Source organism: Cajanus cajan, chromosome 1, assembly GCF_000230855.2.
Source record: "Cajanus cajan strain Asha chromosome 1, NIPB_CcT2T_4, whole genome shotgun sequence".
In the NCBI taxonomy this organism is placed as follows: domain Eukaryota; kingdom Viridiplantae; phylum Streptophyta; class Magnoliopsida; order Fabales; family Fabaceae; genus Cajanus; species Cajanus cajan.
Window position 1 is genome coordinate 4,358,820 of NC_138517.1, and position 60,948 is coordinate 4,419,767.

At 28.6% G+C, this 60,948-nt stretch overlaps 3 protein-coding genes across 4 annotated transcripts; 1 reads left to right on the plus strand and 2 right to left on the minus strand.

Annotated features, from left to right (window-relative positions):
* Nucleotides 1–4,489: 4,489 nt before the first annotated feature.
* Nucleotides 4,490–8,750, plus strand: LOC145957002 (uncharacterized). Its single transcript, XM_083073233.1, has 6 exons — nt 4,490–6,252; nt 6,581–6,667; nt 6,822–6,878; nt 7,838–7,956; nt 8,248–8,334; nt 8,416–8,750. The coding sequence occupies exons 1-6, from the start codon at nt 6,245–6,247 to the stop codon at nt 8,421–8,423; spliced, it is 366 nt and encodes a 121-aa protein (XP_082929359.1). The 5' UTR covers nt 4,490–6,244; the 3' UTR covers nt 8,424–8,750.
* Nucleotides 8,751–34,107: 25,357 nt separating this feature from the next.
* Nucleotides 34,108–41,648, minus strand: LOC145957003 (protein DETOXIFICATION 16-like). The gene is made up of 9 exons (XM_083073236.1): nt 39,786–41,648; nt 39,274–39,494; nt 38,381–38,925; nt 38,144–38,230; nt 37,959–38,015; nt 37,380–37,618; nt 35,932–36,050; nt 35,744–35,830; nt 34,108–34,472 (listed from the first exon to the last, which is right to left on the minus strand). Exons 2-9 carry the CDS (start codon nt 39,472–39,474, stop codon nt 34,389–34,391), a joined length of 1,419 nt encoding a protein of 472 aa, XP_082929362.1. The 5' UTR covers nt 39,475–39,494; nt 39,786–41,648; the 3' UTR covers nt 34,108–34,388.
* A 3,965-nt stretch (nt 41,649–45,613) lies between these two features.
* LOC109800752 (protein DETOXIFICATION 16-like) lies at nt 45,614–50,611 on the minus strand. 2 transcript variants are annotated; one of them, XM_020361612.3, is made up of 8 exons: nt 50,127–50,610; nt 48,544–49,088; nt 48,113–48,199; nt 47,736–47,792; nt 47,381–47,619; nt 46,566–46,684; nt 46,394–46,480; nt 45,614–46,034 (listed from the first exon to the last, which is right to left on the minus strand). In XM_020361612.3, exons 1-8 carry the CDS (start codon nt 50,430–50,432, stop codon nt 45,975–45,977), a joined length of 1,500 nt encoding a protein of 499 aa, XP_020217201.1. In that variant the 5' UTR covers nt 50,433–50,610; the 3' UTR covers nt 45,614–45,974. The 2 variants fall into 2 exon arrangements, with proteins under 2 accessions (XP_020217201.1, XP_082929366.1); XM_083073240.1 differs by lacking the exon at nt 48,113–48,199 and having other exon boundaries at nt 50,127–50,611.
* Between the last annotated feature and the right edge of the window lie 10,337 nt (nt 50,612–60,948).

Consider the following 60,948-nt stretch of genomic DNA (forward strand, 5'->3'; position numbering starts at 1 on the left):
TAGCATGTGATTTCCTAACAAAATTTTCTCTATACCATAAATATAAAATCTGTTTAGATACGAATTTAAAAAGATTTTTCAAAGTTTCTTTTCCAAAAGTTAAAAAAAAATTGGAAGAAATGTTCTTAAAAACACTTCTAACTTATATTTAAAGATACTCATATACTCTTATTAAAGTTGTGGCACTTTAACATGTATGATTACTTTTCTGAATTTAAACTATTTTATAAGTATCTATCTATTTATAATATAAAAGCTAAATTATTTTGTATTACGTTGACAAGTTATATAGTTTAAAATATCTCTAAAATATTGTATGTCAATAAAATTGTTTATGTATCATTATGAATTACCTCTCTTATTTTGATGATATAACTATATAATAACTACAAATCCTAATGTCTCCCTTCAATGAGCTCTGTTTTCAAACACAAGTCAGCCCTAACCTCGATCCAACCAAGCATATTACTTTCTTTACTTTCTTAGAAAAAGAATCTAACTTAGAAGGATGTGCTAGAACTTCTCTCTATTTATTTATAATATAAAATTCAAGCTACTTTGTATTACATTAACATGTCAGCTTAAAATATTTCTAAAATGTTATGCCAAAAAAATTGTTTACGTGTCATTCTGAATTACCCTTCTTATTTTGATGATATAATTATATAATAACTACAAATCCTAATTTATAATATAAAAGTCATAATAACTACAAATCTTAATGTCTCCATTCAATGAGCTCTGTTTTTAGACACAAGTCAATCCCAACCTCAATACAACTAGGCACATTGCTTTCTTTACTTTCTCAAAAAAAAAGAATCTAACTTAGAAGGATGTGCCAAAACTTCTTTGTATGTAATATAATTATAAAAATATTGTCATTCTTCATTTTTTGCCTTATCTGAAAGGTCTGCTAAGCATACATATCTAAATTAATTTTTCTATGAAATTATGAAATAATGTTAGTAAGGTTTAATAAATAAATATACTCACACGTTAATAAAGACAGACATATATCATTGGTATTCTCACCTACTATGTTATTAATTTTAGTAAATAATAATTGAATATTATTTATTATTTTTTATAATTGATATTTTAATCAAATTATGTCTCTTAATTATGATTATATGCAATTATACTAGCCCAAAAAAGGAAACCTAACGACTTAAAATGGTTAGTCCACAACAATCAATATTCCATTTTGGTGAGGGCTTTGCAATATTTGATTGATTACAATTCTGTATATTCCATTTACTATAAAAGTTTCCAGAGAATTAATTAGAGGAATGTTTCCAACAAAAATAGTTTATTAATTCTTATATGTCCCTACTACTTTTCCAAATTAATCCCGCGAATATATATAATTTAGTTGAATATGTAGATAATTCATATACAATATTTTTTTATTTATTGTGGGTTTTAATAATTGATATTTTTTTACAAATAATTGAAATTCAATTTTTTTATCTATATCCTCAATTTTTAGAAACTTTAAAAGCCTTGATCAATGAACCTATAAAACTCTTCAAATAGTATCTAATTCAATCTAAATATTGTAGACATTCCTTCATTTCCATCTCCAAACATTTTCAATTTCCCTCTGAATTTTATAAAAAAGAATATTCTACAATTTGTTGTCATTTTTTATTAAATCACATGAATCTATTTAATATAATCAATAAAAAATAATATATAATAATTGTCATATATTTATTTTATATCTTAATATTCCAAAATAATAATTATTATATTACAAAATTTTAATTTACATATATTAAAATATTATATAAAAAAAATATGAAGTTTCAATAAATCGCATAACGCGAGTACATGTCTAGTTAACTATCAAAGGAGTAAATATTACATGATCCTTGATCTAGAGAGACCTTTTGTTTATTATATACTATATGAACTTAACCTATGCTAATACTTTTGAGTGTGAAAAAAGGTATTGTAAGAGGATGTGGTTGGCAGAAGCTTAATTGGTGCATTTATGAATCTTGGATCTTTTATCTTGTGGGTCTTCCTTTTACTTATTTTGCATTATCTTCATACTGCAATAGAGTCCAGGGCAAGGCTGATGCAAATGCACTGCCAAGTCACCAAATTATTGGAATTTAACTCAGCACATGGATCTTTTAAAACCGTAAAAGATCTACATCATTGAGGTGTTTTTTTTTTTAATTTTATTCGGTCAATCCATATAAAATTTTGATGGCACAATTTTTAAGAGTATTATTGTAATAAATGGATATTTTGATTTATTAAAGAGTTTTATAAAATATTTTAGAAGTTTTTAATAATTATGAGTATTTTAATTAAATAATAAATATTTATAAAAATTATTTTGGATAATATTTATTAGAGAAATATGTATTTTTTAATGATATTTTTTATAGAAAATATGTTTTAATTAATTATGTAATTAAATGTGTTTTTGAAAAATATGTATTTTATGATATTTTAATATATATATATATATATTATTAATTATTAATTATTATATTTTGTTATGATTAATTGAGATGGTTTTAATAATTGTTTTGATTATTTTATATGTATATGAATATACATCATAAAGACTTATAATTAAATGATGTATTTATTTTATTAAGTGATAGAAGGGTTTTGTAACAGTAGTTAAATAAGTTTTAACTTGGGGTTAAAGGAAGAGAGGTTAATGTTTTAAGTGGATAGCTTCCTGATCAGTTTTACATTTCTTTTTATTTTTTTTTATGCATTTTCTCTTTTCATGTATGTATGTGTCCTATGTTCAAAGCTTGAAAAATAGAAATAAGAAGGAAACTACCTTGAAATTGTGCATTTGTCTTCTTTTGCTTACCAAGATAAAAGGAAAGTTGTATGTTGAAGAAATATATTAGTCTACAAGATCAGCTTGAAATTTGGTCGCCTTTGCAAGCTTGTGAACTACCAAATTTGCTTGTCTACCAACAAAATTAACCTAATGGTGCGTTTAGATAAGGAATTTTTCAAATTCAAGAAATGCTAAATTCTTTGTATTTGAATTAATTTGATTTCAATTTTTATCATTCTTAAAATATTTTGTTTAGATAACTCAATTCAAATTTCTCAAATTTTAAATTGTTAGGTGGGATATGATAATTTGATTCCACCATGATAAAATTGATTTTAAAAATATATTTATATGTTGAAAATTTTAAATTAAATTTTATAAAAATAAGTATTAGCTAATTTTTAAATATTTAATAATTTTAAAAATTAATATTAGATAATATTTAATAATTTTAAATATATTTTTGAATATTCAATAATTAAAAACATGAAGAGATAAGAGATAAGATAAAATATATAAGTAAAATAAGAAGAAAAAAAATGAGGAATTTCAAATTCTTACTCTTTTGGGAGAATTTAAAATTCTACTATTTCAAGGAATTTCACAAATACTTAAATTTTAAATATCTCATAAATTATTCATCCAAACAAAGTACTTTACTTCAAAGAATTTGAAATTCTTGAAATAAATAAATTACTCCATTTAAATTCTTCATCCAAACATACTATTAGATTTTCGTAATATCGTTAAAAAGGTTTTATAGTTATTGATAATAGAACCAAACTCAGATAAGTCATAATGGTGACTAGTTATATTATGAAAAACACAATAATTTATGAAGTTAAAAATTATAATGATGAATTAACATCGTATAAAATAATTCAATATTATATTATATCAAAATCAAATAAAATAAGTTTATTTATTCATTTGAAATTTCTATAAAGTAAAAACAATGTTGTAAATAACATAACAATTTTATTTATAGACTTTGTACAGTCGAAATCCTTCTTTTTCTCCCAAGAGAGATTATTTTTGCAAGTACTTATAGATATAAATATTTTTACTGATAGGTTTTTTTTTTATAATTTGTTTGAGCTATATATTTTTATATTAAAGTACTTTTTAATTTTTATACTTTTACTTACTTTATCTTTTAATTTTTATAATTTAAGATAAATATTTTTAGTTGCTATACTTATTATTTTTAATCTTTTTTAGTTTCTAGAGTTTAAGATAAATATTTTTAGTTTTTATACCTTCATTTTTTTTTAGTTTCTATTATTAATTTCTTTTAAAATGTTATTTGTTTTGGTGATAAAAGTCTTCAATTTTGTAAAAGTAAAAAAAAAAAACGTCTCAACAATAGATATGGTCGATGAAAATATAAAAATAAAAATATTAAGTATTCAAAGACCTAATTTAATATAATTTAATAAAATAAACTCGATGTTAGACAACCTTAAAAAAATTAATAATATATATGCAATTTAAATTTATTTCTCATTTTAATGATTCGCCACTTGGTTTGCATCCCAATATTTACCATATAATTTATTTTTTCACTTTTTTTATTTTGTTCAAGAGGCTGGTATAATGAGCTCACAAGGGTCCTCACACACTGATCCTAGCTACAGACCAAGCTTAAGCTATTTGGTTGAGAGCTAATAATAAGTGAATGGCTCCAGAGAATGAGCGCTATAGCTATGAATATGGCACTGCAGCGATGGGATTGTATGGAATTCCAGAGTGTTGGCTCCTTGGCGCTGGAACTGGCGCTTGAGCGCTAAGAATATAAAGCTTCAAGGGGCTTTGGCAGCAAGATAGCGCTATAGCTGCAAGAGCTGGCGCTGAAGCGGTGGAGATTTGGCAGCTATATACTACCAGGGCAGAGATACACGTGCCAAGAAAAAAAAGTTTCTTGCAAATTGCATGTTATAACTGTCCTGTTTTCTTCTCAATAATTTGTTTGCCCCTGTATGTGATTGTGACTCGACCTATATATATCTCAATAATTTGTTTGCCTCCTGTATGTGATTGTGACTCTTGCCCAATTGTACGTCTTCCAAGTGTTCTATGTTGGACAAATTACGGCACCAATTTCCAATTAAACTCAAACTCCAACTTACTTGGACTAATTTATTGGGTCCATTTCTGTATTGGTAATTAGGCAACACTTGAAAACAGCAAGGAAAAAGTGCCGAGGTCCCAAAAGTTAAAAAACAAGAAACTGAGAGAGCAAGGCAACACTCAATCATCACTCACTCTTCACTCACCTCCACTCACTCATCACTCACTCTTCACTCACGCTCCACTCACTCTCCACTCATTCTCTTCACTCGCGCGCGGAGGGGTTGCGGAGGCTGAGGGGTCGCCGGCGGACGGGGTTCGCGGGCGGAGGGGTTGCGAGCGGAGGGGTTTCGCGGCCGGAGGGGTTCGCGCGCGGGCGGAGGGGGTTCGCGGGCGGAGGGCTTTGCGCGCGCGGGGCGGAGGGGTTCGCTCGCCGGCCGGCGGGTCTGGTTGAAAGGAGCCGCGCGCACGGGACGGAGTGGTCTGGTCGCGCGCGGAGGGGTCGGCCGTGAGGAGGGGTCGCGTGCGGAGGGGACAGGCGCCGGCGTCAACAACCCTCCCTCCACAGAGAAACTGTGGGATGTTATGCTGTGACTCCATAGAGAAACCGGTCCATGTTCTTTTGCATGAAGGTGATAGCCAAATATAAAGTGCAAGTATTATAGTATTAAACTAGTTTGAAATGCAAATTGCAATGACAGCGCCTTTGAGACCAAGACCAAGTTTCATATCAAAAGCCCAACAGAGAAGGATGTGTAGTAAGCTAGTGAGTCTAGTTGCTACCACCATAGGAAAGACTATGTTTTGGGTTTGTAGGAACTTGGTGATGTAGCGAAGAAGCCCATAGGCTGAAAGGCTTGGAATCATGTATCTTGCATAAAGTTGGGCTTGAGCTGCAATTGTTTTGTCTTGGTGAAAAACTAAAATGGCTCCTACCCATCTCCGTTATTTGGGTCTTTTTAGGACCCATTCTAGTTGTTCTTCACCGAGACAAAACAATTGCAGCTCAAGCCCAACTTTATGCAAGATACTTGATCCCAAGCTCCTTTCAGCCTATGGGCTTCTTCGCTGCATCACCAAGTTCCTACAAACCCAAAACATAGTCTTTCCTATGGTGGTAGCCTCTGGACTCACTACCTTACTACACATCCTTTTCTGTTGGGCTTTTAATCTGAAACTTGGCTTGGTTTGAAAGGCGCTGCCATTGCAATTTGCATTTTAAACTGGTTTAATACTATAATACTTGCACTTTATATTTGGCTCTCTCCTTCATGCAAAAACACTTGGACCGGTTTCTCTACGGAGTCACTGCATAACATCCCACAATTTCTTAGACTTGCTTTTCCTTCAACACTCATGGTGTGGTATGATATTCATTTCTAAACCAAATTTCACTTCCATAGTATATAACAACTTGCATTTTTAGAATCAACATATAGTCCTTTAATCCCATGTTTTTGTCATCAATTTGGTTATTGAAGCATAAAAACCAATGAATTCAATTATCTTGAGATCAATTTGATGAGACTGATAAATAAAGGACTAATGTAATGTAGGACATATTTTTGGAAGTTAAAATGCACTATTAGAGATTACTTGCAAAAATTTATCTCTTTTCCTTGTGACTGGTAATGTGAATGAGTGATGCTGAGAAGTTCTAATTGCTGCTCCTATTATATCACTATGTTGCAGCTTAGAATCATGGACGTTTGAAATAATGGTTCTTCTGTCTGGTGCTTTTCCTAATGCAAAATTGGAAACTTCAGTTCTTTCTATATGGTTAGTTTTTCAGTTAATATCTTAGGGGCTATGCTACTATATGTTATGGATATTACATATATGCTATTATATTTATCTTTCTCGTTTGAAAACCCCATTTTCTTCCCTTGTCGTTGTTAATGACCAATTGTAATTTTTTCCTCTTTCATCCCAGCCTCAACACATCTGGTATACTTTGGATGGTACCATTTGGAGTTAGTGATGCTGGAAGGTTAGTCTTTCATGCTGAACATACTAAAATAAAAATGTGCATGCTATTACCATATGTAATGTTGCAGTGACATGTCTTTTTATGTTTATCATTGTCCATATATAACAAGTTTCATTGCATGTTTCTAATTAAACAGTACAAGAATCTCAAATGAATTAGGGGCTGGTAAACCAAAAACTGCATATTTAGCAGTTAAAGTCAGCATGTTCTTGGCCTTCACAGTGGGGATTTTAGAATTTGCAGTCCTTATGTCAGCATGGTAAGTTTGGGGGCATGCTTTTACCAATGTACATGAAGTGGTCCTATATGTGACTTCCATGGTGCCAATTCTTGCAAGCTTTGCCTTCATAGATTCAATTCAAACAGCATTTCAAGGTATTGAAAAAAATTATTCAATGAGGTCCATAATTATCCATTTTTTCCCCTTTCCCTGTTGATTGAGTATTCAGGAATTGGATTAAATGGATTTGAAGGAAAACATAGTATTCTCATCCAATTCCATCATTTTCTTGTTTTACTATCATTTTGCTAATTCAATCCGATCTAGAGAAATTTTGATAAGATTTTTTCTGATATTTATTTTTATTCATATTTTTTATTTGATTTTTATGGTTTACATCGAATTGAAACGTAATATAAAGAATTTATTTGTTGAACTAAACACTATAAAATAATGGGTTTGCATAGTAATTAAACATTATACACTGTTATGTGAATGATTTATTTAATAAAAAAATTCCATATTCAAACCCCAACATATACGAAAACTTTTCACATCAACCAGTCAAGTACCACTAGTTGAAGTAGTCTCTAACTTTATTATACCAGTGATACCTTGTCACAACCAAAATAAAACACCATAGAATGCATATGGAATGTAATGCCTTCAATTCATTTTTTGAGGAACCTAATTGTTTATCTGTTTATATGAACTTTGCTAATTCCTTGATTGTGAACAGGTATTGCCAGAGGATGCGGTTGGCAGAAACTTGGTGCAATTGTCAATCTAGGATCTTTTTATTTTATAGGCGTTCCTTTTTCTGTTGTGACAGGTTTTGTCCTCCACATGAAAGGACGGGTAATATAACCATTTTATCATTCAGAAAACATCTTAGGGTGAATATTAACGAGACTTCTCCTATCAGGATTAGAGTTTTTCATTGCTAATTATTCAGTTTATGCAAATTATGAAAACTTTAATTCTAATAGAACAACATAGTAAACAACACTTAAAATACCTGTCTAAGTGTTGTTCACATTAAAATCCTTCAGAGTTTGATTTTTAGCCAAGAATAATAACATCCTGCATCATAGATAACATGCATGTTCAACTGAAGTTGGTGATTATCTTGATTCTTCATAATTTCAGGGGCTATTTTTAGGGATAGTACTGGCAATTATCGTTCAAATGTTGTGTTTTCTTGTGATCACCCTACGTGCCAATTGGGAGGAAGAAGTAAATTGTTCAATCTTGAACTCAGTTTTGTTATCATTTTTATCAGGTATGGATATTAACAGAAGTGTGTTCATTGTTCAGGCAAATAAGGCAACAAAAAGGGTAGGAGGCAGTGGAGTCCAACTTCAAGAACTTTCGGTTGACCAAAATGTTAATTCTGCTCGCTCGATAGATAGTTGAAGAACCATTTCTAGATTTTTGTAGAACTAGAGTGACTTACCTTGAAATAAATGCATACCAATGTACTTACAGCACATCCATGAGTAATTATTCCTTAGCGTACACTCCTTTAGTTACTTTTTAAATTTAAATGTCTGTTTTTTAGTAAAATTATTTATTTATTTATTATTTACAAAACTCATGACAATATTAATTAGAATAAAGTATAAGTACAACAAAAATTGTAATTTGTATAACATCATTTTTATGTTTTTCTTTCATCATTTTATTGATTATGAAGAGAGATATTATTAATGATGAAAAGAGATAAGAATAAAATTAATGTTATATAAGTTGTTGTGTATTTTTTTATTTTATGTATAAGACTTAAATGTTTAATTCACTAAAATGATAAAAAATAGTTAAATTAGTTGATAATAATAAGTTTATCTTTTATATTTACATATGTAATATTCAAAATTTTATTAAATAAAACAGGTTATTTTGATTTTAAATATTTATTGAGATTATTAGAAAGTTTATCATATTTTTATACGTATTTTTACTATTCACATATACGTATTTTTACTATTCACATATACGTATTTTTACTATTCACGTATACGTATACGTGAATAGTAAATGGCTGCTAAGGGTGGCACGAGGGAAGCAAGGTTCAATTTTATAATTAATTTGAATATTTTAATGAATAGTGCATAGTAACTTATAATATTATTTTAATGAATAGTGCATAGTGCATAGTAACTTCAAAATTTCTATAAATAGGGGCCTAAAGTTTTGAAAATTCAGAATTCTAGAGAGAAGGAAATTCTGGAGAAATAGAGAGAGAAAGTAAGAGAGAGAGAAGGAGAAAGAAAAGGAGGTTCTGCTCTAGTGCCTTGTTTAAGGAGAAAGAGGAAGAGATTCTGCCCAAGTTTTTAGAGAGATATTGCACTAGTTTCAACTCCTACTTATCTAGGTAAGGGGGAGGAGAACCTTATCTTTTTAAAATTTTATATACTATTATGTATATTTATTTATGTCATTTACTTGATTATATTTATTTAGTGGGGTGCCCCTAACCTCATTATTGTTATATTTATTCAGTGAGGTGTTACTAACTTCATCTAACTCCTTAACTTTTAATTACCCTGTTTATTTATTTATGTTATTTCTATTATTTAGTGGGGTGACTGTAATATCCCAAATTTTATTAAATAAAACAGGTTATTTTGATTTTAAATGTTTATTGAGATTATTAGAAAGTTTATCATATTTTTATATACGTATTTTACTATTTATATATACGTATTTTACTATTCACATATACGTATTTACGTATTTATGAATAGTAAATATATTATTATTTTACTAAATAGTAATTTCCAAAAACAAGAACGTAAGCACTTACGTTTGTTTCAAATTATTATATTATTTTTTAATGAATAGTAATTTATAATATTATAATAATGAATAGTGCATAGTAACTTATAATATTATTTTAATGAATAGTGCATAGTGCATAGTAACTTCAAAATTTCTATAAATAGGAGCTTAAGGTTTTGAAAATTCAGAATTCTAGAGAGAAGGAAATTCTGGAGAAATAGAGAGAGAAAGTAAGAGAGAGAGAAGGAGAAAGAAAAGGAGGTTCTGCTCTAGTGCCTTGTTTAAGGAGAAAGAGGAAGAGATTCTGCCCAAGTTTTTAGAGAGATATTGCACTAGTTTCAACTCCTACTTATCTAGGTAAGGGGGAGGAGAACCTTATCTTTTTAAAATTTTATATACTATTATGTATATTTATTTATGTCATTTACTTGATTATATTTATTTAGTGGGGTGCCCCTAACCTCATTATTGTTATATTTATTCAGTGAGGTGTTACTAACTTCATCTAACTCCTTAACTTTTAATTACCCTGTTTATTTATTTATGTTATTTCTATTATTTAGTGGGGTGACCCTAACCTCACTATATTTATATATTTATTCAGTGAGGTGTTCCTAACCTCATCTAACTACTTAACTTTTAATTACTATGTTATTGTTATAATTATTCAGTGAGGTGTTCTTAACCTCATTTAACTACTTAACTTTTAATTACAATGTTTATTTATGTTATTATTATATTTATTCAGTGAGGTGTTCCTAACCTCATCTAACTACTTAACTTTTAATTATTATGTTTATTTATTTACGTTATTATTTAGTGGGGTGTTTCTAACCTCATATATTTGTTTAACCTTTAATTACTATTACTTATTCTATGATTATTCTTATCTATAATAATTATTAATATATTCACATTTTATATTGTTTAATTATTTTATAATAATTGTCATTGTCATTTAATTAATTAGTGCTCTTAATATATTTTATTTAAATTTGTGTTATTTAATTAAAGCTTAAATAATGATAAATTCTTAAATCTATTTTGAGTAATTTTTTTATGATTAATATAATTTGTTAAAATGTCTTTTACTCATTTTAAAGATAATTAATACTCTATGGCCATAGATGATAAAGTTTGAATTATTTGTAGCTGGAGGTTTAACCTTGGGGATTTAAATGAGTAAGAAATAGAGGTGGAATATCTTTTGGTTGGTGTTATAATGATGCTCATTTATCCTGACTAGTCACTACAAGTATAATTCAAATTTTATTGTATCAAGAAAATCTAATATTTAATCTGTATAAATATATATTTATATATATATATATATGTTAAAATTTTATTTATAAATAATTATGTTTATTCGTTCGAATTATTGTATTTATTGGATATTGTTCTTACTCCTTTCTTTTCTTTGTTTTTTTTAATTAAATATATTATAAATAGATGGATCAACTTGAGATTCCAGATCATTTTGCTGTTATTATTACTGCTGTCCTACGTGGAAGGAAATTGGAATACGGAGGCTATTTGATGGATCTGTTATAACTTTACTTGTCAATCATATTATTTTAATTGTAATTTTCTTTCCGTTATGAATATATATATATTGTATTTAAATAAGTAAGGAAAATGAATAATGTGTAAAATAATACGTTATTCTAAATATTTTAGAACGATATGTTATGTATTAAATTCACAAGATATTCTTTTCTTTACTTTTATTTTTATTAAATAAATATATAGATATTGTTAATGATATAATTGCGAAAATATTATAATTTTATATTGTATAATTTGGGTATTAGAATTAGGCGTTACATTAAATGGTATCAGAGCAACGTTCCATGTGTAACTTGGGGAAATGTGCTAACCATGTTTCTATTATAAACTGATCTATAAAATTACAGATGGCAGGAAGAAGGAATACCGAACTAACAGAGGCTGTACAAGCTATTAGGGACATGGCTGCCGCCTTGTTAAGGAATCAACCACCAGGAAGAACAGGAGAGTCACAAGGACTTGTAGAATTCAGAAGCAATAACCCTTCCCAATTTGATGGAGGATACAATCCTGAAAAAGCTGAATTATGGATTAAAGAAATAGAAAAAATATTTCGAGCTATGAACTGTTCTGACAACCAAAAAGTAAATTATGCAGTATTTATGTTAGTAGGAGAAGCAGAATATTGGTGGGATAGTACCAGGAGATTATTAGAAGGAGGGGGAATAATCATTACATGGGAAGTATTTAGAACCAAATTTTTTGAAAAATATTTTCCTAATGATGTTAGGAGGGCTAAAGAAATAGAATTTATGCAGTTAAAACAAGGGAATATGACAGTGGGAGAATATGCTTCTAAGTTTGAGGAATTGGGAAAATACTCTACTTTCTTTTATCACCCTGATGAGAGGATGAAGTGTATTAAATTCGAGGATGGACTTAGATCAGAATTAAGAAAGGCAGTAGGGATATTGGAAATCTCTGATTTTCCCACATTAATACACAAGTGTCGATTTTTGGAAGGTTTTGATCATAATAAGGATAATAGACCAAAATCTTTTGGCCCTCAATTTAGTAAGAAAAGGGATAATGAAAGAAAACCTTATGTTCGACCACAATGGAAACCCCAATCCTCTCAATTTGCAGGAAATTCCAGTAGGTCCATTAATAATAAAGCCAAGTGTTTTAAGTGTGGACAGGGTCATTATACTAAAGATTGTCATCTCAAAGGACCTGTTTGTTTCAAGTGTGGAAAGCCTGGTCATGTATTTTCTGAGTGTGGACAACCAAAGACGCACGTGAATACTTCCGGATCCAAACCAAGACCTTCTACAACTGGAAGAGTTTACACCATGACCGGAACTGAAGCTGCTCAAAACAATGATCTAATACAAGGTAAATGTTTCATTAAAGGCAAAACTTTAAATGTACTGTATGATTCAGGCGCAACTCATTCTTTTATCTCCAATAATTGTGTTCAATACCTCCAATTACCAATTTCTTCTTTAGAGAATAATTTGATTGTTTCAACCCCTACAAACAAATCTGTAATTGCCAATAAGGTTTGTTCAGACTGTCCTATTTTTATTGGCGATAAAAAATTTCTTGTAAATTTGATCTGCTTACCTTTATCACAATTAGATGTGATTTTAGGTATGAACTGGTTATCTTCCAACCACGTTCTTCTTAATTGTGCAGAAAAGTCTATAATATTTTCTGATCCTAAGGACCTATCGATTTCATTATCTAAACCAATAAACAAGTTTCCTTGGGGTAAAGTTCAAGGATATTTAATCTTATCCTCTATAGAAGCTAAAGAGGAAGTCAACTTGAAAGATATAGCTGTCGTTCAAAATTTTCCTGAAGTCTTTCCTAATGATATTCCTGGTTTGCCACCTGACAGAGAGATTGAATTTTCGATTGATTTAATACCTGGAACTGGACCAATTTCAATGGCACCCTATAGGATGTCACCTTCTGAATTAGCTGAGTTGAAGAAACAATTAGAGGAGTTACTTGAAAAACAATTCATACGCCCTAGTGTATCACCTTGGGGGGCTCCTGTTTTGTTAGTCAAAAAGAAAGATGGAAGCTTTAGACTGTGTGTGGACTATCGGCAATTAAATAAGTTTACCATAAAGAATAAATACCCTCTTCCTAGGATAGATGATTTGATGGATCAATTAAGAGGAGCCACTGTATTTTCTAAGATAGATCTAAGATCAGGATACCATCAAATCAAAGTGAAAGCAGAAGACATACAGAAAACTGCATTTAGAACAAGGTATGGTCATTATGAATATCAAGTAATGCCTTTTGGAGTAACCAATGCACCTGCAGTGTTCATGGATTATATGAATAGGATTTTTCGTCCGTATTTAGACCATTTTGTGGTGGTCTTTATAGATGATATCCTCATATATTCTCGAACTCATGAAGAACATGAAGAACACCTTCAAACTGTTCTCCAAATCCTGAAAGACAAACAACTGTATGCCAAACTTTCTAAGTGTGAATTTTGGTTAGAGGAGGTTAAGTTTTTAGGACATGTGATTTCCAAAGATGGAGTGTCTGTGGATCCATCTAAGGTAGAAGCAGTTCTACTATGGGAACCTCCAAAGACGGTAACAGAAATCCGTAGTTTTTTGGGTTTGGCAGGATATTACAGAAGATTCATTGAAGGATTTTCTAAAATAGCTATGCCTTTAACTCAACTCACCAAGAAAGGACAACCCTTTGAGTGGACAGAAAAATGTGAGAATAGTTTTCAGGAGCTTAAGAAAAGATTAACTACTGCACCAGTCTTAGCCTTACCCAATCCTAATGGACAATTTGTCGTATTTTGTGATGCCTCAAAAATGGGATTAGGGTGTGTTCTTATGCAAGATAGAAGGGTAGTAGCATATGCTTCTAGACAGTTGAGAGCTCATGAAAGGAATTACCCAACCCATGATCTAGAACTAGCTGCCATTGTTTTTGCACTCAAAATATGGAGACATTATGTGTATGGTGGTAAGTTTGATGTTTTTAGTGATCATAAAAGTTTAAAATATTTGTTTGATCAAAAGGAACTGAATATGAGACAAAGAAGGTGGATGGAATTTTTGAAAGATTATGATTTTGAATTACATTACCATCCAGGGAAAGCCAATGTTGTGGCTGATGCACTGAGTAGAAAATCCTTACATGTCTCCTCATTAATGATTCAAGAGATGAATTTGATAGAAAAATTTAGAGACATGAGTTTATCAACTACGGTAAGTCAAGATAAAATACAATTGCATGCGGTTCAAATTACTAGTGACTTACATGGACAAATTGGTGAGGCTCAGGTAGTTGATAAATTCATTCAGAAGAAAAAGAGGTTGATAGGTCAAAAGGATGGTGAAAAGTTCGATTTAGATCAAAGAGGAGTTTTGAGATTTAATAATAGGATATGTGTACCAAATGATTCAGAAATTAAGAAAATAATTTTAGGTGAGGCACATAAGAGCAAGCTGAGCATACACCCTGGGGCAACAAAGATGTATCAAGATCTCAAAAGAATGTTTTGGTGGCCCAAAATGAAAAAGGAAATAGCACAATATGTGGCTACATGTTTGATTTGTCAAAAAGCTAAGATAGAACACCAAAAGCCAGCAGGAATGTTACAACCCTTAGATATACCTGAATGGAAATGGGACAGTATAGCAATGGATTTTGTAGTTGGTTTACCACGAACAATTCATAAGTTTGATTCCATATGGGTTATTGTGGATAGACTAACAAAATCTGCTCATTTCTTACCCATCAACATTAGGTATTCTCTAGAAAAATTGACTGAACTGTATATAAGAGAGATTGTAAGGTTGCATGGGGTACCATCTAGCATAATATCTGATAGGGATCCTAGATTCACTTCTAGATTTTGGGGAAGTTTACATCAAGCATTAGGAACTAAGCTTCGTCGTAGCTCTGCATATCATCCTCAAACAGATGGACAATCAGAAAGAACCATACAATCCCTAGAAGATTTATTGAGAGCTTGTGTGCTAGAGAATTCTGGTAGTTGGGACAAATACTTGCCTCTGATTGAATTCACTTATAACAACAGTTTCCATTCTAGCATAGGTATGGCACCCTATGAAGCTTTATATGGAAGAAGGTGTAGAACTCCTTTGTGTTGGTTTGAGACAGGAGAGAATTTAATCTTGGGTCCTGAATTGGTGCAACAAACCACGGAAAAGATCAAAATGATTCAAGAAAAATTGAGAATGACTCAAAGCAGACAAAAAAGTTATGCTGATAAAAGAAGACGACCTCTTGAATTCCAGGAAGGTGATCATGTATTTTTGAAAGTTACACCAACAGCTGGTATTGGTAGGGTAATGAAATCAAAGAAACTCACTCCTCGATTTATTGGTCCTTATCAAATCCTTAGAAAAATAGGTCCTGTTGCTTACCAAATTTCTCTACCACCTTTTCTTTCTAATCTCCATAATGTTTTCCATGTGTCTCAGTTAAGAAAATATATTTCTGACCCTTCTCATATAATAATGCCTGATACAGTACAATTAAAGGATAACCTTACATTTGAAACAATGCCTGTACAGATCGTAGACAGAAGGATCAAGCAGTTGAGAGGCAAACAGATTGCATTGGTAAAAGTCATTTGGAATAAAGACACTGGAGATGCTACTTGGGAACTCGAAGAAGAAGTTAGAAAAAATTATCCTTATCTATTTTAAGCAATAAAAATTTCGAGGACGAAATTTCTGTAAGTAGGGGAGAATTGTAATATCCCAAATTTTATTAAATAAAACAGGTTATTTTGATTTTAAATATTTATTGAGATTATTAGAAAGTTTATCATATTTTTATATACGTATTTTACTATTTATATATACGTATTTTACTATTCACATATACGTATTTACGTATTTATGAATAGTAAATATATTATTATTTTAATAAATAGTAATTTCCAAAAACAAGAACGTAAGCACTTACGTTTGTTTCAAATTATTATATTATTTTTTAATGAATAGTAATTTATAATATTATAATAATGAATAGTGCATAGTAACTTATAATATTATTTTAATGAATAGTGCATAGTGCATAGTAACTTCAAAATTTCTATAAATAGGAGCCTAAGGTTTTGAAAATTCAGAATTCTAGAGAGAAGGAAATTCTGGAGAAATAGAGAGAGAAAGTAAGAGAGAGAGAAGGAGAAAGAAAAGGAGGTTCTGCTCTAGTGCCTTGTTTAAGGAGAAAGAGGAAGAGATTCTGCCCAAGTTTTTAGAGAGATATTGCACTAGTTTCAACTCCTACTTATCTAGGTAAGGGGGAGGAGAACCTTATCTTTTTAAAATTTTATATACTATTATGTATATTTATTTATGTCATTTACTTGATTATATTTATTTAGTGGGGTGCCCCTAACCTCATTATTGTTATATTTATTCAGTGAGGTGTTACTAACTTCATCTAACTCCTTAACTTTTAATTACCCTGTTTATTTATTTATGTTATTTCTATTATTTAGTGGGGTGACCCTAACCTCACTATATTTATATATTTATTCAGTGAGGTGTTCCTAACCTCATCTAACTACTTAACTTTTAATTACTATGTTATTGTTATAATTATTCAGTGAGGTGTTCTTAACCTCATTTAACTACTTAACTTTTAATTACAATGTTTATTTATGTTATTATTATATTTATTCAGTGAGGTGTTCCTAACCTCATCTAACTACTTAACTTTTAATTATTATGTTTATTTATTTACGTTATTATTTAGTGGGGTGTTTCTAACCTCATATATTTGTTTAACCTTTAATTACTATTACTTATTCTATGATTATTCTTATCTATAATAATTATTAATATATTCACATTTTATATTGTTTAATTATTTTATAATAATTGTCATTGTCATTTAATTAATTAGTGCTCTTAATATATTTTATTTAAATTTGTGTTATTTAATTAAAGCTTAAATAATGATAAATTCTTAAATCTATTTTGAGTAATTTTTTTATGATTAATATAATTTGTTAAAATGTCTTTTACTCATTTTAAAGATAATTAATACTCTATGGCCATAGATGATAAAGTTTGAATTATTTGTAGCTGGAGGTTTAACCTTGGGGATTTAAATGAGTAAGAAATGGAGGTGGAATATCTTTTGGTTGGTGTTATAATGATGCTCATTTATCCTGACTAGTCACTACAAGTATAATTCAAATTTTATTGTATCAAGAAAATCTAATATTTAATCTGTACAAATATATATTTATATATATATATATGTTAAAATTTTATTTATAAATAATTATGTTTATTCGTTCGAATTATTGTATTTATTGGATATTGTTCTTACTCCTTTCTTTTCTTTGTTTTTTTTAATTAAATATATTATAAATAGATGGATCAACTTGAGATTCTAGATCATTTTGCTGTTATTATTACTGTTGTCCTACGTGGAAGGAAATTGGAATACGGAGGCTATTTGATGGATCTGTTATAACTTTACTTGTCAATCATATTATTTTAATTGTAATTTTCTTTCCGTTATGAATATATATATTGTATTTAAATAAGTAAGGAAAATGAATAATGTGTAAAATAATACGTTATTCTAAATATTTTATAACGATATGTTATGTATTAAATTCACAAGATATTCTTTTCTTTACTTTTATTTTTATTAAATAAATATATAGATATTGTTAATGATATAATTGCGAAAATATTATAATTTTATATTGTATAATTTGGGTATTAGAATTAGGCGTTACAGTGACCCTAACCTCACTATATTTATATATTTATTCAGTGAGGTGTTCCTAACCTCATCTAACTACTTAACTTTTAATTACTATGTTATTGTTATAATTATTCAGTGAGGTGTTCTTAACCTCATTTAACTACTTAACTTTTAATTACAATGTTTATTTATGTTATTATTATATTTATTCAGTGAGGTGTTCCTAACCTCATCTAACTACTTAACTTTTAATTATTATGTTTATTTATTTACGTTATTATTTAGTGGGGTGTTTCTAACCTCATATATTTGTTTAACCTTTAATTACTATTACTTATTCTATGATTATTCTTATCTATAATAATTATTAATATATTCACATTTTATATTGTTTAATTATTTTATAATAATTGTCATTGTCATTTAATTAATTAGTGCTCTTAATATATTTTATTTAAATTTGTGTTATTTAATTAAAGCTTAAATAATGATTATTGTTAAATCTATTTTGAGTAATTTTTTTTATGATTAATATAATTTGTTAAAATGTCTTTTACTCATTTTAAAGATAATTAATACTCTATGGCCATAGACGATAAAGTTTGAATTATTTGTAGCTGGAGGTTTAACCTTGGGGATTTAAATGAGTAAGAAATGGAGGTGGAATAATTTTTGGTTGGTGTTATAATGATGCTCATTTATCCTGACTAGTCACTACAAGTATAATTCAAATTTTATTGTATCAAGAAAATCTAATATTTAATCTGTATAAATATATATTTATATATATATATATATATGTTAAAATTTTATACATAAATAATTATGTTTATTCGTTCGAATTATTGTATTTATTTGATATTGTTCTTACTCCTTTCTTTTCTTTGTTTTTTTTAATTAAATATATTATAAATAGATGGATCAACTTGAGATTCCAGACCATTTTGCTGTTATTGTTACTGCTGTCCTACATGGAAGGAAATTGGAATACGGAGGCTATTTGATGGATCTGTTATAACTTTACTTGTCAATCATATTATTTTAATTGTAATTTTCTTTCCGTTATGAATATATATATATTGTATTAATAGAGTAAGGAAAATGAATAATGTGTAAAATAATACGTTATTCTAAATATTTTAGAACGATATGTTATGTATTAAATTCACAAGATATTCTTTTCTTTACTTTTATTTTTATTAAATAAATATATAGATATTGTTAATGATATAATTATAAAATATTATAAAATTTTATAATTTTATATTGTATAATTTGGGTATTTGAATTAGGCGTTACAATATATATATATATATATATATATATATATATATATATATAACCAATTAAATTGTTATCTTATATGAATTTTCAGTTAATTGATATTTATCATTCTTTTAATTAATTAGAATGTATATTTTTTTAAGAGTTTATAATTAATGCATTTTATTAAATTAAGAGAACACATTTTAATTAAAATATTTTAATATAAAAATAATTAATATATAAGATAATATAAATTAAATCTTATATAGAAGAATAAACAATTGTTATAATTTAAATCCTATAAATAAAAATAAAGATAATATTTTTTAATCAATTATATCCTTATATTTTACCTACTTAATTTTTAATTAATATACACATTAATAATTAATATATATTTATTATATAGTAAAAATACATGAGGGTATGATTGAAAATATTAAAATCATTTTATAAAAAATAAGAAAATTTGTTATGTTTGTTTTATATATATAAAATTTAAATGACTATTAAAAGGAAATATAATTAGTATTACCAAAACAGAAAATTCCTGCTAGAATTCAGTTATATAACAAATTAGGATTTAATTTCATTTAAAGAAGGAATAACAATGATAGAATAATTAAAATAAGATACGAAGTCCGTTTGTAAAAAACATTCATTTAATTTTATAAAAAAAAAATTTACACGAAAGATCCAAGATGTAAAAGTATAATAAAAATAGATTACATTAAATTTTTATACTATCTGATATTTACTTACACATTAGATAATGTGTTTGATAGCCCAAAGCTTCTCTGTTTTCCATGACCATCCTCTAGGTGTGAGGACCTCCTTTGGAATGATTATAGGCGAATTTTTTACCCCCGTAAAGTTTCTTTGTAATTATATAATTTAAATAATTTAAAACTTTTATTATAAGTATCAGTAAAAAATATTTTATTGAAAATTTAAAATTTATATTAAAATATATGTGCATTAATACAAAGTATAAATAGAAAAAAAAATGTTCACATAATGTCAGAAATTAAAAACTAAATTTACGTTTCTAAATCATTGAATAATTATAATAATTAATTAATTAAATCAGTGTTTATAAACAATAAATAATTATATAATTTAAATAATTTTAAGTTTTTATTATATTAAATATCAGATAAAATGAAATATATATTACATTTTTAAAAATTATATTCAAATAATTTAAAATATATTTGTTTGCAATCAAAATTTTAAAAATAGATAAATCTAAAGTGAAACGAAGAAGTAAAAAGAAAAAATTAATTTTCGCCGAAATCGATAAAGACTCCTATTAATATCATGATATAAAAAAAATATTATGCATTTTCCAGTGACATAAATAAAAATAATAATTTATATTTTAATAAAATAATTAAATTTTATTTAAATAATTATAATAATTAATCAATCAAGTTAGGGGGTGTATTGGTTTAGGATTTCGTAGGATTTTAAAAGATTTTTTTTGAGTAAAAAAGTCCATTGGTATTCAATCAGGATTTTATGTTACTTAAAAACAATCAAGTGGTATTCAATCTGGATTTTCAAGATTTTTTAAAGAGTCCATTAAAATCTATTGGTATTTATTTGAGATTTTTTACAACTTAAAAACAATCCATTGGTATTCAAAAATATAAGGATTTTAAAGGATTGTTGTGTGAGAGGGATTTTGATAGATTTTCTAGTGTTATCTGTAAATACCAAATTCATGAAACAATCCCATCCAAACCCATCGAATTTTGAAGGATTGTTTGAAGTGACTTTTCAATAATTTTCATGTGAGTTTTTTTATTTTTTTTTCTATGCTCTTGTCTTCTCCATGTTTTCTCTGCTAATAATACTGCACTATTGTTCATTGCTCATATATAATATTGTAGTACTGTTCTCATCTCATTCTCCTATTTTGTGAAACTCCAATATGTAAATGATAGTGTCATTGACTTGCTCTATTTTTCTGTTCGTTCTCTTTAATTGACTTGCTTTATTTTATTCTATGTAATTGAATTTGTTCCTTTATATAAAACAAAAAAAATGCTTGAAATTTCAACTTTTAAGTGGTAATTTTTTTATAACACACGTCAAGAAAAGAAAAAGGTGAAAAATGAAATTGATATCATAATCTCTACAATATATATATATATATATATATATATATATATATATAAGATGAATTTGTTAGGGTTTTTGTGAGTAGAATGAAATGAAAATGGATCTTAGTTGGGGGAAGAACCCTCTCAGTATAAAAACTACGATCTCTCTCCTTCCCTTAAGTTTTTTTACTCTTATCCCTTCTCCTTTTATGACTCAACAATTATTTTATTTTTTTTATTATAAATTTTTCTTTTTATTTTTATATTATGAAATTAGGACTTTTTTATATTTTAAAAAAAGAAAATTAACATAAGACATTGTAATATCTAATTTTGTAGAGTTTAAGATTTATGCCTTCATTAACTTATTTTTTAAAAAAGAAAATATTGTTAAAATATTTGTTAGAATAATTTACATTTATAAATATCGTTAAAATTTATATTTCATATATCTAAATGCTTATTCTTTAAATAATAATAATAATTATAATAATAATAATTATTATACTAATATTATATATATTACATATGTAATTAGGTAAATATTTTTGGTGGATTGTGGATTTCCTAATCGACGCCAATTTTTAGCTCTATTTCGATGTGTAAGATATCATCTACAAGATTTTGCAGATCAGGGTAATGACCCTGAAAATGAGAAAGAATTGTTCAATCTTCATCATGCGTCTTTAAGGAATGTGATCGAGAAAATATTTGATATTTTTAAATCAAGGTTCACAATTTTTAAGTCATCACCTCCATTTTTATTTAAGACACAAGTAGATTACTTGTGTTAGTATGTGCAACACTACATAACTTTTTACGTAAAGAATATCGTTCTGATAAATTTCCAATTGAAGCGTTGGATGAACCTTCATCTTCAAGTTAATGAAGATCATACTTTTGAACCTATTATTCAAACCCAGGAGTAAGAGCGAAAAAATGTTAATGCTTGGAGGACTAGTATAGCTATGAATACGTGGGTGAATGCTATTTAAGAGGATAAGATATTATGGAGAATTATTATTATTATTATTTATCTAGACATTATTTTTTTTTATTATTTTTGTCTTTGACTTTTTTTAAATTTGAATGTATGAATATTTTTTTGAAATCTTATCAAATGTAAAAAATCCACGAAAATTCTACAAAATCCACAAAATCTCACAAAATCCATTAAAATCCTGATTTAAAAGTCTTGCAGAATTCATTAAAATCCTAATTTTAAGTCTTGTAGAATCCTACAAAATTTTAAAAGTCATGAAAATCCTGCAAAGTCTTTTAAAATCTAAAAAAAAAATTTAACTAAAAAAATCTTTTAAAATCCTAATCTAATACACCCCCTTAGTGTTTTTAAAAAATAAACATTATTCAGAATGTTGAAGAAAAAGTGAAAACAAAATTGATCTGCATTTTCACTATTTTATTAAAAAAAACATTATTTTGCTTTACATGTGTGTCACGTGGAACACGCGTATCAACGCAGAACTGACTCGTGTGTTCCAAAAGGACCTTAATTTGCTAAATATATAATTGATAAACGAACCCCACTTTGATCAAAGCAGTTATTCATAATTTAAGTCGGTCCAAAAAGTAGTTAGAATTTTAATATTCTAAATGATAATATCATTAAAAAGTGGTCTAACAAAATGTTTTTAAAGTATGAAATTTATAGATTAGTTAGCTTTGGAATTTAATGATATATATTAGTTCAACTGGTTTAATAACTGAGTGAAAAATGAAAATGATATAGTATCTTGAATTATGAATGAGTTGATTACCATCCAAATTTGATAATCTTGATATCCAGTGAGAGGTAAAACAAATAAATTTTGATATTATATAAAGAGTTAATTATTTATATAATGTCAGTGTAAAATTTTTTACGCTAACAACTAATTATATTTTTTAAATTATTATTTTTTTATTTTTTTACTTGTACAACTACATAATACTATTAAAAGATATAATTGATTGCTAGTATAAAAAAATTTTACATTAATAATATATAGGTGATTAACTCCATTATAAATACATAATAAATACACAAAATTGTCTATTTCTTTGACACGGACAAAATTTTTTAATTAGTTTTAGTCTTAACTGTTTATTTTAATTATAAGTTGGGAGAGAGAGAAAGAGTTTGGTGGTTGAAATTAATGTCTAATGTAATCTATGTTCGCGTAAAGATGGCATCAACTCGCTTCTCATAATGTAAATGAATCTCCATGAGCCGGAGGCAACTCCAGAGGGATTTTGGTATCTTTGACTCTCACTGCTACCTTATTTGCCTATACAAACAAAGAAAATACGCAATCAATGAATCAAATAGATATTACTCCTTTGTCTCAAAATAATTCTTACAAAGAAGAAATTTTTTTTGTCATTTTAACTTTTCAAGGTGGTAATAATAATGTTCCTTTTATTTATTATACCCTTAATACGACTAAGATTCTCTATCTATTTATTATTTTTTATAAAATTAAATAAGATAAATATTGTAAAACTATCATTCTCTCTCATATAATCTCTCTGGACCCCTCTATATATATATATATATATATATTAAGAAACATTGTTAAATATATTTAATTTTTACACTTTTATGTAAAATATAAGTTTAATACATCTGAACTTTTTAAGAATTTTTAATTAGATTCCTAAACTAAAAAATTGTAATTAAGTCCTTCAATTTTTTTAATTTGATCTCTAAAGCTAAAAAAATTTATTTGCAATTTACAAAATTTTATAAAATATTTTTAATATATATGAATGATGACACTAAATAATAATTTAATATAATTGTCCAAGCATGTGGATATTAAAAATATTTTATAAAATTTCATGAATTGAAAATGAATTTATAACTGCAAAAACTAAATTATAAATATAAAAGATGAAGGACCTAATTGAAAACTTCTAAAAAGTGTAGAAATGAAATGATGTATTAAACCTAAAATATATACTACATTTATTAAAATATAGTTAATTACATTTAGTGTGGATAGTGTTCTCATTTATTGTTTCAAGAGTATCTGTCATTTGAAATTTATTTATATTTGAGTTTAACAAATTTAAGCTCTTTTTTTTTTTTTTGCTTATATATAATTTTAGAGGAAGTATTTATTGCCTTTTCTTAGTCCCTATAAAACACCAAAAATTAAAAATTATTTTGGAACAATTAGAGACTAAGAGAGTAATAGTTTATAACTTTTCCAATTTTTTTAAATCAGTATTCAAATATGTGCATCTCACTAAGGGATAAAGTGCCCTCAAATAAAAGTGTAAATGAGTAAATAATCATTTGAACTTGATTAAACAAACAACATTTGCTTAAACACTTTGTATCCTCTTAAACAAACAAACTCAACCTGGATAATGAAATCAATTATTTGCTCCAGATAACTGGTTTACACATGAACAACATTTGGTTTGTGATTTGTAGAACTATAACAAATAGGTGTCTTACCTCTTTCTTCCAGCTGGTTCGGATGGTAATGAGACCAAAAAGTATGACTTGCAGGATGAATGCAAAAACAATCCCCAACCAAAGACCCTGTTTCAAGATATGCATTAGCCAAATTAATTTATGTGAAGAGCATTAATTGCAAGTTACAATAACTATAAAGACCACTAACAAATTAGTGTCATTTACCTTCCCTTTCATGTGCAAAACAAAAGCCAACACCACTGCAGAAGGTGTAATATCCCAAATTTTATTAAATAAAACAGGTTATTTTGATTTTAAATATTTAGTTTATCATATTTTTATATACGTATTTTACTATTTATATATACGTATTTTACTATTCACATATACGTATTTACGTATTTATAAATAGTAAATATATTATTATTTTAATGAATAGTAATTTCCAAAAACAAGAACGTAAGCACTTACGTTTGTTTCAAATTATTATATTATTTTTTTAATGAATAGTAATCCTAATATAATATTATTTTATGAATAGTAATCCTAATATAATATTATATAAATAGTACTTTTCAATTGTTATAAATAGGAAGCAGGAGGTTTTGAAGAATCATACGGCCGAAGTAGAAATTTAGAAAGAAAAAAAAAATAGAGAGAGAGAGAAAGTAAGAGGGAAAGAGAGGGAATTCAAAAGAGGAGGTTCTGCTCAAGTTGTAGCTCTTGTTTATTTAGGTAAGGGGGAGGAGAACCTTATCTTTTTAAAATTTTATATACTATTATGTGTAATTATTTATGCATTTATTTGATTATATTTATTTAGTGGGGTGCCCCTAACCTTACTATATTTATATATTTATTCAGTGAGGTGTTCCTAACCTCATCTAACTACTTAACTTTTAATTACTATGTTATTGTTATATTTATTCAGTGAGGTGTTCCTAACCTCATCTAACTACTTAACTTTTAATTACTATGTTATTGTTATAATTATTCAGTGAGGTGTTCTTAACCTCATTTAACTACTTAACTTTTAATTACAATGTTTATTTATGTTATTATTATATTTATTCAGTGAGGTGTTCCTAACCTCATCTAACTACTTAACTTTTAATTATTATGTTTATTTATTTACGTTATTATTTAGTGGGGTGTTTCTAACCTCATATATTTGTTTAACCTTTAATTACTATTACTTATTCTATGATTATTCTTATCTATAATAATTATTAATATATTCACATTTTATATTGTTTAATTATTTTATAATAATTGTCATTGTCATTTAATTAATTAGTGCTCTTAATATATTTTATTTAAATTTGTGTTATTTAATTAAAGCTTAAATAATGATAAATTCTTAAATCTATTTTGAGTAATTTTTTTTATGATTAATATAATTTGTTAAAATATCTTTTACTCATTTTAAAGATAATTAATACTCTATGGCCATAGATGATAAAGTTTGAATTATTTGTAGCTGGAGGTTTAACCTTGGGGATTTAAATGAGTAAGAAATGGAGGTGAAATATCTTTTGGTTGGTGTTATAATGATGCTCATTTATCCTGACTAGTCACTACAAGTATAATTCAAATTTTATTGTATCAAGAAAATCTAATATTTAATCTGTATAAATATATATTTATATATATATATATATGTTAAAATTTTATTTATAAATAATTATGTTTATTCGTTCGAATTATTGTATTTATTGGATATTGTTCTTACTCCTTTCTTTTCTTTGTTTTTTTTTTTTTAAATATATTATAAATAGATGGATCAACTTGAGATTCCAGATCATTTTGCTGTTATTATTACTGCTGTCCTACGTGGAAGGAAATTGGAATACGGAGGCTATTTGATGGATCTGTTATAACTTTACTTGTCAATCATATTATTTTAATTGTAATTTTCTTTCCGTTATGAATATATATATTGTATTAAAAGAGTAAGGAAAATGAATAATGTGTAAAATAATACGTTATTCTAAATATTTTAGAACGATATGTTATGTATTAAATTCACAAGATATTCTTTTCTTTACTTTTATTTTTATTAAATAAATATATAGATATTGTTAATGATATAATTGCGAAAATATTATAATTTTATATTGTATAATTTGGGTATTAGAATTAGGCGTTACATTTAATGGTATCAGAGCAACGTTCCATGTGTAACTTGGGGAAATGTGCTAACCATGTTTCTATTATAAACTGATCTATAAAATTACAGATGGCAGGAAGAAGGAATACCGAACTAACAGAGGCTGTACAAGCTATTAGGGACATGGCTGCCGCCTTGTTAAGGAATCAACCACCAGGAAGAACAGGAGAGTCACAAGGACTTGTAGAATTCAGAAGCAATAACCCTTCCCAATTTGATGGAGGATACAATCCTGAAAAAGCTGAATTATGGATTAAAGAAATAGAAAAAATATTTCGAGCTATGAACTGTCCTGACAACCAAAAAGTAAATTATGCAGTATTTATGTTAGTAGGAGAAGCAGAATATTGGTGGGATAGTACCAGGAGATTATTAGAAGGAGGGGGAATAATCATTACATGGGAAGTATTTAGAACCAAATTTTTTGAAAAATATTTTCCTAATGATGTTAGGAGGGCTAAAGAAATAGAATTTATGCAGTTAAAACAAGGGAGTATGACAGTGGGAGAATATGCTTCTAAGTTTGAGGAATTGGGAAAATACTCTACTTTCTTTTATCACCCTGATGAGAGGATGAAGTGTATTAAATTCGAGGATGGACTTAGATCAGAATTAAGAAAGGCAGTAGGGATATTGGAAATCTCTGATTTTCCCACATTAATACACAAGTGTCGATTTTTGGAAGGTTTTGATCATAATAAGGATAATAGACCAAAATCTTTTGGCCCTCAATTTAGTAAGAAAAGGGATAATGAAAGAAAACCTTATGTTCGACCACAATGGAAACCCCAATCCTCTCAATTTGCAGGAAATTCCAGTAGGTCCATTAATAATCAAGCCAAGTGTTTTAAGTGTGGACAGGGTCATTATACTAAAGATTGTCATCTCAAAGGACCTGTTTGTTTCAAGTGTGGAAAGTCTGGTCATGTATTTTCTGAGTGTGGACAACCAAAGACGCACGTGAATACTTCCGGATCCAAACCAAGACCTTCTACAACTGGAAGAGTTTACACCATGACCGGAACTGAAGCTGCTCAAAACAATGATCTAATACAAGGTAAATGTTTCATTAAAGGCAAAACTTTAAATGTACTGTATGATTCAGGCGCAACTCATTCTTTTATCTCCAATAATTGTGTTCAATACCTCCAATTACCAATTTCTTCTTTAGAGAATAATTTGATTGTTTCAACCCCTACAAACAAATCTGTAATTGCCAATAAGGTTTGTTCAGACTGTCCTATTTTTATTGGCGATAAAAAATTTCTTGTAAATTTGATCTGCTTACCTTTATCACAATTAGATGTGATTTTAGGTATGAACTGGTTATCTTCCAACCACGTTCTTCTTAATTGTGCAGAAAAGTCTATAATATTTTCTGATCCTAAGGACCTATCGATTTCATTATCTAAACCAATAAACAAGTTTCCTTGGGGTAAAGTTCAAGGATATTTAATCTTATCCTCTATGGAAACTAAAGAGGAAGTCAACTTGAAAGACATAGCTGTCGTTCAAAATTTTCCTGAAGTCTTTCCTAATGATATTCCTGGTTTGCCACCTAACAGAGAGATTGAATTTTCGATTGATTTAATACCTGGAACTGGACCAATTTCAATGGCACCTTATAGGATGTCACCTTCTGAATTAGCTGAGTTGAAGAAACAATTAGAGGAGTTACTTGAAAAACAATTCATACGCCCTAGTGTATCACCTTGGGGGGCTCCTGTTTTGTTAGTCAAAAAGAAAGATGGAAGCTTTAGACTGTGTGTGGACTATCGGCAATTAAATAAGTTTACCATAAAGAATAAATACCCTCTTCCTAGGATAGATGATTTGATGGATCAATTAAGAGGAGCCACTGTATTTTCTAAGATAGATCTAAGATCAGGATACCATCAAATCAAAGTGAAAGCAGAAGACATACATAAAACTGCATTTAGAACAAGGTATGGTCATTATGAATATCAAGTAATGCCTTTTGGAGTAACCAATGCACCTGCAGTGTTCATGGATTATATGAATAGGATTTTTCGTCCGTATTTAGACCATTTTGTGGTGGTCTTTATAGATGATATCCTCATATATTCTCGAACTCATGAAGAACATGAAGAACACCTTCAAACTGTTCTCCAAATCCTGAAAGATAAACAACTGTATGCCAAACTTTCTAAGTGTGAATTTTGGTTAGAGGAGGTTAAGTTTTTAGGACATGTGATTTCCAAAGATGGAGTGTCTGTGGATCCATCTAAGGTAGAAGCAGTTCTACTATGGGAACCTCCAAAGACGGTAACAGAAATCCGTAGTTTTTTGGGTTTGGCAGGATATTACAGAAGATTCATTGAGGGATTTTCTAAAATAGCTATGCCTTTAACTCAACTCACCAAGAAAGGACAACCCTTTGAGTGGACAGAAAAATGTGAGAATAGTTTTCAGGAGCTTAAGAAAAGATTAACTACTGCACCGGTCTTAGCCTTACCCAATCCTAATGGACAATTTGTCATATTTTGTGATGCCTCAAAAATGGGATTAGGGTGTGTTCTTATGCAAGATAGAAGGGTAGTAGCATATGCTTCTAGACAGTTAAGAGCTCATGAAAGGAATTACCCAACCCATGATCTAGAACTAGCTGCCATTGTTTTTGCACTCAAAATATGGAGACATTATGTGTATGGTGGTAAGTTTGATGTTTTTAGTGATCATAAAAGTTTAAAATATTTGTTTGATCAAAAGGAACTGAATATGAGACAAAGAAGGTGGATGGAATTTTTGAAAGATTATGATTTTGAATTACATTACCATCCAGGGAAAGCCAATGTTGTGGCTGATGCACTGAGTAGAAAATCCTTACATGTCTCCTCATTAATGATTCAAGAGATGAATTTGATAGAAAAATTTAGAGACATGAGTTTATCAACTACGGTAAGTCAAGATAAAATACAATTGCATGCGGTTCAAATTACTAGTGACTTACATGGACAAATTGGTGAGGCTCAGGTAGTTGATAAATTCATTCAGAAGAAAAAGAGGTTGATAAGTCAAAAGGATGGTGAAAAGTTCGATTTAGATCAAAGAGGAGTTTTGAGATTTAATAATAGGATATGTGTACCAAATGATTCAGAAATTAAGAAAATAATTTTAGGTGAGGCACATAAGAGCAAGCTGAGCATACACCCTGGGGCAACAAAGATGTATCAAGATCTCAAAAGAATGTTTTGGTGGCCCAAAATGAAAAAGGAAATAGCACAATATGTGGCTACATGTTTGATTTGTCAAAAAGCTAAGATAGAACACCAAAAGCCAGCAGGAATGTTACAACCCTTAGATATACCTGAATGGAAATGGGACAGTATAGCAATGGATTTTGTAGTTGGTTTACCACGAACAATTCATAAGTTTGATTCCATATGGGTTATTGTGGATAGACTAACAAAATCTGCTCATTTCTTACCCATCAACATTAGGTATTCTCTAGAAAAATTGACTGAACTGTATATAAGAGAGATTGTAAGGTTGCATGGGGTACCATCTAGCATAATATCTGATAGGGATCCTAGATTCACTTCTAGATTTTGGGGAAGTTTACATCAAGCATTAGGAACTAAGCTTCGTCTTAGCTCTGCATATCATCCTCAAACAGATGGACAATCAGAAAGAACCATACAATCCCTAGAAGATTTATTGAGAGCTTGTGTGCTAGAGAATTCTGGTAGTTGGGACAAATACTTGCCTCTGATTGAATTCACTTATAACAACAGTTTCCATTCTAGCATAGGTATGGCACCCTATGAAGCTTTATATGGAAGAAGGTGTAGAACTCCTTTGTGTTGGTTTGAGACAGGAGAGAATTTAATCTTGGGTCCTGAATTGGTGCAACAAACCACGGAAAAAATCAAAATGATTCAAGAAAAATTGAGAATGACTCAAAGCAGACAAAAAAGTTATGCTGATAAAAGAAGACGACCTCTTGAATTCCAGGAAGGTGATCATGTATTTTTGAAAGTTACACCAACAACTGGTATTGGTAGGGTAATGAAATCAAAGAAACTCACTCCTCGATTTATTGGTCCTTATCAAATCCTTAGAAAAATAGGTCCTGTTGCTTACCAAATTTCTCTACCACCTTTTCTTTCTAATCTCCATAATGTTTTCCATGTGTCTCAGTTAAGAAAATATATTTCTGACCCTTCTCATATAATAATGTCTGATACAGTACAATTAAAGGATAACCTTACATTTGAAACAATGCCTGTACAGATCGTAGACAGGAGGATCAAGCAGTTAAGAGGCAAACAGATTGCATTGGTAAAAGTCATTTGGAATAAAGACACTGGAGATGCTACTTGGGAACTCGAAGAAGAAGTTAGAAAAAATTATCCTTATCTATTTTAAGCAATAAAAATTTCGAGGACGAAATTTCTGTTAGTAGGGGAGAATTGTAATATCCCAAATTTTATTAAATAAAACAGGTTATTTTGATTTTAAATATTTAGTTTATCATATTTTTATATACGTATTTTACTATTTATATATACGTATTTTACTATTCACATATACGTATTTACGTATTTATAAATAGTAAATATATTATTATTTTAATGAATAGTAATTTCCAAAAACAAGAACGTAAGCACTTACGTTTGTTTCAAATTATTATATTATTTTTTTAATGAATAGTAATCTTAATATAATATTATTTTATGAATAGTAATCCTAATATAATATTATATAAATAGTACTTTTCAATTGTTATAAATAGGAAGCAGGAGGTTTTGAAGAATCATACGGCCGAAGTAGAAATTTAGAAAGAAAAAAAAAATAGAGAGAGAGAGAAAGTAAGAGGGAAAGAGAGGGAATTCAAAAGAGGAGGTTCTGCTCAAGTTGTAGCTCTTGTTTATTTAGGTAAGGGGGAGGAGAACCTTATCTTTTTAAAATTTTATATACTATTATGTGTAATTATTTATGCATTTATTTGATTATATTTATTTAGTGGGGTGCCCCTAACCTTACTATATTTATATATTTATTCAGTGAGGTGTTCCTAACCTCATCTAACTACTTAACTTTTAATTACTATGTTATTGTTATATTTATTCAGTGAGGTGTTCCTAACCTCATCTAACTACTTAACTTTTAATTACTATGTTATTGTTATAATTATTCAGTGAGGTGTTCTTAACCTCATTTAACTACTTAACTTTTAATTACAATGTTTATTTATGTTATTATTATATTTATTCAGTGAGGTGTTCCTAACCTCATCTAACTACTTAACTTTTAATTATTATGTTTATTTATTTACGTTATTATTTAGTGGGGTGTTTCTAACCTCATATATTTGTTTAACCTTTAATTACTATTACTTATTCTATGATTATTCTTATCTATAATAATTATTAATATATTCACATTTTATATTGTTTAATTATTTTATAATAATTGTCATTGTCATTTAATTAATTAGTGCTCTTAATATATTTTATTTAAATTTGTGTTATTTAATTAAAGCTTAAATAATGATAAATTCTTAAATCTATTTTGAGTAATTTTTTTTATGATTAATATAATTTGTTAAAATATCTTTTACTCATTTTAAAGATAATTAATACTCTATGGCCATAGATGATAAAGTTTGAATTATTTGTAGCTGGAGGTTTAACCTTGGGGATTTAAATGAGTAAGAAATGGAGGTGAAATATCTTTTGGTTGGTGTTATAATGATGCTCATTTATCCTGACTAGTCACTACAAGTATAATTCAAATTTTATTGTATCAAGAAAATCTAATATTTAATCTGTATAAATATATATTTATATATATATATATGTTAAAATTTTATTTATAAATAATTATGTTTATTCGTTCGAATTATTGTATTTATTGGATATTGTTCTTACTCCTTTCTTTTCTTTGTTTTTTTTTTTTTATAAATATATTATAAATAGATGGATCAACTTGAGATTCCAGATCATTTTGCTGTTATTATTACTGCTGTCCTACGTGGAAGGAAATTGGAATACGGAGGCTATTTGATGGATCTGTTATAACTTTACTTGTCAATCATATTATTTTAATTGTAATTTTCTTTCCGTTATGAATATATATATTGTATTAAAAGAGTAAGGAAAATGAATAATGTGTAAAATAATACGTTATTCTAAATATTTTAGAACGATATGTTATGTATTAAATTCACAAGATATTCTTTTCTTTACTTTTATTTTTATTAAATAAATATATAGATATTGTTAATGATATAATTGCGAAAATATTATAATTTTATATTGTATAATTTGGGTATTAGAATTAGGCGTTACAGAAGGAACTCCCACAAAATAAAATGATCCAAAATTCACAATTGTACCAATCTTCTGCCAGCCAGAACCTCTTGCATTATATCCTTATATATTTTTGTCAATTATATCCTTATATTTTACCTACTTAACTTTTAATTAATTTATACATTAATAACTAATATATATTTATTTTAGAGTAAAAATACATGAGAGTATGATTGAAAATATTAAAATCATTTTATAAAAAATAAGAAAATTTGTTATGTTTGTTTTATATATAAAAAATTTAAATGACTATTAAAAGGGAATATAATTAGTATTACCAAAACAGAAAATTCCTGCTCGAATTCAGTTATATAATAAATTAGGATTTAATTTCATTTAAAGAAGGAATAACAATGATAGGATAATTAAAATAAGATACGAAGTTCGTTTGTTTAAGTTGGTAAATATACAATAACAATGACTCGTGTGTTCCAAAAGGACCTTAATTTGCTAAATATATAGTAATTGATAAACGAACCCCACTTTGATCAGAGCAGTTATTCATAATTTAAGTTGGTCAAAATAAGAATTTTAATATTCTGAATGATAATATCATTAGCAAGTGGTCTAACAAAATGTTTTCAAAGAATGAAATTTATAGATTATAATTAGCTTTGGAATTTAATGATATATATCAGTTCAACTGGTTTAACAACGGAGTGAAAATGATCTAGTATCTTGAATTATGAATGAGTTCATTACCATCCGAATTTGATACTATACAAATACATAATAAATACATAATAAAATTTGATACTATACAAATACATAATAAATAGACAAAATTGTCTATTTCTTTCACACGGACAAAATTGTTTAATTAGCTTTAGTCTTAACTAATTATTTTAATTATAGATTGGGAGAGAGAGAGAAAGAGTTTGGTGATTGAAATTAATGTCTAATGTAATCTATTTTCATGTAAAATGACATCAACTCGCTTCTCATAATGTAAATGAATCTCCATGAGCCTGAGGCAACTCCAGAGGGATTTTGGTATCTTTGACTCTCACTGCTACCTTATTTGCCTATACAAACAAAGAAAATATGCAATCAATGAATGAAATAGATATTACTCCTTTGTCTCAAAATAATTGTTACAAAGAAGAAAAAAATTGTCATTTTAACTTTTCAAGGTGGTATTAATAATATTTTTTATTTATTTATACCCTTAATACTAAGATTCTCTGTCTATTTATTATTTTTTATAAAATTAAATAAGATAAATATTGTAAAACTATCATTCTCTCTCATATACTCTCTCTGGACCTCTCTATATATATAAAATTATTTTACACATATTAAGAAAGATTGTTAAATATAGTTAATTTTTACGATTTCATGTAAAATATAAACTTAATAAATGATCCTTGAATTTTTTAAGAATTTTTAATTAGGTTCTTAAATTAAAAAAAATTATAATTAGATCCTTCATTTTTTTTAATTTAGTCTCTAAAACTAAAAATTTGTTTACAATTTATGAAATTTCACAAAATATTTTTGATATATATAAATGATGACACTAATAATAATCTAATATAATTGTCCAAGTATGTGGATATTAAAAATATTTTGTAAAATTTCACGAATTGAAAATAAATTTATAACTATAAAAACTAAATTCTAAATATAAAAAGATGAAGGACCTAATTGAAAATTTCTAAAATATTTAGGAATGAAATGATGTATTAAACCTAAAATATATACTACATTTATTAAAATATCTTTAACTATATATATTATGAATAGTGTTCTCATTTATTGTCTCAAGAATATTTGTTATTTGAAATTTATTTATATTTGAGTTTAACAAATTTAAGTTTTTTTTTCCTTATATATAATTTTAGATGAAGTATTTATTGCCTTTTCTTAGTCTCTATAAAACACCAAAAATTTAAAATTATTTTGGAACAAATAAAGACTAAGAGAGTAATAGTTTATAACTCTTACAATTTTTTTAAACCAGTATTCAAACATGTGTGTCTCACTAAGGGATAAAGTGCCCTCAAATAAAAGTGTAAATAAGTAATTAATTATTTGAATTTGATTAAATGTTTGATGAAATTTATTTATTTAATTATAGAATGTATAAATACAGGTTAGAAACGTTTTTCAAAATTATCCTTATCCTATTGAAAATATAGAATATTTCAATAAAAAAATTCTCAAAAACACTATCTTCTTAAACAAACAAACTCAATCTGGATAATGAATCCAATTATTTGCTCCAGATAACTGGTTTACACGTGCACAACATTTGGTTTGTGATTTGTAGAACTACAACAAATAGGTGTCTTACTTCTTTCTTCCAGCTGGTTCGAATGGTAATGAGACCAAAAAGTATGACTTGCAGGATGAATGCAAAAACAATCCCCAACCAAAGACCCTGTTTCAAGATATGCATTAGCCAAATTAATTTATGAGAAGAGCATTAATTGCAAGTTACAATAACTATAAAGACCACTAACAAATTATTGTGTCATTTACCTTCCCTTTCATGTGCAAAACAAAAGCCAACACCACTGCAGAAGGAACTCCCACAAAATAAAATGATCCAAGATTCACAATTGCACCAATCTTCTGCCAACCAGAACCTCTTGCAATGCCTTGTCACCACCACCAATAAATTCACTCTATCAATATCATAACTAAAAATGGATGTTCTGAAATAAAATATGAAATTTATGTACTTCCTAGCTAATTAGGAAGCCTTTTCATTACATGGAAATGAGTTATTACACACATTAAGAAAACAATTGATTGTGCCAATAAAGCCAATTTGTTTAAACTTAAAAATAAGTGTTTCTAAATAAGTATTTTTTTAAAAATAATTATTTAAGAAACATATAAGAGTTCCTTCTTAAAAAAAAAAAGAAGAAAATTGCTTATTTAAAAAAAAGTTTAGAAAAACATATAAAAAGTGTTTATTTTATTAAAAAGAAGCACTTTTAGAGGGAAAAAAAATTAAACAAACAAATCCAAAAATAATTTTGTCGGACTAAAATATTTTTATTAACTACATTGTATAATTATAAAATAAATAAATATATTTTTATTTTCTTAAATATGAGGTAAATTTATTTTTTTAAATTTAAAATTATTTTTAATCCATAAAATTTGAGAGAAAAAAAACTTATTTTAGTGTACTCAAATATTAATGAATCTGTTAAATAGAACTCATTTATTACTGAATTTATCACACAAAACTTATCTATTAACATTTTTTAATAAAAGTATATATTAAACTCAACTAATATTACACAGATGATTCCATTGTCCCTATAAGTAATGATACTAGAGGTCTTGAGAGTAAAGGAAAAATATAAATTTATCCCAAATTGAGGAACTATAAAAATATATTAAGAATTATATTTCTACTAAGAGCGGTTTGTTTCAAATTATATTTTTCTATTCTTGGAAATATAGAAGTGGGACTATCTATTCCCATGTTTCGTAGGTTATAAAAGGATGTTTCATTCCCATGTTTAGTAGTTTATAAAAGGATGTTTCAGGTACAATTTATTATTAGGAATGTAAAACCTTCACATTTGATATATTTGTCATTCTCATGGTGAAAGATGGATATCTTAAATTTTCATGGAATGAAAGTTACTTTTTTTTTTAATAATTACCTTTTTCCACTTATTATTCCACGTTTCTTTATTTATTTTTACTTTTTAAATAAATAAAAAATATTTTGCTAAAATTATTATATGTTAACCAAACATATTCATGAGAATAACATTCTATTCGGTATAACATTTTCAGGAATGAGATTTTCAGAAATACAATACAATATTATACCTTGAAACAAACACTCCTAGTACATTTATTTCTTAAGGATATTATTGGGAAAAAATATATGATAAAAATTACAAATAAAATGAGTCAGGAAATACATATAAAGGAACTATGTAGGAAATAGATATGGATACCTGAAAGAACACTTTGAATCCCATCAAGGAAGCTGGAGATAGCAAGAATAGGCATCATGGCTGCTACATATTTTATAACTTCTGTTTCACTGCTGTAAAGATTGCCCCATATTTTTCTTAGCAGGATCATGAGTAATACCATCATAATGCCCTCAGCAAGGACAAGGAAGAGAGCAACTCTAACTGCAAGACTTACAGATTGTGGATGACCAGCCCCTAGTTCATTTGAGACCCTTGTGCTGTAAAGGGACAATTTATTTATACATAATACATACCATATACGGTCTGTTTTGATAAATTTCTTTAAAAATAGTTTTAGGAAGAAAAAAGGAAATATATTTCTACATAAATTAAAATTAGTTTATATATAAGTTAATTTGTATAAAATTTCTCATTTAATTTCTTGAAAAAATTATATCCAAATAGACGTTAAAAATTAGTTTATCCAAATAGGTCCATAGTTGCTTCAATAGTTCAACATTATGCCATGTCATATGCTCCTCAAATGCTATTATTGATTGAAAAAAAAAAAACATTTAATAATGAAAGAGTGTTTAGAAATGCAGAGAATGAAGGTACCTCACAGCACAGCTTAATCCAAAGGGAATCATCCAGGCAATTACAAATGTGTTAAGACTGAAAAATGAAAACACAAAATGTCACACTAAATATTAATATGATCAGCGTTCAGCCTCAAAGAAGAGCAGTTATATTGTGAGGGGTAGGGGAAGCAAATGGTTTATGCATTTATGCCAAGTGCTAACCATATAGACAACACTGAAGTTTCTAACTGTGGATTTGGAAGAAGGCCAGATAGAAGAACCATTAGTTCAAATGTCCAAACCTTTAAGCTGTCCATGTGTAGGGTTAAACTGAATCAGAAATATGATAAGAGTAATTTTAGGACATGAATGAATTCATGCATCAAGGGGGTGCTACTGTGCCAGTGTTTAGTAGTGATGAAAATGAGAATGTTAATTACTTCAAGTTCAAGAATGTACCAAAGCATAAAAGCTGAAGGAATGGAAATTTTAAGGAATTCTAGGATATTTTTCAGGGCCTTCTTTGAGAAGCCAGTCCATGATTTTGCACACGAGGAAGAAAACTTCACATAAAGTCCTATCAGCAGCACATTAAACCAATATGATACTGAATTTGCTATGGCAGCTCCCTTACTTCCAAGTCCTGATTTGAATACGAACACCCAACACAAAGGGATGTGAAGCAAAGCCACCACTGCAGAGCTCAGCACCATGGGGAAGACAATGTTTTGACTTTGTAGAAACTTGAGAAGGCATTGATGGATACCATAAGCAAAAAGGCTTGGAATCATGTAAAGGGCATATACCCCAGCCTCCTCAGCTATGGCAACTTGCTGATGCATGGCAACTAGAATGTGTTTGGTGAATACCAACATGATTGCTAGAAAGACACTTACAATTGAGAGAACAAAGGTAGCTCTTTGCATGTGTATGCTGAGCATATGGTGCTGCCCTGCCCCAAATGACTGACCACATAAGGTGTCCAATGCACTAGCCATACCCATCTGTAAGTAATCAGCATTCAGCAAAACTAAATTGCCTACTCTCAGTTTAGAGTTAGCAAAGAAAAAGTCTAGCAACACCCTCCGACTAATACTCTTTTATTGGTAGCTGAAAATCACAAATTAGTAAGCTCTACCATTAAATCAGAAGAGAGACCATAGAATGACACGTGAGACCAACAAAATTTGTGATTTCTAATAAATTTCAACTAACAAAAAAAAAGTATTAGAAAGAGTGTCTCTAGCATTCTCCTTAAACAAATAATAGATGTGAACAAAAATAAGTTCCATTAAGACTCACACTCTTTGGATATACATAGATACTCAAATTTAGTGTTGCAACCTCCTTACCAACAAATTGAAACCAGTGACAGATGCAAAGGAAGTGGCAAGTGAAGCAGCAGAAAGTGGCAACTCACCAAGATGACCAACAAATATAACAGATATCACCTGCAAACTGTACTGCAGCACACCAACAGTGAAGAGAGGACCAGCTAACCACACCTGCTTCTTCACTTCTTCCACCATTTCCCCCCTTGAAACTCCTTTCATTCTCAATTTTTTTTTTCCAACTGTGTTTCATGTAAAGCAATTTCAATAGATAACTAAGAGTGTGGTCGGTTACAAGCTTAGAAGAGCTCTCAAGAATTTTTCTACCGAAAATAAAAAACTTCTTCTGACTGAAAAACACTCTTAAAAACACTTTTAAATTTGTATCTAAACAAGATAACTCCAGCTTTTTCATGAGGTTCGATTCAAAATAGTTTGTGTTGTGTGCTAGAGATTAGAGAATAATGCACAATTGAGTGTCTCTATGTGATAAATTGAAAATGCTATATAGTTTTAAGATGGTGGAGCCTTACCTTGCCAAACTCTTTGAAGAAAATGGATTCCCTAGCCGTATTTTCTTTCAAACAACAACAACCTCACCGTTGTGTTTCATTGCTCTTATTCCACAAACTCAAATCTTGGTCGTTTTAATTTTGTTTCTTGTTCCTTCTTTTGATCCTGCCATGTTTTGACCACTTTATCAAGTTTTTTGTGCACAGATGGAAGGGGGAATATCCCATTTTTGTGTTGATGTTGTCCAAGATTTTTTGCTTTCATTCATGCAACTCTCCCTTGGTTTAATCTCACCAAATTCCCTTGACAAATTTTGTTTGGGCATGTTTAGAAACTCTCTTGTGGAGAATAACCAGAGGCAACAGCAAACTCCAACTTAGGCTTTACAAACATATTTAAAATTTGTTAAATATTATTTTACTGCTATTAAGAGATAAATATTATTTATTATGGACAATCTGAGTTTTAAAATTCTTAATCTAAATTTAAGTTAATTCCTGAAATTTTATTTTTCAGTTGACGTATTTTGATTTAAATAATGTACTTTTATATCTTGGCAATTTAAAAAACCTTGCATCTTTAAGATAATATTTTTATTTTTATTACTTTTATAATAATAATTTTGTTGTTTTTAATATTAGAATGATAACTTATTATTATATGTGATTTGTATTATAATTATTTTATTTTTACGATATTATTATTCTACTAATTTTATATTCTTGACTATCATATTGTTGATGTAATAATTTTTTTATTTATTTTTCTTAATTTTATTGTATTATTTTACTTTTATCTTTTTAACATTTTATTATTAGTGTTATTTATATTTATTATTGGATTATTAGTGTCCTTTATATTTTATTGTTAGTGTGGTGCTTTATATTATCTTTTACTGATTTGTGTAGAAATAAAAAATTGTAAGACTGCACCCTTTTTTTTATGTATTTTTTATTTCTCACTTGCTAATTTCTTTCCTACCAAAGACGAGTTTATATTTTTTTTCTTCCAATGTTGAGCTATTAAAAATATTAAATATCAATTATGAAAATATAAATATTTTTTTATACACTCAAATTTTAATATTATTCCTTTTAGAGCTATTTATAATAAGAAAACAAAATTCATGCATATTATTAAAAAAATTTAAATATATTTATTTTTTAGGATTTCATATAAAATATAAAACATACACCGTAACACTCATATTTTTAGGCACTAGTTCATGTGCATGTTAAGATTTTATGTGGGCGAGTGGGTTCAATAGAAGGAGTTATTTTTTTTTAGGTTTCTTTAGGAGAAACTATTATATCTAGAAAAAAGTTTTTAGAAGTGAAAGTGTTAAATTAAAAAATGATCTTGGGTTTAGTAAAAAAAACGATCTCGAATCTCTCAGGTTTTAATAATAATAAACAAAGATTTTCTTCTTAAACAAAGTCAAAATATCTACAAAAGATATATTATATCAGACAAAATGTGAAAATATTTATCATTTGTAAAATGAAAGAAATCAGACAAAGCATATAGTTTGTCTTTATGCATTAAATGAATACTTTTCAAATGAGACTAACCTTAAATTTCATTTAATGTTTTATCCCTAATAGATCGAATACGAAAAAAGTCTCAAACCTCTCAAAATCTGTTAAAGAGGAAAAAGACAAAATATCTGTCAATAGCAAAAGGAAAAATCTTAGATATCACGAAAAAGGTTTTACAAAGGATTGTTCTGCATTGACTTTAACTACTATACGCTGACATTACTCTTGTCATGCTCGATTTAGAAGGAAATGATGATAAGTAGCCTATTAGATCAGATAAAAGATACATACTTTGTTGAAAGACATTTAATGCTCGCATAAATGCATCGACGGTAATCTCTAGGATTAGCAAAGAAGACAGACGAAACAACTCATGAAGCAAATTGAAAGTTCAACTCAAAGTTGCTGCAACAGTCATTTTCTCTGAAACTATTATAAATGGATCAAGCATTCAAACAACAATTTTGTGTTGTAGATAAAAAGAGCAACATATACAAAACAAAAGTGATACACATCGAGAAACATGTGAGTTTTTTATACACATTATTCAACCCCCTTCTAGTATGTATCTTTTCTCCATAGGAAGTTAGATTCCTTTTTCCCTCTCCTCTTGAAATCTCCACATCTCTCCTTCTAGCAATTGATCCATCTTGTGAAACTTGTGATTTAAAGCCCAAAGCTAAGAATCCCAAGTGAGAAGTGGTGTAGAGTTTATTGGAGTTGTTATCTTCTCCTCTTAATTTCGTGCGAATAATCAAGAGGTAAGGGAAGATTTGTCATTATCTTGATTGGAATGCATGTTGTTCTTAATGGTGAAATTGAATATGTTGCTGGTATGCTTGATATTCTTGGGGTGGATGTTGTGTTTTTGGTGTTCTTGGTGAAGAATAGGAGGTTTGATAATGACAAATTGATGTGTTATTGATGCATGACTCAGTTTCTTCAATTTTGAGTTGCATGTTGTTATAATCATAAGATTCAGAGTTGCATGCATGTTTTGGGTATGGGATAAGAGGATTTGAAATTGTTCTTGAGATTGCTAATTTTTCTCAAAGTCATGGATGTTTTTTTGGGTTTGGGTGGCTTAGAGCACCCATAGGTCACTCCAAGTGAGCCTGGGTGGTTGTTTAAAAATGACCTCTGAATTAGGTCATTTAGAGCAAATTTTGGTCACTTCGAGAGAGTTTTCGGGTGCTTTGAGCAGATTTTGGCCGCTCATAGTGTTATTGGTTGCTCCGAGCAAGCTAATCTCTCCTAAGCAAATATTTACTCGTTTAAGTGAGTAGATTAATGAATTTACTTATGTGATCTTCATGAAAGTTATAGCCCTAAATGTTAATTTTCCAATAGCTTTGAAATCACTTAAATAAGAGGTCTAAAACTTCAGTTATAAACTTTTTAGTAAGCAATGGTCAAGTTGTTAGTATTTAGGCAAACTATTGCATTTTTTGTGATTTTCAATATAGTAGATGATGGAGTTAGAACTTGAGATCTTCATAAGAGTTGTAGATAACCATTTTTTATCTTTCATATGAGATAAAAAAATGAGTTTGATTAGATTAGTGAAACTTCAATTATGTTGTGTTATGTGAAGGTTGTCATTGTATGATAATTAATTTTGATAAGTTGTATGTTGACACATACTGTATGATGTTTTGAGTTGTCTTATAATTGAATGAAGATCTATGAACTGTATGATGGATGATGGATGGTGATAATAATGTTGTTAAGGAGAAAGATGATTTATTGATATGTTGCATATGTTGAATAATGTGTTTATTATTGTTGTTATGTTGAAAGTTGGTGTTCATGTTGATAAATGGTTAAGTTGTAAAAGATGTAAGCTGATATGATGTTATGTTGTTGGGTGGTTAAGATTTAAGTTGGATGATGTTTAAGATGTAACGATGTACAATGATAAGTTGTTAAGTTGTTAAGTATGTAGTTGTGATACATATCTATTTTTAGATACATAGAAACTGGAGCAGAGTTAAAGATGCTTTCAAACTTTAATATCTTATTGTATAGATATATGCTATGTCGAACTCTCAGTAAGTAAGTTGACTTCTAAATGATATGTTATTATCAGTTGTCTACTCTAGATTCTATGTGACATCTATATGTGGAAAAGGTTGAGACATACATGTATAAAGTGACCATAGTATAGGGATAAGGTCAAACTATACTGATTATAAATGACCAATCGAGTAAAGTACGAAGTCGGATACTTAGTCCCTAACTGAGTATTAAAGGGTTGTCACTCATGAAAAAACTGGAAAATAGGTGTCTCAACAATAAGGGTCACAAGTAAGAATAAAAAAGAGGCAAGAAGCATTAAGAGGTCAAATTTAGAATAATTTTTACAAAATAAATTTAACATAAAAAACACAAAGTTAAAGACCTTTGTCATGTCAATACAATAGAGACAGCATTACAAAGAAATTAAAAGCAAGGACTCAAAAAGGATTTAAAAGGGTTAATATAGGACTACAAAAATCTATATTGAATTATAAGGATTAAAAAGGATAAATATAAGGACTAAAATGTCTATTTTAAACTAATAGAAAACTAAAATTGATTTTAACCTTATGAAAATATTAATGTTATTTATATACTCAAAACTTTAATACTGCTCCATTTAGATATAAGAAGAAAAAAAACTAATTTCACATATATTAAGAAAAATAATTAAATGTATTTAATTTTCATAATTTCGTATAAAATATAAATTATATTTACTAAAATATCTTTAACCATTGTAAATAATACTCTCATTTATTACCTTATGAGTATTTTTAGATAAAAATATTAAATAAAATTGATTTAATTAAAATTTATATATATATATATATATATATATATATATTTAAGTCTAAAAAAATTACACATTTTTTACTTATATATAGATTTAAAAAGAGTATCTCTTATTCTTTATTACAAGACCTAAATTTTAAAATTAATTTAGTCTTTCTTTATAAGACACTATTTTTTTTATTTCAACGAATAAGTAAAATTTATTTAATTTATATTTTTTAAAATATAAATAGTCTAATTTTTTCTTGAAATACAAAAATATTAGAAACATATAATAATATTTCGTTAATTTAAGATATTTTTGGAAAGAAATAAAATTTTAAGATATATTTTAATTTAAAAGGTAAAACTAACTTTTTTTAATTTTAGTGAATTAATTATTTAAAGGACACAAGAAAATAATAGACGAGAAATAGAAACCAAGAAATGGAAAGGTGTAGATTCTTCGCGATGAAACGGTATTTTCTAAAAATAATATTAAATTTTTAGTTTTTTTATAAAATTGATAAAATAAATTATTATTTTTAACTAAGGTGTAGATTCTTCGCGATGAAACTGTATAACAAAATAATATTTTTTTAAAAATAATAATTAAGTTTTTAGTTTTTTTTTATAAAATTGATAAAATAAATTATTATTTTTAATATAAGTTAAAATTAATATTTTTTTCTTCTATGATTTGTTGTTTCATGGTGAGAGGACATCCACGGCTCTGTGTCTCTGTTTTTTTTGCCATTTATGGCACTTTGCAGACGGATATCATCCAAATTTTCCAGGCAAAATCTAGTCACCTCAACAAAAAGCTTGTGAATATAATGATAAACATGTGCAACAACACCGAAAAAATCTTATATATGGATGAGAATATTTAGAAGGGATAAATATGTTTTTAGTTTTTTAAATTTATTTTTAAAATATAAAATTATTATTTTTAATTTTATAATTTTTAAAAATTTTATTTTAATTTTTTATACCATTAATTATATATTTAAAAATGATAAGTTGAGATAATTATATATTATTAATCAAATATATTGACAATTTAATTCATCATTTCGAAGGTGGAAAATGTTTTTTTTAATAAAAAATTGTTGAAGGTTTTAGTTATATAATATTATTCACTGTCATTTCAAATTAAAAAGAATATGTTGGTGGTACATGTAAAAATCTTAGAATTGAGGTTCCAAAGATGAAAGTATAATATTTTTTATTTTAAAATCTTTTAAAATTCATAATTTTTATTTAATTTCTTAACTTGAAATTAATGTTAAAAAAATCAAAAACTAAATTTATTCTTAATATATAAATTATGTTTAAATATATTTTTAATCCTGTAAATTTATTATAAATAATTTAAATTATAATATAAAATAATTTTTAAACTAAAACAAATAGATAGTTAAGAAAATCAAGATGATGTAACTTAATATACTAGCTTCTAGACCAAAATTAGTCTTATAATAAGCTATTAAGTGATTGATGGAAAATATACAAAATAATTAAAATACAAGTTTATATAAAAATACTAAAAACTAATTAGTGAGACAATAAGTTTACTGTCACTAAATTACCCCCGTAATTAAACCAATCATGGAGTCACTGGGGCCATGAACAAAACTGAAAAATAACTATGTAAATTTCACATTTTTTCTTTTCCCTCCACAAAACATTGGGAAATTCCCTACCAATACATAGAAAACAAAATAAATACCACATTCTTCACTTCCAAAGGCCAAGTGCATCATCTATTATCTTTCGGCCACACATAATTGCCCCTAGAACTTTTCTGCCAAAAGTAAAATACCAAACTTCTATTGCTTTTAACTCAGAATGAACAACTGCAAAGATATTGTGCCTTCATGAGACCAAGCTCTCTGATGTTACTGAATTATAGACTCTATCTGTAGCTTTCTTTGCCTGAATAAGGAGTTAAAAATAAAGGCACGTCAGCACCCAACATCACATGAATGAAAGGACAAAAAAGAAAACTTAATTATACTTTTTTTTTTTTTACTTATTTTCATAATTTTACAAATTTTATAAACCAAATTTTAAAATTTCACATATTTGACATCTCATTATATCACACTATCAATTTTTATCATAAGTCAGTGTCACATTAATAGTTAATATGTCACATCAGTGATTAGTGATCAACTAATGACATTATATAATCAATTAAAAAGATTAAAAAAAAATGTACAAATTTGAAACAAAATTTGTAAAATACATAGATGACAAAAAGTGCGACTAAGTTAAAAAATGCTAGAGTTCACCTCTTGCTCCCAATCAGTGCGAATAGTAATGATCGTTAAAGAGCACACTTGAACAATGAGTGCACATATGATCCCCAACCAGAGCCCCTAAATAGTTAGCATATAAAACAAAATCAGACAATCTGTAAAATTGACCATCAGACATTAGTATCAAGGCTATGGTTTTGTTTACCTTCCCACCAATATGCAATACAAAAGCAAACACAATAGCTGATGGAATCCCAACTAAATAGTATGACCCCAAATTGACAAATGCACCGATTTTCTGCCAACCACATCCTCTAGCAGTGCCTGAATTATTGTTGAACAAAGAAAGAAGATTATACAACATCTAGTTCATGCTTATGTGACAATGCTGCAAGAGGTAGAAATATGGGTTCATTGGGTTGTTTAAGTATTAACTGCCAGTGTGTCTCACATATTTATGCAATATGTACAATATAAGTTTAAAACTAAAGAATATCAAGTCTTACAATTACAAGTACATGACTGAAAGGTTTAAGCTGCACAAACACCTATTTCTACTTCTCACACAAGTTCCTTTCAGGGTATTAGCTCATACTATAGTAACAACATGTCAATTGAGTGTTAATTAATATTTAATAGCAACATTATTCTTTTAGCATGCAGCATTTTTTGTAAGAGATGTATTGGAAGTTCCGAGACATGTCTAAGACTTTATTTGGATAAACTTCTTTGTAAGTGTAACACTTCGGGAGAAGAAATTAATAAGATAAAATGAATTGAACTAATTTACACATAAGCTAATTTAACTTTTTTAGAGGTTCTTTTCATTTGACTTCTCCAAATAAAAGCTAAGTGCATAAGTTTATTTTACCTTATAGAGAAACTCAATGAATTTTACCTTCTAATTTTCCTCTCCTGTTAGTGTTTATAAAGAAGTTTATCTAAACAAAATCGTAGTCTATATCAGTGTTTTTGAGGTATAGCTCCGGTGCAGGCAACATGTAATGGGAGAAGAAAAACCTGAAAGAACACATTGGAGTCCATCCAGAAAGTTGGATGCTGCAAGAATTGGGAACATAGTTGCTACATATTTGACTACTTCTACTTCATTGCTATATGCATAGCCCCAGATATTGCGCACAAGTATCATCAATGTTCCAACTAAGATGCCCTCAATAATGGCCATTACTAAGACAACACACACTGCTAAACGTGCAGTCCAAGGACGACCAGCTCCAAGTTCATTGGAGACACGAATGCTGCAGGAACCATGCAAACATTGATAAAACTAAGGAAAATTTTGAAGAAGCAAATTAGGAAGTGAACAGAATTTCTCAGAGATGCGAATATGACTGAATTCATAAGAAATACCAACCTTCCTGCTCCACTGAGTCCAAAAGGGATCATCCAAACAACTGCTGCAGTATTCAAGCTGACAAAACGAAGCATGTGTAATAAGTAATAACAATGTCAAGTGTTGTGTAATAATTGAGGAGACAATAATAGTTAGATAAAATAGTCTATGCACTGATGGTATAAAATGATTTTTACACAGTTGTCCAATTACAAGTTGATATGTATGATAAGTTTGTTGATTTTTACAATAATTACCTTAAAATCATACCTCACATAATTTTTGATGGATTGACAATGTAAAATTTTTTTAAACCATCTCTACATAGAATTTAAACTCTAATAATTAAGTCAAGGATGTGTAATAAATGTGAAAAGCATCTCAAATATGGAACCAACCAGATGGAAAGCACTGATGTTTCCAACTTTGGATTTGGAAGAAGACCAGAAAGGAGAACCATCATTTCAAATGACCACATTTCCAAGCTGCTCAGCATGATAATCAGATAATGGGTTAAAAATGGAAAACACATTTGGATCTTAAAAATAATTCAAAAGAGTAATGTTAACAAAAGTAACAAAACTGTAAATATTGATTTATTGTAAGAGGTGGTGTTTAAGTACGAGAAAAAAGTTGTGCATCGATAATGTAAAATAGTTTTATATTGTCATCCAATCTAAATTATCATGCATGTAAGTTTATTGACTTTTAGAAATAACTATCTTAAAAGTCATAATAACAGTGATTCCTAATTGGTTGAAAGTGTAAAACTTTTTACACTAACAATGCGTAATCATTAAACCCTTAAAATATTTGAGAATGTAATTACCAAACCATAACAGCCGAAGGAATGGCAAGCCTCACGAATGTGGGAATGTCATGCAGTGCCTCTTTGGAAAAGCCTGTCCAAGATTTTGCACATGAAGGAGAAAACTTGACATAGAGTGAGAGTAAAGTAACATTCAACCACAAAGATATAGAATTTGCTAGTGCAGCTCCTTTATGTCCAAGTCCAGACTTGAATACCATAAACCAACACAAAAGCACATGCAGTAATGTGGTAATTCCGGAGCTGCACATCATTGGAAATACAATATTTTGGGTTTGTAAAAATCTGTTGAGGCATTGTAGAAGGCCATAGGCAAAAAGGCTTGGAAGCATAAACCTAGCAAAGCTCCCAGCTTCTGCAGCTATTTCATGATCCTGGCCAAGGAAAACAAGAATGGACCCTGTGTTTGCCCAAATAACTGCAAGTGGAATGCTGACAATCATGAGAATCAACATGGCTCTCTGCATGTGTATGCCTAACATCTTATACTGCTTTGCTCCATATGCCTGCCCACAAAAGGTGTCCAAGGCACTTGCCATTCCTAACTGTGTCAACCAAAAAACCAAACAAAGAAAAATGATATGTTTGTAATGCAAACCATTATCCACTATTTCCTTGACAAGATATGTTTGTAATGCTAACCATAGACACTTCTCATGAGAGCACGAGGGGGTTTAAATACAGGGGATAACTGCACCAACAGATTAAGAAAAAATCACACACAAGTGAACTGAACACCACATCTTAGACGCACTGCATTGCATCATTTACATGTATTTGGTTTATTGTTAAAACATCCAAGTGTTGAGATACAAACAAATCTCATATCGAAGGAAAGATTGTTTACACACAACCAATAAGTTATAAATCTTATAAAGTGATAATCATAAAAGGTTAGATCCCTTATTTGAAGAGAGAATTATTAGGATATAAATAAGTCCCGATAAAATAAGAGAAGAAATCTCGTATAAATATTCTTTCAGACAAATATTACAAAATAACCCCAAGTGCAGTTCAAAGGAAAAGTAACAAATTGTTACTTTTTATTTTTATGTTTTGAAAAATGGGAATCTCCGTTTATACCGATGCAAGGTTTTCCAAAACACGCACTTAATGATTTACAAAAAATAAGTGAATAATTACTACTATACTTCCCATACCAAATTGTTAATTTCATTCTGCTTCACAGAAGTTAGGAAATGAAAAATTGTATTGAGCTACTAATGTTGACTTTCTCTTCCATATCAAACCCCCAGTAATCCTTCCCAAGTTTTAGAGTCATTTATTTGATTTCACCTATCAGTTCAAGCTTTTGGAATTATAGACACGAGTTTCCCCTGATTGTTCTCATGGAAAGATTTCATTTTGTCCACACTAAAAATATATTCCCTTTATAATGTTTTTTTTAATTAATGGGTGACATTTTAGTACATAGTACAAACAAAGTGATAAAATCAGTAGCTAGCGCTCATAATTAAACTGTCTCTTATTAACAACAGAAGAAAACTGAGAATCCAATTGGCTATAATAAATATGAAGTTGAAAGGTAAGGTAAGGAACTAAGGATAACAGAAGTAACTCACCAATAAACTGAAACCTGTGACACTGGCAAAAGAAGTGGCCATGGAAGCACCAGAAAGAGCCAACTCGCCTAGATGCCCCACAAACATGACAGATATAACAGTTAGAGAATAATTTAAAAGGGTCACTGAAATCAAAGGCCCTGCAAGCCATAGCTGTTTTTTCACTTCTTCAACAACTTCACTTCGCACAATTCCCCTCCAACTTCTTTGCTTTTCTTTAACTACGAGTCCATCTTGCCCTGAGTTTGAGTGCTGAATCAATGGTGACTGAAGAGGTGAACTTTGGTTTTGGTGTTCTCTCTCCATTTCTCTTCTTTGCTACTACTTCTTACTCAACAGGTCGAAGACTCAGACTTGCTCCAATCTGAATCATACGTGGTTCTTGAAAATTTTTGTTCTAAATAGTTAAAAATGTTTTTTATTGCATGGTTTTGAAAGTGTATCTATTCACAAATTGCATTGTGTTAAAAGATTACTCGCTACTTTTTATAAGAATAGATCAATAATGTCTCATGTATGGAGAGAAATTATTGGTAAACTCGTATTTAACGTGAAACTAGAGTCTTTTAAAATCTTAACAGTTTATTAATAAAGATAAAACACTTGATAAATATTTCACATCAATCACATGTAAATCAAAAATAATATCTCACGATTAATATTTTAATAATATTAAATACTGAAAATTAAATAATTTTAAAATTACTATCTAATTTAATTAATTATCTTCTAATAAATCAGTTAATTAAACAAGTAATCATAAAAAGGGATAAAAACATTTGAAAGACTTTAAAAGATATATTGTTTCAAAGATGAGAGAAGAGGAATTTGGAAAAAGAAAAAAGAAAAAAAAAAGAGTTTACAGTTTGATTAATATGAGGAGAGAGAACGAATTTTAATAAATGGAGAAGAGAGAGATATATTTATGCTTTTTTGGTTTACTAGAAGAAATAATTTTAAAAAAATTAATCTACTTTTATATTTTGAATTTAAAATATAAATTAAGATATTTTAGACGTTAGACTTTAAATATTTTATTTTATTTTTAAAAAATTAAATTAAACATTAAAATTCTAATATTAAAAAAAAAAACTCTTTTTCCTTTGCTTGTCACCAACCAAACAAATGCTGGATTGGATCCGTGCAGGTTTTTCTCGTCACCAGAAAGGCTATGTGGACTGTTATTGGTATATTTATTTATCATATGCTATTACTATATATTAAAAGTTGATGAGTCAACAAGGACAACTCTACACGTGTGGGCCCTGTTTGGTTTGGAATCATAAGACAAGTTGAACACGTCTGTGAGTCTGTGGAAATGAATGGCCTTGCCTTTCTTTTATGTAAAGTAAGGGTAAAAATATTTGATTAAATTATACTATAGTCTATACTATAGATAATTAAATATGAAGAATGTGTCATAAAATGTATTATTCACATTCACCTTCTCATCAAACTCACAAGTTTCAACCCCTGGCCGCAAAATGAAAGGGACTACCAACGTTAGGGAAGAATCAAACAAGGAAATAAGACAAACAGAGAATTAAGTCAGTAAACGAACACTGTTTTCTGGATTTCTATTGCATTTTGTCTGCTCTTGTCATTTTGACAATATCTTTGTTGCCTTATTTTATGCCTCTCCCTCTTTCCATGCTCACTAAATATTATTAAATATATAAATTACATTATAATTAAAATTTGTAATGAATAAATATTTTTGTTGTATCAATTATATTTTAATTCATTTTTCATAATAAAATACAAATAATGGAAACAAAATAGAGATGTAATAAGGTATTAATTAATTTGTATAAGTTAATGAAAGAAAAGAGTACAAAGTATTTTTTAAAAAGACTTTTCCTGACTTTAATGCATTTATTTTTAAGTATTTAAATATTTTATCATTTGCTGATCTCTGCAAATTAATGCCATGTTAGATGTAACGCTAACAAATTTAGTTTTCTAAAATTTAATATTTTTATATACTCAAAGGTTTAATTGGTAAAAATCTAGGAAAGTTTTTTTTTTTTTTGTGGAATTTTAAAAGTTTTAAAATTTCATAATTAGTTTTGATACAGCAAAATTTTGTAATTTAAATGATAGGAATTTAGATGTTAGAAAAATTGTTCATCATACATAAATATATAAATAAAATTTATAATAATTAAATTATATAAATAAATATTATATATTTTGATATATAAATTATACTAATTTAAATTTTATATGAATAAATATTTTTTAACATATAATTTATATTATATATTTTTGAAAAATAATTTATATTGTAATACAAGATTATTTTTTATTATTAATAATTTATTTTATAAATATTAATTTAAATATTTATATTTATATATATATATATATTAAAATAGATAAGAAATTAAAAAATATATATATCTTGTTTGATTAAAAAAAATAAGTGAGAAATAATAGAGAGAGAGAGAATAAAGATCAATGATTTAGTTGATAAAAGATGTAAGAAATAAAAGGATGATGAGCCTCACATTTTTTTTTATTTCCACACAAATTAGCTTGAAAATGGAGTGGAGAAAGACTATTCACAAGTTGGGAGCCATGGCCTCCTCCCACTCCAACAAAGCTTCGCCACTGTTAACTTTAATTATCTTTCAAAACAAACTAGCCTCTATTCACGAGAGTTAACATTCCCTCTACCTTTCTATATGTAACACCCCAATTTCCTTAAAAGGATATTCTTATTAGTAATAGCATTTTCGTAATTATTGATGGCATTTTCGTAATTTTAATAAAGGAATAAGGGTATTTCTGGGTGTCGGAACGGGCCGTTCCAAATGCAGAACGGGCCGTTCCAAAAGAAGGAATATGCTTGTTTTTGAAGACCCAGAACGGGCCTGGAACGGGCCGTTCTGGTATGGAGAACGGGCCGTTCTGGAAGCAGTACGGGGCGTTCTGCTGAGATTGAGAACGGGCCGTTCTGGTTTCAGAACGGGCCGTTCTGGTTTCAGAACGGGCCGTTCTGCTTTTTGGGAACGGGCGTTCCGATTTTGGAACGGGCCGTTCCAGTTGAGAAATTTGCCCACGTTTGAAGGATCCGGAACGGGCCGTTCCGAAATCAGTACGGGCCGTTCCGGGTGCGTCAGATTGCCTATAAATAGGGCCAAGGGGGGTGAAAAATTTATATTGAGCAAGAAGTGGTACTCTTAGAGAGAGAAAGAAGAGAGAGAGAGAGAGAGAGAGAGAGAAAGAAAGAAAGAAAGAGAGGGAAGAAAGAGAGGATCCAGAGGAGGAGACCCTGCCCAAGTTCCAACTCCGCCTATCCAGGTAAGGGGGGGAGTGAGAACCTCGCTCAGGGGTGTGGGGATAATTGTTGGATAGTTGTTTGTCGGATTGGCCCCCAATCCTTTGCTGTTGTTCTGTCTAAATTTCTATTTACTCTACTTTGCTTTTTGTTGAAGGTGCCGTTGTTCTGTCCGATTTTCTATTTATTCTACTTTGTTTTGTTGAAAGTGCCGTTGTTCTGTCTGATTTTCTATTTACTCTACCTTTTTCTTTGTTGAAAGTAATAAATGAATATGAAATTAATGTTAATAATAAATGAGTTTTAATATGAATAAGAATGCTCTCTGGATCTCTGTGAATACCTATGCGGACCTTAAGAGGAGTATTTATGACATGACCTTGTGAAATATGGACAAATGACATGAGACCTATGAATGGACTATTGAGACATGTGATTATGAGACTATGACAAATGAGGACATGATGTACTAAATGAAATTATGTAACAAGTTAAATATTGAGTCAATGAAATTATGATGGTATGACATGCATCATACGCATATATTATTCCAGGTGTGCCGCTGAGGCCGCATACCAGTGATGTAACTTGCTAACGAGGTGTACCTTGGGGTCACCAGTGATGTAACTTGCTAACGAGGTGTACCTTCGGGTCACCAGCGATGTAACTTGCTAACCAGGTGTACCTTCGGGTCACCAGTGATGTAACCAGGTGTACCTTTGGGTCACCAGTGATGTAACCAGGTGTGCCTTAGGGTCACCAGTGATGATATGTGAAACTTCCTTATGGTGCCACATGCATGCATTTATAAGTCAAGATCATGACATCATTGCATGATAGATGAATATATATGTGATATTGTTGATGTATATGTACTGTTTATAAGTGACTTATATTTGTTGTGTGTGTGGGTGCTATCTAGCCTTTATTTCTGCATCTGAAACTGAGTGAGATGTTTCTCACTCCCTTGTTATTTCTGTATATGTTTTAAATTATGTTGCAGATGATCAGCATCATGGGGATGTTGGTGATGAGGCTTAAAGGCTTCAGTGGGGCATGCTCTGATAGGATGTGACGTCGGGCATAGCTAGGTTTATTTTGGGATGTTATTATATTAAAAAGCTTTAATTTTCTCTTCTTATGTAATTTTGAACGTTCTTGAGAAAAGACCAAAATGTACATCTTTGTTATATTTATTATTATATGATCTGGGAGTATACATTAATTCCTAACCAGGAGGCACTGCCACCTTTACTGGAGTTAATTTATATTTCCTTTATTATTACTTGTATATATATGATTTCTTGTTTTTCACTAAATTGTATTGAAAATCTTAACTTCTTTTCTTTTATAATTCTTTTACACTGTAGTTATGATTTATGAGTTACGAATGTGAATCTTCTACCTTGTGATATTTGAAATATTTGTCAACTATGAAAGATTTTATTTACCCAAAAAGAATAAAAGAAATATTTTATTGTTACATTTGTTGTATATTAATAACGGGGTAGAGGGTGTCACACTATACACCTTAACTATCTTTTTTTTTTAACAACATACACCTTAACTATTAAGCATGGACAGAACAATGTAAAATTTAATTTAATAGAGAAAATACTTTCCTACACTCGTTTAATATATGATAAATTTTTTCAAACTTGAAAATATGATTCATAAAAATTATAAATTTTGAGAATCATAACCCTTAAAAATGATAAATTCTATTTAATATTTATGAGAATATTTATAAATCTTATCTAGAATTTTAATATTTTTAGTATATTGAATAAGCAAATAAAGGTAACATGATATTTTTTCACATTAAAACTTTATTTTCAACTTGAAAATGTTAGTTTCTCACCTTCTTGTGGAAATAATTTGTGGAAACAAGTATAAAAGTTGTTCCCAAAAAACAATATTTCCTAAAAATATTATTTTTAAATAACAAACCAAACATTTCCAACGTTAAATTTCCAAAAAAGTAAAAATTTTATGTGTACCAAACACCCTGTAAAGGTTGCAAGTTACAACTTCATATAGTGAGGGAATCATTTGTTATAACCAATATTTGTATTAAGAATTAAATCGCTTTGTCAATGATATTTTATTTTATTTTATTTTTCTTTATAATTTTAAGTTAAAATTAAAATGCAAAGTAGATGTTTATTTTCGGCTATTACATTAGTACCTCTTTTTGTTGAGATACAAATAAAGTTTGACACCGTTAGTAATGAGTTTTTCTCTTTAGGAAAATAGAAAAAGAAGGAAAGATAAATAAAATAAAATAACAAATGAAAAAAGAAAGGTGTGGGAGATTTTGAAGGAACCCAACAAAGTAGAGAAAGAGAAAAACTCCTTAAATTATAACCATATATTTTGTTATGCATGTTGGCTATAAAAGCAATGCATGTTTTCATTTCTACAAATAATCCTTTGAGAAACAAAATAAAAAGAGAGTTTTTAGATAAGTTTAACCTCACCTCTACGTGAAAGAGAATCCTTTTGAGTGCAATATCAAAAGAGTGTAATCACAATATTTGTGAGATTATTATTATTACTATTGTATTCCCATTATATTTTTAATGAAAGTTATTCATTTTATTGTGTCATTGTGATTACACAAAGTGTGGGAATAGTCTAATCTTGTGATTATTAATTATCCGCTAGTCTTATATAAGGCGATTATATTTAGCATATTTCTCAACAATTGGTATCAAAGTTTCAATTTATCATGTAGTTTAACTTGTGTTATTCACAATGGATATCAACAACAATGATTAAGTTAACATCTTCAAACTACTCCATTTGGAAGCCCAAAATGGAGGACATATTTTACCGAAAAGATTTGTACTGACCTTTGCAAAAGGGTCAAACCAATCAACAAGTCTCATGATGACTAGAATTTGATGAACAAGAAAATTGTTAGACAAATTCGACAATGGATAGATCAAAGTGTGTCTTTCATCACGTTGCACAAGAAACAATTGTGTTCACGTTATGGACAAAACTAGAAACATTATATGAGAGAAAGACGATCCAAAATAAAGCCTCTACTATTCGATGATTGGTGAACCTCAAGTATAGAGAGACCTGAAGTGTTTTCGAACTCTTGAGCGATTTTCAAGGATTGGTAAATCAATTCACTAATATGAAGATGGTGCTTGATGATGAATTGCAAGCATTGTTACTACTCAGTTCTTTGCAAGCATTGATGATGAATTGTAAGCATTTATTAATACGATTGTTTATCGGTCACAATTATAACATGAGTTGAAAAAATGAACATTCTTAATTTGTATCAGGATTGAGTTGTTATATAATGATTGAAAAATTATTTAAAATGAAAATATTACATTAAGGGGAGGATTGTTGAAATACAAACAAGGTCCTACATCGATAAAAATAAGAGGTGAATAATAAGAGTTTATAAAACACACATTCTTCAATGATTGAGAGGTTTTTTGGGTGATAATCAAAAGCAAAACTACAAGGACTTAGTCCGAAAATAGAAAATATCTCACCTTATTTGAGAGGACGATTGTTGGGATGACAAGATTTATTGGGATACAAATTATAAAAGCACAAATAACCCTATTTGAAGGGAGGCTTGTTAGGATACAAATAAGGTCCATCATCGATAAAATAAGAAAAGAATTGTTGAGATACAAATTATAAAACACATGCATGCTTCAATGATTAAGAGTCATTTTCTTTGATAACCAAAAGTAAAACCGTAAAAGTTTAGATCCAAAGTAAACAATAGTGGAGTTGTGTGTGAATTAACCTGATAAAAAATAACAAAGTCATAACTATCTCCTTCTGGAGTAGCATGTGAAATAGCCTCTCTCCAACTCTCTCCTCTCAGAATTGTATGTGAAATAACTTGATAAAAAATAACAGTCACAACCTTTTCTTCTTAATATAAATATTCCCTCAAATAAATACCATAAAATAACCATATTAGTGGTATCAGAACCTTATCTGCTCTTTTTAGTACCGCATATTTCTTGCTCACTAAAAAATGAAGTTTAGAAGAATTTAAAAGAGAAGAAAATAAATGACAATAGTTATTTGATAAAAACTAAAAAATAAAATATGATTTATAATTGGAATGGAGAGAAATAAAAAAAAAATTAAAGAGTAACATGTATAATGCAACACTCGATTTTCACAAATTATATGAAGGCCGAAAGCCCATTAAAGGTGATTTAATAGCCTAGAAAGGGTCATTCCTAAACTGGAACGGGTCGTTCCAAACTACTAAAAAGTCTTATAAACCCTAATTGGGAACAGGCCATTCCTAACTGGAACGGGGCGTTCCAAATCACCAAAAAGGCTTGTAACCCTAGTTGGGAACGGGTCGTTCTAGTTTAAGAACGAGTTATTCCAAACATGGTCATTGTGGGGTTAAAATGAAACCCAGAACGGGATGTCTTGTTTAAGAACGGGTTGTTCTGGTTTAAGAACGGCTCATTCTGGATGTGAATTTTACACATGACGAATGAGTCCAAAACAGGTCGTTCCGGATTCGAAACGGGTCGTTCTGGCCACTCTTGATGCCTATAAATAGCACCCTCTGACACTCCCAAAAGCACACTTTTCACTTCTGACTTCTTTTCCTTCTACACTCTCTAAAGATCGAGGGAAACCCAGAGGAGGAGATCAACCAAATCCTGCTTTAATTTCAGCTACTGCTTATTGAGGTACGGGAGAAAAGGGGATTATTTATATGCAAAGTTATATGAGGAAATTGGGTAAAGGAGGAATCCCATAGGATTATGGGTAATTTTATAATTATTTCTGTTTGAGGAATTGATGATCCCATTAGATTTTGCATGTATTGAGGATTAGAAATATGTAAATAATTTGTAAAAATGATGATCTGGGAGAGAGAACGAAATTGTAGAAAAGTGCCTGTGAGTTAGGTTTTTAGAAAAATTGGGGATTTTACTATTTGGTTAAGATTCTATTAAATTGGTGATTCAATTGAGTGTTATATTAATTTATAAATGTTATTGTTATATTATATGGTAAAAATTGGTGATCTAGAGGTGGATTCATGGTGAATTGCTCGAGAGGTATGTGAACCACTACTTTGTGTGTACTTATCTATATTGTTTATGTGATGTGGAATTGAGTTATGGACTGTGGTGTGATGTCTTGGCACAAATGTATACATATTGTATCTACCATATTGAATTGATAACACAATGTGGCGAATGGTATATTATGACTTAATTGTTCAATTAATTATGATGTGAGTATGTTGACATGAAACGAGATGTTGTATTGAATGTGAATGTGATGTGATTGTGGTTCCTCACACATATGACCAGGGATGACACGACCCTTGGGTAAGTGATGCTACAGGGATGGTGTGACCTTGGCATAGTGTGGGATGTGTGAGGAAATTAACATGTATCACTTATGTCAGGATGGCACGACCTTAGGCAAGAGATGCTATAGGCGTGACCTTGGTATAGTGCTAATTGTAAGATTTGTGATGATTATGAATGTGATGTGATTGTGGTTCCTCACACTTATGACTAGGGATGGCACGAACTTTGGGTAAGTGATGCTATAGGGATGGCGTGACTTTGGCCTAGTGTGGGATGTGTGAGGCAATTAACATGTATCACTTATGTCAAGATGGCACGACCTTGGGCAAAAGATGCTACAGGGGTGGCGTGACCTTGGCATAGTATTAATTGCAAGATTTGTGATGGATTGGTGTGATTGTGAATTATGATGTGAAGATGATGCATGATTTATAAAATTATGATATATAGGAATGCTTGTGAATATTTCATTAAGTAATGAGATTATGTTGTGGATTTTCCTTGTGTGCTTTACATATAGATGTTTTCTTTTCTCACCGTATAATTTGTGAATGTTTTAGGTGAGGAAGATCCATTATGAGTGGCATCTAGAATGCCAACATTTGAATTGTGGGTATATTCTAATATTGTGACATCGGAACAGAAGATTTCTAGGACATGGATTTTTATATGGATTTGGAGTTGTACTTATTATTTTAAAAATAAATTGTAAACTCTTAGGTTTTATTTTCCAAGTTTTATTTTCAATTATTTTGGATATTAAAGAACAATTACGGAGGTTTTATGTGAACCCTTTTTACCAACGTTGAAAAATTTATTTCCTTAGTTTATTTACATTATTACAATATATGTGTTGGGGTAGTAAGGGTGTCACATATAATTTCTTGCCCGATTCCATTACAATAATTTGCATATTTTATTTTCCCTTTCAAAATCTGAAATAGAGAAAATACAAAAATAATCTTAAAAGAAAAGTATGTTTATGTTTCATGAAGAGTAATAATGAACTCCAAATGAGTTTTCTATTTCAACCATGATGAAAAAAAAAGTTAATAACTGGCTAACTCTATTACCAAAAGACAAATATTGCAATCTCATGTTGCATATGTTATTGTTGGTTTACCAAGTCTAATTACATTTTATATGTTTACTCTAAACAGTACAAGGATCTCAAATGAACTAGGTGTTGGCTGGCCAAAAGCTGCTTATTTAGCTGCTAAAGTCACCTTATTAATTTCCTTTAGAGTATGTTTGGATGAATAATTTAAATGAAGTAATTCATTTGTTTGAAAAATTACAAATTATTTGAAGTAAAATACTTCGTTTGGATGGAGAATTTATAAAGAATTTGAAATCCAAGCATTTGTAAAATTCTTTGAAATAATAGAAATTCAAAATTTCCCAAAAAAGTAAAAATTTAAATTTCTTTATTTTTTTTCTTATTTTTCTTATATATTTTATCTTATCTCTTATCTCTTCATATTTTTAATTATTGAATATTCAAAAATATTTTTAAAATTATTAAATATTATCTAATATTAATTTTTAAAATTATTAAATATTTAAAAATTGATTAATATTTATTTTTATAAAATTTAATTTAAAAATCTCAACATACAATTATATTTTTAAAATCAATGAATCAAATTATTATATCCAAACTAATAATTTAAAATTTAAGAAATTTGAATTGACTTATCCAAACAAAATATTTTAAAAATTATAGAAATTGAAATTAAAGTAATTCAACTACCAAAAATTTTTAATTTCTTAAATTTGTAAAATTTTTCATCCAAACACACTATCATAGTTGGGGCTTTTGGATTCACTCTTAACATACTAACAAGGAACATTTGGGGCCATATTTTTATCAATGTAACTGAAGTACAGTAAGTTATGTGGCCTCCATGACACCAATTCTTGCAAGCTCTGTCTTTATTGATTCGCTTCAAACAATATTATCAGGTATTGAATAAAATCACTCAAAATTGTGATCCCTGCTACCAAAAGTTGCACTAAAATTAACTTCTCATCACAACTTCTAAGAACATTATGCATGAACTTTTCATAAGCAAGTATATGAGGAAAATGAATGGATTCCAACTAATCTAGTGCCTAAAAATAAAAAAGCACTGCAGCATTAATGTGTATCTAATTATATGCCTAAAAAGTAAAGGCACTACTATTAGCATGTGATTTC

What these genes read in the sequence shown, in the direction of transcription:
- LOC109800752 (XM_020361612.3), bottom strand. Translation starts at nt 50,432, where the DNA reads ATGGAGAGAGAACACCAAAACCAAAGTTCACCTCTTCAGTCACCATTG. An exon ending in ACTCCAATGTGTTCTTTCAG is followed by an intron (nt 46,685 to 47,380) that starts GTTTTTCTTCTC and finishes ACAATAATTCAG; the next exon opens with GCACTGCTAGAGGATGTGGT. An exon ending in TATTGCATATTGGTGGGAAG is followed by an intron (nt 46,481 to 46,565) that starts GTAAACAAAACC and finishes CTAACTATTTAG; the next exon opens with GGGCTCTGGTTGGGGATCAT.
- LOC145957003 (XM_083073236.1), bottom strand. Translation starts at nt 39,474, where the DNA reads ATGAAAGGAGTTTCAAGGGGGGAAATGGTGGAAGAAGTGAAGAAGCAG. An exon ending in TCACTGGTTTCAATTTGTTG is followed by an intron (nt 38,926 to 39,273) that starts GTAAGGAGGTTG and finishes GATTACTTACAG; the next exon opens with ATGGGTATGGCTAGTGCATT. An exon ending in TTTTGCACATGAAAGGGAAG is followed by an intron (nt 35,831 to 35,931) that starts GTAAATGACACA and finishes ATCTTGAAACAG; the next exon opens with GGTCTTTGGTTGGGGATTGT.
- LOC145957002 (XM_083073233.1), top strand. An exon ending in ACTTCAGTTCTTTCTATATG is followed by an intron (nt 6,668 to 6,821) that starts GTTAGTTTTTCA and finishes CTTTCATCCCAG; the next exon opens with CCTCAACACATCTGGTATAC. An exon ending in TCCTCCACATGAAAGGACGG is followed by an intron (nt 7,957 to 8,247) that starts GTAATATAACCA and finishes TCATAATTTCAG; the next exon opens with GGGCTATTTTTAGGGATAGT.